Genomic DNA, 69706 nt, shown 5'->3' with positions numbered 1-69706 from the left:
CTTTTCAATAAACCATGAATTCTCAACGCCCCGGGTTAATTAGGTCTGCTTAAATTAACCGTCAAGTTTTCCTTAAGTTAATGAATTGGATGATTGCATACGACAACCCAAAGCATTCCTCACAAGTTCCCTACATGAATTGCATAATAGAGATACAAGTAAGAATCATTAAGCATCATGAAAACTATAAGTGTTGACGAGGCATTCGTTACTATGATTGCATGAAACTTATGCCAAGAATTTGTTTAACGCGATTGTTTATAAGCAACCTCCACTACTTATGAATATAAGTTCATAACTATTACGTGAAACTCACTTATATTCTAGCGTCAAATTCATGCATGAAAATTAAGCGTGCACTCTCAATAAACATACATAAATAGGTTATCAATCAAACAGTTAAACAAATTGAATCCACAACTTATGAAACGCAATTAGAAGTAATCAAATCAAAATGCAAGCATAAACATATATTTCGAATCCCCCCCTAGCTAAGGGGGGGTTTAGTTCCTCATGATACAAAACAAAGAGAATCAAAGAAACACCTAAACATTCCAACAACTCAAACTTGAATTGTATGAACGTTTAGGTCCTCTTTTCTTCCATTCCTCATTCGTACAAAACAAAGAGTATTGAAATTAAACATTGAAATCAAAGAAACACCTAAACATTCCAACAACTCAAACTTGAATTGTATGAACGTTTAGGCCCTCTTATCTTCCTCTTCGTTGTAGCACAAGGTCTAAGGATAGTTTGATGGTGTGAATGGTTTGGGGGAGTGGTGAAAATGGAAGGAGGAATGGTGTTTGGATTATAAGGGAATGGGGACTCACGGTTAGGAAGAAGTGGATGTGTTTGTGGTGTGGTGTTGTGTATGAAAATGAGATGAGAATGAGTGGGAATGAATGCTTATTTATAGGCGAAATGGGGGGGAACATGACAGCTAGGAGGGAATGTGGCTGCATGTTTGAAGGATTAAAGGATGCATGTGGGTTGGAAATGCATGTGTTGGTTGAATTAAAGAATGTGAATGCAATCTGAAATGCATGTGAATTATGTTGGAAAGAAGGGGAAGTCACGACACAAGGTAAGGGGGAGTGAATGTGGCTGAAATGCAAGGGGGAATGATGATGAATGCATGTGCAATGACAGCTAGGTATGTGGTGGAAAGCTGGAATTGCACAAAGGGAATGCATGTGCACGGTTTTGGTGTGGAGAAAGGAATAATCTGAAATGGGAGAGCATGTGGGTGGAAATGCATGTGGGTTAAAGTGGAATGATGATGGGAGATGCATGTGGCTGATTTATGCATGTGATTAAAGGGAGTGCATGTTTGAATGATTAAAGGGACATGTAAGGGTGCAATGATGAAGGAATAATCTGAAAATGCAAGGTGAAATGAAGTGGAATGACAATGGCATGTGGAATGGCTGGAAAGTGTATGAAACTCACGGCAATGATGGTGTTTGTGTGAATGATGGCAGATTGTGTGGGTGAGTGATTAGGTTGGAAATGCATGTGAATGCAAGGTGTGAATGATTATGAGTGCATGTGGGTGAATTAAAGGATAGAATGCATGTGAATTAGGTTGGAAATCTGATGGGAACTCACGGCATTAAGTGGAGTGAAATGATTGAATGTTTAATGGTTGCATGTGGCTGAAATGAAGTGTGTATGCATGTGCACGGCACAAAGGGAAATGGTTTTGATGAATGGCTGATTAGAATCTAGGGTGAATGGTGTGTACGGTTTTTGGGAGAGAAAGTGTGTTGGATGATTTATGGAGATGCATGTGGATTAAAGGAATGCATGTGCAATGGTTATAGGAAAGGTTTAAATGTCCTAGAACTAAAGGGAACAAGGTTCCAACACTTTGGTCTTCAATTAGGTCTTCAATTTCGTCCAACACTTTGGCTCCAAGCATAAGCTATCCATCCTTAGCCCAAAAGTGCTCCAAAAGTCTCCAAAATGCATCTTTTTGCTCCTTTAGCCCTTTGGACCTACAAACACACGAAAATAGCTTAAAGTACTAAAATAACTAAAGAAACATAACGTAAATGCACGAGAACAAGCCATTTAAGTCGCATGAATATGCTCCTATCACTGATGATGACATCACAAAGGTTAAGGTAGCTCGAGCACTCAATGGCATAATTCACCCTTGATCGGGAGGAGCCCAATCCTCCGCGCCTTATTCCACGAGGTTTGGAGCCACGACTGTTCCGGTGTGAGAAGTGAAGAGGACGCCTCCTTTTCGGATTTATGGAAAGTCTATTTTTTAGAAGGAGAAGCGGCCATAGTTGAGTCGTCATTCATACCATTAGAATCAGCAACTAATTTGGACGCTTGGATGAGTTCTAAATCACTAATGTTTAAAAGGTTTGTGCTTGGAGGAAAGTAATCCTAGATTGTAAACTTTGTTGGGTTGGCCCAAACTTCATCTGAGGCCCTTAAAAGACCTTGCACATTATCAAAGGCCCAAGGTGGAAGCCTATTAGGGCCACACCAGTTTTTCTCCAGAGATAGGCTATTGACAACAATAGTCAAAGTGTCGTTTTAGAACTAAGTGCCAAAATTATTTGGGTGCCACGTGTGATTGTAATTGGGTAACAATTCGAATCGTGTAGCTGGAGGAATAGCCATACATAATCCCGACAAAATAGACGAATTGTTGGGGGCAAAATGTCAGGAGGCCCAAGGTTGGCAGGAGTGGCAAAAGTGCCAGATACCCTAGACATCTCTTGTCGCATCCTTTTAGCCAAGAAATTGTTTGCCGGAATATCCATGTTGTCGTCTGGCAAACCATAGAAGCCATTGTAACCAACCTCTCATTTTCGCCTCCAATGGCGTTCATTAGCCCTAGATTTCGGAGTAGGTTTAGCAGTGGGAAATAGGAAAGAACTAGATCTTGAAGCTCATTCAGCCCGTAGCGTCTGGTTATATCGGCTTTCACCCTAGGGCAGGGCGGGGACAACCGCTTAAGCGACCCAAACTTCCACATATATAACAAACTATCTGGAGTCCCTCATAATATAGTCGGATGTTATATGAACCAAGTCTAGGGAAAGGTACCGAGAAACTGGTGAGCAAAGGTTTTGTTGCATCGAAATCAACCCTTATCCAAAGAAAACCCCTGAAGCCGGTTTCTAGAGAGTCTTCCACTTCTAAAACTGCACCCAATCTAGCTTCCAAACGCCTAGCGTTTTTCACAGTGCAATAGTTCATCAGTATGTCATGTGCGTAAACCCAATAAATAGCCATGTTTGCCACAATGTCGTCCAAAGAATGATAGGTTGGCCGTAGCTTCACCGAGAATATGTAATCTCTAATGAACTAGGGGTTACCCTCCAGAAGCATTATAGCAACAACCTCTTCTCTAACAGTGATTGCAAAAACATTGGCTTTTGCACAAATGACCCAAACCACACCTATTTTGTTCTAAGCAGATCTAAGAACTTTCTTGACTATGATTTGAGATAGCTCATGATCCGTAATAAGTCTTCCCACCAGATGAATGGTATTATCGAACATTTCTTAAAGGTCAAGGATGTCCTCCAAGGTGATATTCAAATAGTCCAATTCCTCCTCATCGATGTTCGTGGTGTAATAAAGCAAGAAGGTTTACTACATAACACATACTCCTAAGGATAGTATACTTTATCTCACGATACAGAAATCAGAGAACAGATCCCAAGATGGATACAAAAATCAGCACAAAAGGCTGCATAAATGGAGTCCAAAGATACCAGTAGCACCGCCAAAATAACAGTGATTAGATGGTTGCTAAAGGAGAGGGGTTTGCACTCCTAGGTGGAAAGGAAAAGGGAGTATAGCAGAAGAGGAGGACGAGGAGCATTGTGACTTTTTTGTTTGATAATCACCTAAAATTCTAAATAGGAGGATATTACGCTTTATCTCGAATGCCAACATACTTTAGGAAAATCTAACCTTCAAAGTTATATGTGTAATTCATAAGTAATTGGTAAAAATATTTGGGTTGTTAAGATAACGGTGGAATTCTAGTACTTTTACAACTTGATTTTCTAAAACTGTTTTCTTATAGTTTAATTTCCTTTTGCCGATTCCTTTAAATTGTTTTCATTAAAATTCGTTTTTATTATTTTAAGTCATAAAATCAATATTTTCTAAAATTTGTTTCAAATAATTAATTAAGAATAGGTTTAAATATAGATTGTTTTAAACAATTCATGTGGAGAATGACCATGTTTGAGCCATTTATACTACAATTACATTGTTGTCTTGCAAGTGTTTTTAAATATTCTCATTCCTACTGTTGCAAATGATAAAAAATCCTATCAATGGCTAATCAAGAGTTCATGAAAATTACACATGTGTTCTCAACGTGACTTTAAAGAATCACTTTGAATTTTCTTAAATGGGGTTTTATGAAGTAGGTGATGAAGAAAATTGATAAAGTCTATGAATGAAGTCTAGGTATGGAGTGTGAGAAGTTGATTGTGGTGTACCTTGGATACAAATCAACTCATCTAGAAGCATAAAAATCTACAACTATTAAGGGAGGAAAACCTTTGGAGTGGTCAAAACGGCTCAAAATACAATCAAGCTCTCATAAGTCCAAAATATAGCTATTGGGGCGAGAAACAAAGGTCCTTGCAAAAGTTATTAAAAAAATAAACAATCAATAAGCAAAGGTCCTTTGTATTCAACTTTCTTTTAATTTCATCACTCAATCGTACGTAATTTTCTTCAATTCTTTATGCCCTCTCCTTTTTTTCGATCAAACTAAATTACTTTCATTAATTAAAAAAGGCAAGTACAAGGAAAAGGTAACCTAAAAGGCAGCTCACTACCTAAATACAAGCCAAACAGCAAATGAGAAAATACAGTAGATAGGCCCAAAAGTGGCCAGCTGAACAACAACAAAAAGATCCCTAAGACTAGAAAGGAAACCGGCAGCCACCAAATGCACCTCAATCACAAAGACGCCACCACCACCACCAAGAGAACTAATTAATGGAACAACAGGATCAATAGAAAATGGAAGCGAGCCACCTGCGCAGTGAGTGCTCCCATAATCCTACCAAATAGTGCTAAAAGCACTTTGATAGCCACCCAACACTCGAGGAGAAGCACATAGGCCGAGTAGCAGAGGCCGTTGGTTGAGGACACGCGACATAAAGTAACATCGGAACGGGAGAAGGTCATGAAGGTCTAGATCTGACACCAGTTCATGAGAATTGAGACAAAGTTCAAAGAACAAAACTCAAGGGAAGCCAAAACAAAGACCAAAAGAGAAAACATTCATAAATTAAAAAACTAATTGAGTGGGAGGATGAAGGAAAGAATGGGGGGAAAAGGGAAAATGCAGAGAGTGGAGATGGATGGGACAGAGGGAATGAGGGCTAGAAAAAGGTGGGAAGGATAGGGGAAGGATAGGAGAAAGATAGGGAAAAAGGAAAAAGCAGAGGGTAGAGAAGGAAGAGAAAGAGGGAATGATGACTAGAAAGAGGTGGAAGTCAGTTACCGCTGACCCCAAAACCAGAGCAAGGAGCAGCGGCTAGGGGGGTTTCGTTTTTCCTAAAGGCAAAGGGAGGAAAGGTTTTAGAGAGAGAGAGAGAGAAGTAGAGAGATTAATTTCATGTGCCCTCTCCTTAAATCACACAAATCAGTCGCACTGATCATTAAATAAATTAGTTCAAATTGTTTGGAAATTTGTTTAGTCAATTTTATTTTAATATTAATTAAAACAAATAAACTAAGGACATGTTTAATGGATATGCAAGGTATGAGCATTATTTTTATTCTTGACATAGCATGCACTTACTAGTTGCCAAAGTTTCAGATTGGACTTGGAAAATCTTTCAAAATAGAGAGAGCTCCGAATGGTGAAAGGGGCACTGATTTAGTGCCTGCAAAAGACTCTTCAACAGTCAAGTTAGAAACAATGGAGAAAGATGGGTTTGATGTTCTATGTTAAGCACATTTCGTTTTTCAACATATTTGTACTGTTTAAAGAAGTTGTCCTTATATAGTGTTCGGGTGTAGACATTTGAACGAGATGTGAACGTAGATTGTAGGTGAATGGAAAATATATTTATTTTAGGAATATTTGAGTAACACGTCCAATTAAAGTTAGATTAGAGGTGGAAGCATGACAATATGAAATCAAGAACAATTTTACTCTTGGAATTTAAAAGCTTAGTAAATGGTGAGTCAAGACTTTAACACAAACTAAAAGAGGAAGGAAATGAAAGTACTTTATACCTTTGAAGAACATTGTTTGCTTTCACAAAATATTCATCTCAGTGAGGGCCTTCAATCCTTTCTCCTATGCTCTGTCTTGTAGTGTTGAATATAATTTTCAAGTTCCAACACGATGGAACCTCTTAACGTTCAGGCCAAGGAAAGATTGAAAAGGAGATGGATGATCTAGGAGAAGATTTGGTGCTAACAAAATAACGCCTTGATGGCCGGCCTATTAGAAGGAAAAGGGAGATTGATGTTTCTCCAATTTCCTCCACAAAACCCTAAATAAGTCTATGCTTTTAACTCTCTTATATAGTCTTAGGATGAATAAGACTATGCTTATAACTCTCTTATATAGTCACGCCCCAACTTGAATAAAAAGGAAAACTCAACTTTCAAGTCAGGGAATGAATCACATCTCAATTCTAGTTAATAACTTACGACAAAAACTGAAATGTGACAAAAAATAATACCTAAGTATGTATTGAACATTAAGTCCAAAGGTATTACACATAATTCCCAAAAGGAAATTTAGTTCTTACACACCACATAATACATAGGTGAAATTATATAAAGGGTGAGACCATATTCATTACCCTAATTAATTATACAATATTATACAAAGGTAATTCTTCACTCTCGCTTAAGGTTTAGGGTTCTAGTGAGGTACCTATAGGCCTGGCAAACGGGTCGTGTCTATCGTGTTCGTGTCGTTTTCGTGTAACACCTGTTATCTTAACGGGTCGTGTCGTGTCACACCTGTTATCTTAACGGGTCCTTAACAGGTCGTGTCACTTTACCCAACGGGTAAAGTGACCCAACCCGTTATGACCCGTTATGACCCGTTAAGAAAAAAATATATTTTTTTTAAATTTGCACATACCACACATTGCCACGTAAATATTACTTCAAAACATTAAAACATTTCTCGTTCAAGTACTATGTCTACACTCAAAAATAAAAGCCTAATAAAAAAATAATACATACACTACTAATCTATTACAAATGTTAAATGTGCAAGGATAAAGAGTTTTTGTTTTTAAGATTGTAAGTCTTTCTCAAAAGTTTACACCTTCATTTACAAAATCTTCAATTTACATCGATCATCATGAAATTGTATTAGAACTTTGGCTTGATTTATTGCCTTCAAGAGTAATGTTGAAGTTTATTTATAATTTCATTAAGTATAACATAAGATCCACATGTGTAAATATTTTAAATTGAAGATCAAATTGATTCATTGTATTCATATAGGGTCAAGGAGTGTAGTTATAAAAAATCATCAAAATCGGAGTTAAAATAACCGTTAAATCGTGATTTTTCGTTTATAACCGTTGAAAAGCTTTGTCCCGTTACTTGATCTCTGAATGTTTTTTTTTTTTGTGATTTTTTGCTGAAGTGATCTCCAAGCATATACAAACAATTTTGACGGTTTGGATCGTTGAAATTAGTTTTGGAGAATTCGTAAAACGATAGATTGACTAACACTTAGAGTTTATTTATACTTTCATTAAGTATAACATAAGATTTTGTGGTATCCACTTGTGTAAATATTTTTAATTGAAGATCGAATTGATTCATTGTATTCATATAGGGTCAATGAGTGTAGTTATAAAAAATCATCAAAATCGGAGTTAAAATAACCGTTAAATCGTGATTTTTCGTTTATAACCGTTGAAAAGCTTTGTCCCGTTACTTGATCTCTGAATGTTTTTTTTTTGTGATTTTTTGCTGAAGTGATCTCCAAGCATATACAAACAATTTTGACGGTTTGGATCGTTGAAATTAGTTTTGGAGAATTCGTAAAACGATAGATTGACTAACACTTAGAGTTTATTTATAATTTCATTAAGTATAACATAAGATTTTGTGGTATCCACATGTGTAAATATTTTAAATTGAAGATCGAATTGATTCATTGTATTCATATAGGGTCAAGGAGTGTAGTTATAAAAAATCATCAAAATCGGAGTTAAAATAACCGTTAAATCGTGATTTTTCGTTTATAACCGTTGAAAAGCTTTGTCCCGTTACTCGATCTCTGAATGTTTTTTTTTTGTGATTTTTTGCTGAAGTGATCTCCAAGCATATACAAACAATTTTGACGGTTTGGATCGTTGAAATTAGTTTTGGAGAATTCGTAAAACGATAGATTGACTAACACTTAGAGTTTATTTATACTTTCATTAAGTATAACATAAGATTTTGTGGTATCCACTTGTGTAAATATTTTTAATTGAAGATCGAATTGATTCATTGTATTCATATAGGGTCAATGAGTGTAGTTATAAAAAATCATCAAAATCGGAGTTAAAATAACCGTTAAATCGTGATTTTTCGTTTATAACCGTTGAAAAGCTTTGTCCCGTTACTTGATCTCTGAATGTTTTTTTTTTTTGTGATTTTTTGCTGAAGTGATCTCCAAGCATATACAAACAATTTTGACAGTTTGGATCGTTGAAATTAGTTTTGGAGAATTAGTAAAACGATAGATTGACTAACACTTAGAGTTTATTTATACTTTCATTAAGTATAACATAAGATTTTGTGGTATCCACTTGTGTAAATATTTTTAATTGAAGATCGAATTGATTCATTGTATTCATATAGGGTCAATGAGTGTAGTTATAAAAAATCATCAAAATCGGAGTTAAAATAACCGTTAAATCGTGATTTTTCGTTTATAACCGTTGAAAAGCTTTGTCCCGTTACTTGATCTCTGAATGTTTTTTTTTTGTGATTTTTTGCTGAAGTGATCTCCAAGTATATACAAACAATTTTGACGGTTTGGATCGTTGAAATTAGTTTTGGAGAATTCGTAAAACGATAGATTGACTAACACTTAGAGTTTATTTATACTTTCATTAAGTATAACATAAGATTTTGTGGTATCCACTTGTGTAAATATTTTAAATTGAAGATCGAATTCATTCATTGTATTCATATAGGGTCAATGAGTGTAGTTATAAAAAATCATCAAAATCAGAGTTAAAATAACCGTTAAATCGTGATTTTTCGTTTATAACCGTTGAAAAGCTTTGTCCCGTTACTTGATCTCTAAATGTTTTTTTTTTTTGTGATTTTTTGCTGAAGTGATCTCCAAGCATATACAAACAATTTTGACGGTTTGGATCGTTGAAATTAGTTTTGAAGAATTTGTAAAACGATAGATTGACTAATTCCCTCACTTTTCGTAAAACGATAGTTAATAACTTAAAAAAAAAAAAATTTCTCACCACTTCTATTAATTTTCATTTTTCCCTCTCTTTTTTGTTACCTTTTCAACTTTTTCTTATCATTTTCACTTTTTCCTTCAACATCTTTCCCTAATTCCCTCACTTTTTTGTTTTATTTTCAACTTTTCTTAACATTTTCATTTTCCCTCAAAAAGGGCGGCAAAGTTGGCAAATGGCAATGGCAAAAAATTGATTATTGAAATTTGAATGGAAACAAATCACATCTGAGTCTGACGCATCAAATTTCAATGGATGCAAAATCATGCAAATATGCAATGCATGATCATGCATATTAAATTATTAATTAATAATTATTACAGTTTTTATAAAATTTAATATATATATATATATAATTATTATAGATGGACTTAATATTTTGGGGGTATAATTATTATAGTATATATAATTATTATAAATTTATAATTATTATAAATTTTATAGTTAATTATTTATATATATTTTTATTATAATTTTTAGGGGTATAAAATTGTAAAATTAATGTATATAATTATTACAGTATTTTTTTAGGGTTATAAAATTATAAAAATAATATTCTGCTTATCGTGTTTCGTGTTACCCACGTGTATACCCGAACCAACCCGTTATCTTAACAGGTGCTTATCAGGTTACCCGATAAGACCCGATTCGTTATCGTGTCGACTCAAACACCTGTTAATTTCGTGTCGTGTCGGGTCAGTTTATCGGGTCATGTCAGAAATTGCCAGGCCTAGGTACCTACTAGATCTATAAAGAGGTGAGTGCGAAACCACAGCTCAGTAAAAAACATCATCATAGACAATTGGTCAAACTAAACAAAATGCCACATAGACAACCATCCAAATCAGATTATATAGACATCTTAAGATTAATGAAAAAAAATGCTAGCCTCCTAAGGTTATTGGGCCTTTAAGCCTTAATTTGTCATACAACTTGACTTAAGAGGCTCGATACATCGAGCTCCTTGGACAAAAAATTTACTTAAAGCCCAATATGAATTTACTGTTTTATCAAAATCAACTTCTTAACATTATATTCGGATGAGGAAAATATACTTAGAATTTAGATAAAAATCAAAATTTATAAATTGACGTGCACTAATTTCTTTGTTTGGATTTATAAACATAGAAATTTAGAATTTCTACGTGGAAAAAAACCCTTAGAATTGGGACTCCAATTCCTAAGTTTAAATTTCATGTAAATATGCGTCATTTCTCAATTTCTATGATTGAGAGTTTAAAAATAACAAATTCTGTATTAAATTTTTTTTTTTTTTTTAAGTTAAACAAACAAAAAAATTCATAAATCTTTTTAAATAAATCCCGTGATTTCAATTTTCATTATTTTATCCAAACAGAGTCAACTCACCATAATCTGAAAGTCTTTTCTGTCGCAGCGGGTGTGTTCTTGCTTCGTCTTGTTTGGTTCGAGAGAAAGACGAGGACAATTTAAGAATGGCGGTCGGGAAGGAAGAGGTGGAGGAAATAGTGAAACCCCGTACGGACAAGAGGGAGTACAGGAGGATTGTCCTACCCAACTCCCTCGAAATCCTTCTCATCAGCGATCCTGATACTGACAAGGCATATTTCTTTTGATTTTCCCTTTCTCAATTCAATTCGCTTGATATTCACATTTCATAATCTTTGGTTTTTTTTTTTTTTTTTTTTTTTAATATAATTTATTAATTTTTGCTTAAATTATGTTTTCTCAGTGTGCTGCTTCCATGGATGTCAATGTTGGTGCTTTTAGCGACCCTGATGGCCTGGAGGGCCTTGCCCATTTCCTTGGTAACTTTAATTCCTGTTTAATTCTTTTGATAAGACGATATTTTAAATTATTTTAATCTATAAGGCGGTTACACGGCTGACCGAAAAAAAAAATAAAAAAAAATAAAAAAAATAAAAAAAACACCCTTCAGTTCTGAAAAAAGGCACTCTGGTTTATTCTGATGCCATTTGGGGTAGCGGTGGATAATAAAATCATGGTACACGACAGTCTCTTTAGCATCGAATAGATTTTTGATATTTCTTATTGTCAAATGAAAATTGTGGATGGTTGAATAGATCACCGAAGGAGTTTATTACATATTTGCATGACTTATTGTTAATAAGTTTTCATGGCATTGGTGTTGAAAAATAAGATGTTTCTTGACATTCCCTTCTGAATTCTGCATGTGTTTTGTTGCAGAGCATATGCTGTTTTATGCTAGTGAAAAGTACCCTTTGGAGGATAGTTACTCGAAGTACATCACCGAGGTATTTTCTGCCAAAATTCATAGCTACACATGGATTTTTGAATTTCTTTCTGCAGGAGTGCTCAATCAAAAAAAAAAAAAGAAAGTGGAATGGATTTTTGTGTTTCCTATTCTCCTTCACTTTCTGTTTCTGATTGTCAAACTTTGTGGAAAGTAGTGGAAGTTAAAATGATACAAAAGCAAATATCAAGGACTCGACTAAGAAACGTGTCATTTTGTAAGGAGAAGCCTTGTATAACTGTTCAGAATTATTTCGAGCTTGAAGATAATTCCTAACTTGCTTCTTCTTTGGGAATTCGGGAATTCTAACAGGTGTTCTTATCACTTTTATGTTTTTGATTTCACAATTGTCATTGCTTTTTGAGGTGCTATTGGTGTTTCCCATATTGTACCATTCGTTAATGTTGTTTGATGAATCGGATTGGAGATTTTGATTGACTAGTTAGCTCCTCCCCTATTCCTTTCTTCTATCTATCCAAATTCTGTAAGGTATGTTTTGTTCCGGTGCATTGTTCGCCAATCCATTCTCAGGGACTGTCCAATACGAGAGAGGCAAAATTTCTAGTATTATATGTTTTTGTGGTACTATGATGGAAGTACATTATCATGAAAATAATGTTTAACATATTCTATTTAAGAGTACGCTATATTTTTTTTTATTAGGGGTCCTAAGATTGCTTATCGACCCCTATGTGTTTTATATTCTGATGCACAGCATGGAGGGCGAACAAATGCTTATACAGACTCTGAGCACACCAACTATTATTTTGACGTCAATTCCGATGGTTTTGAAGAGGGTTTGGACAGGTTGATGCTTTTATTTCTGTTAACTGCTATCGTCATCATTACAATTCTAAGAGTTGAACCTAGTGTTGATATGTGGTTTGTTGTTCAGATTTGCTCAGTTCTTTATTAAACCATTGATGTCAGCTGAAGCTACAATGAGGGAGATCAAAGCTGTTGATTCTGGTTGGCGGCTTTGTTTTGATATATTTTTTTATACTTGATTTTTCACTGTAATGACCGTTAATGACAAATGTGTGGCTGGTGTACAGAGAATCAGAAAAACCTGTTGTCTGATGCATGGAGAATGAACCAGGTACGACTCGCCTTTGGATCATAGTCTGTCTTTATATGACTACAAGACTTTGAGTATTACTAATATTGGAAAACTATCACTGACATTCAGGCTGCGGTTAGTTTCGTTGAAGAAAAGTATATCTTTGAAATAGTTCTTGAACAGTTGAACTATTATAGTATTATGGTCCTAGTATCATATGTGTTATGCATAGTTTTATTCCAGTGTATCTGGGCAAATTGTTGCTGAATTTCATAATTCATTTATGCCTTCAAGAGGTGTCTAACCTTTTTCTACATGATTTGTCTTTGTACAGCTCCAGAAACATCTAAGTGCGGCTGACCATCCGTACCATAAATTTAGTACAGGTCAGCATTAACTGTTGATTATAACCAAATGTGCCTCGAGGTTCATATGAAACAGGAAGCAGGTCATTTTTATGTGCATATGCTTTCTGTAGCTGATAGGATTTAGTCTCTGGTTATGCATCGGTGAAGTCTCTTCACATGCTTCTGTAATTTACCCCCATTTGTTTGTTCAGTTTCTGTCTATCTGTTTTTGTGGGTTTGCTTCAAGTTTTTCACTGCATTGCAACAGTCCAACACATTTGACGTGGGCACAACCTTTGTTTAGAATTGCTCTTGCTGCTTAGTGATGCTTGGATACATATAGCAATCGCTTTCAAGTATCCAAGAAATATTTCAGTCATGCTGTGTGTTGTTGTTGAGTTCAATATCAAACTCGTAAATGCAATATAGGATGATTAAATTATTGTAAACTATATCACAAATGTCATTATCTTACAAGTGAAAAAGTTGTGAGTTTATGTGCCTGAACAGTTCTCTTATTGGACTGCCTACAGTCACTAATACTTGGGAAGAAATGACCCTTCTCTATAAATATTGTTTCTTTTGGCTGTTTGCCTGTTTTGTGGGACTATGGAAAATACAGACTTTTCTTACAAGAATACCACTGTCTATTCAGACTGTCTGCCATGTCTCTTATGGTACCTACTTTTCTTACTTGTTCAGGGAATTGGGAAACTTTGGAGGTCCGTCCAAAAGCAAAAGGATTGGATACCAGAGATGAGCTTATTAAGTTCTATGAACAATATTATTCTGCTAATGTCATGCATCTTGTCATTTATGGAAAAGGTTTGTAGTTACATTCACATACAAGGGTCCGATTCAGTTTCCCTGTGGTCAAGTTAATAATTATCACTATGGATATTTCAGAAAACCTTGATAAAATTCAAGCCACTGTAGAGGACAAGTTTAAGGATATTAGAAACATTGACCGCAACTGCCTTCATTTTGATGGTGAGCCTTGCACATCAGAACATTTGCAGGTACACATGCTTCTGTTAAACTTTTTATGCTGAGTTGAACTTGCTTTCAGGACATACAGAATTGCTGATAAGGAAAAAAAAAACCTTTAAAAGGTCCTATATTCAGATGTATAATTCTTTTCGGGTTTCTCTTGTGCGTTTATTTCAGATTCTTGTCAAAACTGTTCCAATCAAAGAGGGTCATAAGCTGAGACTTGTGTGGCCAATAGCTCCAGAAATTCATCATTACAAGGAAGGGCCCTGTAGGTATCTTAGTCATCTCATTGGCCACGAAGCAGAGGGGTCTTTGTTTGCCGTCTTGAAAGCTTTGGGTGAGTTTTGGATTATCTGTTACATGCTTCAGATAATGAGTTTTTGAGCAGATGGTATTTGTACTTGGAACTCTTGAGAATAGAGGCCAACTTTTTTCATAATTTTCATTTCAGTGCCTTTCATAGACTACCTCTTTGTGTTAGATGATTTATAATTAGGCAGGGTGGCAGCTACTGTTCACAGTTCCTGTTTATCATCCTACACTTCACACTCTATGCTTTATCATTTTACTCCATAATTGTTTTTTTTTATTTTTTTTTTATCTGAATTATGAAGGTTGGCATCGTACTTGGGTATTATTTATAATGTTTGGTTATCATGCAATTGATTTACGTAGATATGGAAAGTAGTTGCCGGATTCGGTGAAATAGCGTCCAAGTTCCGTATCGGTAAGGACATACCGATACTTGGGCGATTTGATGGTGAATTCGTTGGTTAATCTAGCCATCTCTAATAATTTATAATCAGATTACAGAAAAGAAAAACGCAACTGTAAATTTTGGGAAGAAAAACGCACCTGTAAATTTTGGGAGGAGAGGAGTGAAACAACTGAAATTTTGGGAAGCACTGCTTTTGGATTTCATCAGGCAGAGGAAGACGAAGAGGGAGAGGAAGAGAGAAAATATTAAGCTTAATTGTAATTTTTAAGTTTTTAATTGTGTTAGTGGAGGACCCATCTGCAGTATTATTTTTTAGAAGAGGCATGTAAGGAGTCCAGGTCCCCATAGCATTTCCCCATTCCCAAATTAATTTGAGAATATTTATATTATTCTGATTAAAAAGTTATGTGAAATAATTGTCTTTGATTTGTAAACAAATAATTGCGTACAAATAATCATTTCTATAAAACACAAATAATTGCTTAGAATAAATAATAACTGTAAAATGTATAATTATAAATATTTTTACTATCAAACCAATTTAGAACGAATCGTATTGTCTCTGCGTACTCTCTGGCAAATGTTACTATAGGTTACTAGAGTAGCAAATTCCGTACTCGAACCGTACTCCGTATCTGGTTACTAGATCTGTTATGTATTTAGATGACCAAGCTAAGAGCATGAATGAATTCTGATCGTGTTTTGTAGCTTTTAGAGCATTTTGAATGCTGCTAACTTTTCTTTTTCTGTTTTTATTCTGGTTGTTTGGGGTGGTCTGCTTGTCCAGCCTTCTGTGTTCTGTGTTTCTTTTCTCTTTAATATAATCATCTCTTTATCAAAAAAAAAATGGTTGAATTCTCAACTTAGTGGGTAAAGATGAAAATTCCTTGATGCGGTTAAATTCTATCCCACTTATAGGATGGATGAAGTTAATATGCTTGGGTTGACTTCAAGTTTTCTTTTGTTCTAAAAATTGCAGGATGGGCAACAGGTTTGTCTGCTGGGGAATCGGATTCAACGTTGGTCTTTTCTTTCTTTAGAGTAGATATGGATCTCACGGACGCGGGTCATGGTTAGTTTACTTTTTAGTGTTTCCATTTTTGGGTAATCTTATTTCTCCCATCCTCTGCTCCCCTCCCTCTAGGCTTCATTTCATTTTGGATGAGTGTCTCTCACTTATCTTTAAGACAGCTTGAAATGCTTACTAACATTTTCTTTTGTCAGGAGGCATTATTTTAACTTGTTTTGTCGTTTTCTAGAATGTGATAATCCTTTTGATTATTTTGCAGAGCACATGCAAGACATAGTAGGTTTGCTTTTCAAATACATTTCCCTCTTACAGCAGTCGGGTGTTTGCGAGTGGATTTTTGATGAGGTATGCGTGTGCATTCTAGTTTATGAATTACTGGTGCATGATACCTTCCTCTGCATTGTGTGTCTAGGATCGTCTGTAGTATCCTTCACAGTATGAATCACTGGTGCGTAGTGTTACCAATAACATGGCTAATATGTCATGGTTTCATATTATTTCTTGATTCTGAGCTGTGCAATCCTTCACATTTGTTTTTCATCGTTAGAGAAAGAGTAGTCTAAGGGTGATTTTTTCAAGTTTTTGGTGTCATCTCAAGGACTCCAGGGGTTGAACTGGGTGTACATATATGATTCATCACCATGTTCTCTTGATTTCTTTATTTCTAAACAGTTTAAACACTGCTGCAGTTTGATTTGAGGAATGAATTATAGAATTTTGTTAATTTCGATGTTCAGATTTGGTATGGAATTTGTCTCTCTGATTCTTTCTCAAGGACTCTGAAAGGAATTGTGATTATTGTAGCTTTCTGCTGTTTGTGAGACGAAGTTTCATTATCAGGACAAAATGCAGCCTATTAATTATGTCGTCAGCATTTCGACAAATATGCAGGTATTAGGCTCTTGGTTTAGTCTTGCTTTGTTTAAGGATACTGAAGTGGATTGTGTTTAATGTAGTATCCTCTATAATTTGTGTTCGAGTAGTTTGTAATTAATTTCTGGTCCCTGAACTTTTTTTTTAGATTGATTGATATTTTGTTTCCATTATGCATCTTTATTCAAATGAGAACATTGTGCTTTTGATGGTGGAATTGTAGTATGTTGAAAATTTTCTAAGTTGTTTTGTTGGAAAGAAGGGGGAGAAAATTTTTACAGAAAATTTGAGAAGGTGGTTTTCTTTTGGGATAGAGCAAGATTCTGGGCAGCTTTGTGTACATCGGTATCAAATGAATATAAAAATTTCCAGTTTTTCTATCTTCATGTGGATTATGGAGCTACTACTTTTAAGTTTGTTAATTCTTAATGGCCCTGTGCTATAATTGTATTGTTTGTTTGTAAAAGGTAATAATTGTACCGTCTGGGGGAACTGCTTGTTTCCTGCTATTGTAGTGTTTTGTTTTACATTGTTAAAGTTCTTTGGTTTCTGAAGAAGTTCTGGACAGGAGGAACTATTCTAGTTTGGTAATTAATGTTCACTTGCTTCTTATTCACATGACATTTTTATATCCGTATCCAGAGATATCCCCCAAGAGATTGGCTAGTAAGATCATCCTTGCCTTGTAACTTCAGTCCAGACACTATCCAAGTGGTGCTTAACAAGCTTTCTCCAGACAATGTCAGGTAAGTGTATCACTAAGTTGGATTCTATAGAGTTATGTAACTATTTTCCAAGCAAATCCTTCTTGTCGATTGAAATAAGTTTCCTCATAAATTTATGGAGTAATGGTCTTTTTTTTGTACAGAATTTTCTGGGAATCCAAAAAATTTGAAGGTCATACTAACATGACTGAGCCATGGTATGGAACTGCTTATTCTGTCGAGAAAATTAGTGGCTCACTGATTCAGGTTGGTTATGAATTCTTACATAAATCAATATATATATTGAACAAAATAGCATTAAGAAGTTGGAGTTTATATTGGAGTGATACGGATGCGTAAGGTTTGGCACTTTTTTTTGTTAATCTCATCATTTTGCAGATTTTATGTATATTTTAAAGGGATAAGAGAAAACCACTTTGATCCCAAAAATTTTTCATTGGTGTAAATCTCTTTTTATATAATATATATTGATGAATACAGTAGCGCTAAGCAGTTTTATTTCTTTTTTTGGGGTGATAAGAATGTGTTAGGTATGTTGCTTTTTTTGTTAATTTCATCAGTTTAGAGAAGTAATGAATCTTGTTAACGGAATATGAGGAAACCACTTTGATCCCTAAACCTTTTCATTTGATTGCAGGAGTGGATAGTATCTTCCCCAAATGAGAATCTGCACTTACCAGCCCATAATGTGTTCATCCCCACTGACTTGTCGCTTAAGAATAATCATGAGAAGGTGTGATGAATGGTAAATTCTCTAAGTTAGTACAACTTTAAAAAAATTTCTGATGCGATTACTTTTCTTTCAGGCCAATTGTCCAGTTCTGTTAAGAAAGTCGCCGTGTTCAACACTTTGGTACAAGCCTGATACAATGTTCTTTACTCCTAAGGCTTACGTTAAGATTGATTTCACTTGTCCCCACGCAAGTGAATCCCCTGAAACAGAAGTCCTAACTAATATGTTTACTCAGCTGTTGATGGATTACTTGAATGAATATGGTAAAATTCCGTACTTACAGCTTCCTACTTTCTTCCATTGATGGTGACCTATTTTGTTTTTCGCTTACAACAAAGGTGTTATTTTCTTGAACCAGAGCTTATGTAATTTTTTTTTTTTTTTGTCAGCTTACTATGCTCAGGTTGCTGAACTGTTTTACGGAATAACCCACACAGATAGGGGGTTTCAGGTATTGTGTCCGACTATGTAAAACTTCCTAGCCGGTTCTTTGGATTGTTATTTTGTTTTTGTAAATGAGCTTTTATTTTCTTGTGTAGGTGACTCTGGTTGGCTATAACCACAAATTAAGAATTTTACTGGAAACTGTAGTTGAGAAGATTGCAAGCTTTAAAGTGAAAGCTGATAGGTTCGCAGTCATCAAGGTAACCTTAAGGCTCCTTGTACCTAAAACTGTTATATTTTAAATGTTTCAATACATTGTTCTAGATGAGCATTTTGATAAGCTATTAGCGGCAGAAGAGTAACTGGATTAATAATTTTTGCATATCTTAATTTCGGCAGCGCCAACAAGATTTCTGAAAAGAGACAGGTCATATCTACCTATTTATTTTCAGAAATAATTTTGGAACAGTCTCTGTATTAGCTATTTTAGGATGTCCAAGATTCCCCTCCTGCTCTCTTAAACCTGTAGTAGAGTTTGTCATGATCATGGAGATTTTCTAAGTTGGCATAGAGAATCTTTGCCGTGTATATCTCATATTGAGAATGTGTAGTCTTGCCCTTAAGAAATATAATGTCTTTGGCCTCTCCCTCCATGTCCAATTTTTATTGGTTGGTGGGATGCTCTGGTTCTATCATGTCATAAAAACAGGAAATCACCGTGTCAGGCGCAATGGCCACACATGCTTCGATGTTCCTTGATATAAATTATCCACATTTTTGGCTCAAACACACTACACGTGAGGGGACATGTTGAGAGTATATCTCACATGGGACTGCAAAACCTTGGTTTATAGAATGTAGAATGTTCTATGTGTCCGGGCTCAATTGGTTTTGGGTTGCATGATCAATCAATCTTTTTTTCTCTTTTGCAAAAAATTTACAATCACACTGTGGCCCAAAATAATACACTTATTATGAACATTCTAACTTGTAGGTACAAACCTAGATTTCATCATCGTCGTCGTCGTCGTCATCATCATTGTCATCATTATTATTGTTAATCTTCATGACCGAACATAATTAATTTGTGATTTTTATCATTTAGTCTGTTTTCCTCAGGAGCACTTTCTTCTTGCATTTTTCTATTGCTCTGAGACTTGATAATTGTAGCTTTTTTTATTAGGAAAACTAATGAAAAGGGCTTGAAAACTTTGAGTTTTAATGATAAGGACAAAATAAAGAGTAAAATGAATAGTACTAGGATTGACTTTTTAGTGTAAAAATATGGTTTTTCGTTAAAGTGAACAGTATCAGGAGCTTTTCGTTAAAGTTCCCTTTTTAATTTTTGTCATGCCTTTGCTGAACTCATTCCTTTGAATGTTTGCATTGGCTTAACCGCTTCTTACTTGTGTTATTTTCCTTTTTCTGTATCAGGAAATGCTCATAAAGGGGTACCAAAACTTGAAATTTCAACAGCCTTATGAGCAGGCTATGAACTACTCCGCATTAATTCTACAGGATCATACTTGTCCATGGACGGAAGAACTTGAAGCTCTTCCTCACCTTCAAGTTGAAGATCTTGCTAAGTTTGTCCCTTGGATGCTCTCGAGGGCCTTCGTGGAGTGTTATACAGCTGGTTACCTTTTTTGTTTCCTTCAAACAATTCAGGATATATCTTGTTATCTTGATTTTAGTTTTCATTTTTGTATTGTTATTCAACGTTAGTTATATGCTTTTGCAGGAAACCTTGAAAAGAACGAGGCTGAGTCAATGATCCAGCATATTGAAGATGTTTTCTTTAAGGGCTCAAATCATATTTCCCGAACTTTATTTCCATCCCAGCATTTGACTAATAGAGTTGTGAAACTTGAAAAGGGCAAGAGCTACTTCTACTCTGTGGAAGGACTTAATCCAAGTGACGAGAATTCTGCCCTTGTCCACTATATCCAGGTTCATAAATTTGTTTACAGAAGGAATAAACTAGATTTTGTTGGATGGAGTATTTCATTTTAGACGGTCTTGTTCAAAATTCAGAAAACCTTGTAAGAGTTCCCACAGAAATGTTTTAAACCAGCAATTTTTTCTCAGTACAGAAAATAATTTTCAGGAAATTTGAATATTATTAGAGCTGCACAACTTCTAAAATGTGTAAATTTTTAGTTGCAGCACAGGTTTTGTGTTTGTTTTCAACAGTGTTTCAAAAACTAGTTTTAAGATTCAGCTTGGCGGTTGATGGGGCGGGCGAGGTCGGGGGAGGGGGGGTTGTGGGGTGTGGGTGGTTTGGGGGTTGGGGGGGATGTGGTGGTGTTGGGGTTGCTACGAAGAAGACGCCCCTGACCTGGGGCATTTGAATTTTTTTTTTCGGGAAAAAAAAATAAAAAATAAAAAAGAAAAAAGAAAAAGGGGCCCAAACCCAAAACGTCGTTGTTTTGGGCAGGGTTTTTATAAAATTCATGCTACTTTTATGTTTCTTAGTTTCTAATAGTTTATTATGACTTAATTGATATGAATTAGAGAAATAATAATAATAGTCAAATATTTGATTGCTCGGCATGCTTGCTTGATTGTTTAATAAAGGATTATATTTTGTGTATATATGTATATCATGTGTGTGTGTGTGTGTATGTTACATATTATAATAATTATACGTACCATGAGGTATCACCTCACGTCTCAAGGCTATCGCCTAGGTGAGGCTATCCATGAAACGCCTTGGCTCCGCCCTCACCCTTTAAAACATTGGTTTTTAAACACAATTATGTTAATATGTGTAGGTTCATCAGGATGACTTTATGCTGAATGTGAAACTTCAGCTGTTCGCTCTTGTTGCAAAGCAGCCTGCCTTTCACCAGCTTAGATCTGTTGAGCAACTTGGTTACATCACGGTCCTCTTGCAGAGGAATGATTCTGGTATCCGTGGGGTGCAGTTTGTTATACAATCCACTGCGAAGGTATAAGCATGCTTCTATTATTGTTGCCCTGTTGCCTTGTCCTTCTATTTCACAGTATGTTATGTTGATCTCAACAGGATCCAGCACATATTGACTTGAGAGTGGAGGAATTCCTCAAGGGGTTCGAGAGTAAACTTTATGACATGCCTAGTGACGAATTCAAGGTGAGATCAACTAGGCTTTATCCTTAACTCCTGTTCCTCTAGTTTTACTACATCTTTTATGCAGCTTTAATCTGTTCTGTATGGAAAATATTTAGACTTCCTTAAAATGTCCGGCAATACCATTTTTACCTTGCATTGGTCTGTCTGCCTTTTATTATCTTCATCCATATCATCTTCACCCTTCCATCAGTCTTTCTTGCGATGATTCGTATCCCCATTTACAGATGGTAGACGACTTTTAATATCAATGCTCGATCACTTCTACATAAAATGCGAACCCAAAAATTAAAAATGTTTAATGTAGGATGTCATATATGATTGTGAGCCTAGTCGTAAAACTTAGATGAGAATTCGGAGCATCGAAGGGATAGATTTTATGATAAATAACTGTTGGAACTGTTTTCTACGTAGAGCAACGTAAATGCATTGATCGACATGAAGCTTGAGAAGCACAAGAATTTAAGGGAAGAAGCTGGATTTTATTGGAGGGAGATTTCAGATGGGACACTCAAGTTTGATAGGAAAGAGTCTGAGGTATGAATTCAATGTTTTAAGATACTTATACAATTTGAGGTGATCGATTCATTTTACTCTTTTCAGTACAATTGAATTGGAAAAATGCCTGAGATAAATGTGCCTATGATTACAATTTACATAAATTGTTGAAACTTGAAACAGATTGCAGCACTGAGGCAGCTTACACAGCAAGAATTGATAGATTTTTTCAATGAGCATATAAAAGTTGGGGCTCCTCAAAAGAGGTCGTTAAGCGTACGAGTGTACGGGAACTCACATTCATCGGAGTACGCTACACATACAAACTCACCGGTGCAACCTTGCTGCGTCAAAATAGACGACATATTCAGCTTCAGAAGGTCACAACCTCTTTATGGTTCATTCAAGGGAAGTCATGTGAAATTGTAGACTTGAGAAGTAGATATCTGGACAAAGTTATAGAAGAACACCAGAAAAACTAACTTATCAGTATTAGTATTTACCAAAAAAACTAACTACATTTGTCCTTGTAACTTACCAGAAAAAGGTAAAAAGTAAAAGGGTGTTGTTATCCACACTTTTTTTTACCTCTTGATTTCCGTTCGTTGGAAGGTAAAAACAAGTGTCTGGATAGTACAACCTAAATAAAAAATATAAAAAATAAGGCATTGTCGTTGTCATTAAAAAATGTTTTATTTGTGTAATCGATGTTGAGTGACCATTGAATTATCAATATATGTATTATTTCATTTATAATCTGTTTATTTCATGAATTAATTAAGAGATTAAGATATGCAGTTTGGCATGTATGTAATATTTATATTTGGGATACAAACACTTAAGTGAAGGATGATGTATTTGTTCGAAAGGTTGAAGCAATGCGTCACCCCCAACTAAATTTCTCTGTGTCCTTCACACGAGGTTTTTCAAAAGAGTTGCAACCGTCCAACAGGACGCTGGTATTGATCATTGTTGGTTGGCACAAATGACGTTTGCTCATCACCATTCACTTAGTTACCTATCACGTGTTATTTTACTTAATTTTTACTATTTTTTTTCAAAATTGAAAATGTAACATTTAATAAGAAAGTTAACTAATGTTAGGTAAAGAACATGTGGCACATGATTAGATGTATAGTAAGTATACACTATAGTTATGATGGTGAGCAAAAATACTCCCCACGACATATTTACATTGAGATTAAAAATATACATATATCTAGTGGAAATATAGACACTTTGTTATAAATAGGTAAAAGTGAGAAAGAGAGATAACGTTTGCTTGAGATAAAAGTGGAATAGGTGCAATGTATCATACTATTTATTTTCATAAGTGTATCACACAATGCAAGTAAAGAGAGGGAAGGGGTATATGTATTATTGTTTTCACTCTTGATCTTATGTGTTGTTTGATCATACAGTGCATGCTCTTTATATAGTCATTTACGTGCAAAAGTCTACAAGGAAGATTAATGCATGTTAAAAACTATATCATCCAACAATAACAAAATCTGACAATACCACTATTTTTAGTCCTTACTTTTTTACTTTTGATTAAAGGCTAGATTGGTATTGCTGTGTTTTGAAAAAAAAAACTGTTTCTGCTGTGCTTTGAAAATAAGTAGCTATGAAATAAAGTAGCAAAGTGTTTGGTAAACTTTTTGGTAAAAGTGCTTTTGAAAAAAAAAACAGTATTATAGTGTTTGATAAACTTTTATGTAAAATAGATTTGAAAAAAAAACTAGTTTTTCAAAGCTGGGTTTTGCAGCTTTGTGTTTTTGGCTTTTTTTACCCAAAACTGTAAAAAAAAAAACTGAAGCTGAATGTTTACCAAATATAAAAAAGTTCCCAACTTTTTTTTATAACTACTTTTTTTAGAATCACCTTAGTACCAAACTATAGCTAAATCATCTGGAATTCAATTCCCATAAATTTTACAACACACTTCGATTTTCAAGAAAATACTACAACGTTCCTTCAAAGTGCTGTTTTTTCAACAAAGTCATTTCCCGTGACTATTATATATATATATATATATATATATATATATATATATATATATATATATATATATCATCCACATACCCACAACCATGGTACTCACCTCGTCACCCTTTCGCTTCAAAAGGTGTGGTCACGTGTGGTCAAATTAGCGTAATGGGCTATCCATAAATCTGCTAGAGATATGAGAACCCAAATTTATATTAATGCTTTCCATCGGAGCAAATGTGTTAATTTTTGCTACCGGAGCCACTCTTTGGGATTATCATCTGCAAATATATCAGATATGTAGGGATTACAAAGATATCGCAAAAGGATCTGCTTTTCAACTATTTTTTTTTTAGCCTCCCACATGCTCTTCTTTATTTCTGATTATCAGATTAAATAAATCAAATAAAGACAACGAACATGATTGAACAAGAGTATGTAAGAAGAGAAAGAAAAAAAAGTGCTTATCATTTCCCTACAGAATTTCATATTTTTTTGTAAAAGTTTTCTTTTTTGCAATGTAAGTGCAGCTCTCTCCCTCCATTTTACAATTCTCGGAGAAAATTGGTGTCGAATGCCGAAAACACTATCTTGTAATGGAACCGTGCACTAAGCCGAGAGCTCAACATGATGAATGAGATGATAATCTGCACAGAAAGAACTCAAGATCTTCTCCCCACTACTGCACCTAATTAATCACGAGAAGTGTTTGGGGAGTTTAGGGTTTATGATTATTGCAGGATGAGCAAGGAACTCAAGTACGGACTATACTAGAAACCCTAATAGCCTATGACTGTATTATCAAAGTCTGCGAGGCTTTCTTTGCTCACAAGAAATCCCTTAATTGCACTAAGTTAAATTCGGGAATATCACTTAACTTGGTCCACAAGGAATAGTATAATTAAAACTCTAACCTTCCTAAGTTAACTGTGAAACCAATTCTGGATAGGGAACTAGGGTTTAGTCTAACAAGATTTAGTTCTCATAAGTGCTATCTTTATGCTGGTTGGATATGGATCCTTTGTAGTTGAAGAATTGTAATCCTCTATTTCTTATGAATTATAATTGCGTAGTTGTGGTGTTTCTTTCGGCATGTATGACCTTTGTTCCACAGGGATTTCCCATGTGGTTTTTTCTAATTAAAATATGCTAAAATCACGTTTGACATGCAGATCTTATGTAACTTCTAGAACGTTCTTAACGAAGTTTCATTTGGCCTAAAAAAAAAATCTACTTCTTCGTTGCTATTTACATTTCTAATATGGACGACAACGAGATTCCAAATTCAATCCCTCTCTCCTAATGTTTGTAAAAATGTTGCTAATAATAAATAATCACAAGTGAATTTTAATTTGGCAAATTGGCTGAAATAATAAATTTACAAGTTTCAATTGTTATCCCTTTGTAGTATTTGATCGATCTACATCAACACTTATCGTCAGTATGTAATTTTGACCGGTTCAACAATTACAATTTATAAATTCATATTTCAGCATATTTCTTTATGTAGTTTACAAGTTTGATAACATTTCAAATTTTCAGGTTGTAGTGGTAAAGCATATTATCCTCTACACCCCTAGCATGAATTCAACCCCAAACAATCACTCCCTTTGAAAAGCAGAAAAAGGAAGAAAATCTCCAAAGCATATAAATATAGAAATATGCTTTAAAAGATAATAAAAAACAATGAAGCCAAGAGAAACCAAATACCGTTTTGAGAGAGATCTAGAATTCTCACTATTTTTTAGGTTTATAAACCAAATTCAAGTTAATGAAACCTTTAATAGGAATTTTCACAAAACTATCAACTAATCAGAACGGTTCTTTATCAGGCTGTGGTACTTGATTCGCCATAAAAGAAGAGGATTATATTATAACAATCCTTTTAGTTGCTTCGTTCTCTATTTCTATGTGAGCGAATTCTTAAGAAAATCATTTTGTTTCTACCGAGCTAAAACAATTTGTCGAATAAAAGAATTGTCTTCCAAATTTCACAAGAAACCCAACATGGGTTAAAGTCTAAAATTCTAAGAAAACAGATTGTATACAATTCTGGATGCTAAGATCATCATTCAAACAAAAACAATTAAAATATTTAATTGGCTATTCTCTTTCAACACCAAAGTTTAAGTCCCTCCCCGTCGTTGAGATAATTTTAACGAAAAATATGTTATGGTTTGTAAAAAAAAAAAAAAAAAATCGAATCGAAAATAAAATTTGCCACAAATATTGTAATATTTCATTGGGAAAAATCAGATTAATATTTCATTCTTTCCTTTCTTTCTTATCACAAAACAGAATACAACAAAAACTCATTGGTGGTGTTGGTCTCCATATAAGCTGCCGCCGCCGCCTTGACGCCGCAACTGGTCATGATGACGTCATCAACTGATCTGCCACTGTGGTGGGCTTCTTCTGGGGTGGAAGATGATGGTGCTCTTGATCGGAGGTAGAGGAGCTGGAGGGAGGATGGTAATACAACCGTCCGGTTTGTGGGCAATGAGAGTGAAACCTTGCTGCTATTCTCACCCCCGTATCCAATAATTCCACCCACTTCGCCGCCATCTCTTTGGATTTTTATGTCTCTCTGCCAATCTTTTTCTTGCTCTCTTCGTAAAGAGAGAGAGAGAGAGAGAGAGAGAGAGAGAGATGGGGAGAGAGAACCCAATACAAAGAAGGGGAAGACCTTGGTCCTTTTAATAGCCTTTCCTACGGTATTTTTGTCCTTCCATTTGTATGGTTTTATACAAAGGTCCCAAATTTTCTATCAATTGTTGTGGTGCCCTTTTATTTTCATTAATTTCTTCTTATGTGAAAGGCTTCAACGAATCAATTTACTCAATTTTTAGGGCAAGTGGTGGTGTGGATATATTAAAAAAGCTTACGAAAGAAACAAATTTAACCAAAAAAACATGGTAGATTCTATTATTTTGGTGTGGGTTAGCCCGATTTCAACAACTAACTGTGGGGGTACAAAATCAAAATCTATGATTTATTAAAAAAGAATAAATTTTTAGTTTATAAGATAGTAGCGTATTTGGACAATTAAAGTTACAACGTCAAAACTTGTGATTTGCTACTTACTTATGCAAAGTGTGGAATTTTTTACTAACTTAAAGATTTAAGGGGCACTAAATATGACCGTTTAATTTGATATCAAGTGAGGTGATAATATAAATTTAGACTTGCACACTTCAAATATAAATTTATAAATTAAAAATTGCACGGTTTTTTAGGGTGATGTGTCCACGTGATGACCAGAATGAAATAGAATTCCACCATATTAAAGAAAAGTTGAAATATAGCAGAGTTGAATGCCTGAAATGAAAATATGCCAGAATAAATAACCCTCGCAACTTTTTCTAGGCCAAGATTTGACTCATTTATTTTGTTAATTCATTTTTGGTCCAAGGAATGCTGCGTCGTGTTCTGCAGGGCTACGCGTTGAATATTCGCATTTAGTCGAAGACTCGGTGCTGAAACGGAAGAACATCAGCCGCTTATGTGGTATAGAACGCTTTAGGGCATGAAAATACCGAAAAGTCCCTTCTTATAAGCCCTTAGTTGGATTTCCTTGAGGGTTCTTCATATGACTATCCATTTTTTTTTTTTTTTTTGAAACAATCGATATTATCCATACTAAGAAAAAAAATCAGACTTAATCTCATACTGAACTAGCAATAATATGATTTAAATTCACATTTGACGAAAATCGAACTTAATACGTCTCACTTATTAGTGAAAAGAAAAACTATCCATTTTTATCCTTTGATACGTGAACTATGATTCATTTCAAGAACAATCACCAGCCATCCATCGATCATGTCATACAGAATATATAATTATAGCATTTTAATTAAAATATGACCTTGTCGGTTTCTTTAAAGAAAAATGGATTGGTACGTATTAGTGAATAAAAATGTATAAAGGTTGCTTCAACCATCCAAATTTGAAACCATCACGGGATAGTCTAGTGGTTAGTGTAAATTCCAAACTCATAGTACGATTGGTCATGAGTTCAATTCTTGACGCTAGTGAAATATACAATAATAATTAGAACATAGCTGAAATATCTTTATGAGTCTTTTTAACTCTTGCAAAAATAGATTGTAACTGATCTCTTTTTAAAAAACAAAAACGCCGCCCTAATTTGGTGCTTTATTCTTTGCTTACGCATTAGGTTTCTGGTTATTCATTTCAAAGCCAAAGTTCAAGTTCGCCATTCCATTCACACCGGATTAAATGCCAAACCAATACTTACCTCACGTTAATATAAAGAGCGTTCCATTATAGTAACTAATTAACCTTTAGAATTTTATATTTTATTTTCTGGTGTCACTATATACACACCTATAATATATATTATATTCGCAGCTTTAGCTATCCATCATGTACCAAAATTTCCCAACCCAATTAAGGGAGTGGATCCGGATCTGATAGCTAAAACCCCATTATTTCTGACCCGACCCGTACATCCTCAACCGGGTATTCTTTAGCTACCTACCAAGCTAGCTACCTTCTCATGCTACCTGCAAATAAAAACAATAAATCATAATTAATATGAAAATGAAATTTAAGTGAACTTAAGAAGCCATTAGAATCTTGAATTTTGATCATACTAATAGTATATTTTTACAGTCGAAATTTTTATTTTATTTTTTGTTAAAGTAAAAATATTTTTGTTCGTCACCATATAAATTATCGATAGATAAATTAATTAACAAAGTTTAAAATTTAAATTCATTTGGCAACACTTGAATAACAAACTTATAAATATATATACCGAGTAAACGTAAGGATTGTGACGGCCTCCAGAGCCTGCTCTTTTGACCTTCTCAAGCTTCAACAACCTGCAGCAACAGAAAGACACCATCTATTTTGGTCAACAATATTCTTCACCACGAGTAGCCAATCAAGTATCGCCACGTAATGTTGTGCTCTACGTTCTAACTCAAACGTCAGATCCTCTTCCCGCGTCTTTCCACAGTTTATATCGGACGGTCGAAAAGTTTCAACCATTCGTGCATATCACATGCAAAGTTCCACGTGTCAAAAATTAAAAGAGAGAAATGGAATGCTAACATTCTGAGCGCTTTGCTGGTGTCAGGACTGTCACCGATGGTCTGACGGATCTTGACTTCAGAGAGCCAGCCGGCGCCGGCCAAGAGCTTCAGAATGGCCTCGGCTTTCCGGCGCATGTGGGACGACCAAGTCAGCCGCCTCCGTTTCATCGGATCCTCCCGGACCGCCGCAAGCTTGATATTGCTCCATCCTGATCTCGACACGTGGTGTTGGCTTCGGCTTCGCGCGCTGGAAGCCGCGCTGGAGGTGGTGGACACGCACGAAGACTCAGTGGTCTCAGATCCGAACGACGCCGTCGCTTTGGGCGATCCAGAGACGGTTTTCCAGGTCGTCTGAGTCTTTGAGCGGCTTCTCCGAACAACCTGATTAGGAAAAAAATTCAAATTATGTAAACAAGAAAGCAAATACTAATTGATTAGAGAGATTAATTAAAAACCAGATTAAATAATCAAACTTCTTAATTATCAGCTCAATCTTCGTTCCTGAAAACGATATTCTAGCAAATTCACGAACACAAAAATCACAGTCCGATTTCTTGCCAAAATACAGCCAAACAGAAGATTAAGAACAAGATTAATTAAGCAAATTGTCGATTTGTTTGTGTAAAAGGCAATCGGATTATGCAGAAACTCAGCCAAACAGAGTGCAAAAAAATTGGAAGAAAAACAGAGAGAGAGAGAGAGAGAGAGAAGATCAGGTTGAACTGAGATTCATCTCACTGTGAAGAGAAAAATTGAAGAAAACCGAGATCAAAGTAAGAGGAGAGCAGATTCAAGTAAAATGATGAGAAAAATCGAACTCGGAAATCACAGTTGGAATTCAGAGTTGAAAAGGCCACTCGGATCGGATTATGCACGAATTCAAAACTACAGTTGGAATTGAGCTCAGGTTATGCACAAATTCAACCAAACAGAAACTAAGAATTGAAAAACTGGAAGAGAAACAGAGAGAGAAGCTCACAAATCACAACAAAATCAACCAAACAGCACCTAAAAATTCAAAAAATTGATCACAAAGAGAGAGAGAGAGATCACCTTGAGATTCATCTGACGACGAATTGCAGCAAGCGCCATGATCCTGATCTCACGAGCTCGAATGCCATCCGTTGAGATATCGCTGGTAGTGATCAACGAAGTGCAGGACTTGGTGGAATCGCCAGAAACCGAGCTTCCTCTGCCACTCTCGATCTTGCTTCGCTCCCGATAGTCGTCCAAACAGAACCTGCAAGTTCAAGCAAATGAATCAGAAGATTTTAAAACGATCGAAACGCAGAAACGCACAGATTAAAACGAAGCGAATTGAAAGCGTGGATCACTTTGGAGGTGTGGCGGTGAGGAGAAGCAGAGCCGAAGCAACTATGCGTTCGGTTGGAGACGGAAACGGAGCCGTAGCCATAGCCATTGCTTCTCTCCCTCTAGCTCTGAAAACTGGCGGTTCTTTGCCTATATTTGAAAATTTCTCTCTCTAAAACCTTTTCCTTCTCTCTCTAAACCGTTTAAGATGGTCACGTGGAGAGCAGATTGCCTTGGGTAATGCGCCTGCGGGGCTCGGAGTTTGTTAAGGAGCCAGCTGGGTACCTGACCTGTTTGATTGTCGCAAATTTTCATTGGGCCTGTTAAGTGTTAACTAGGAATTGCGATGATTGCATAACCCGACCCATCGTCAGATCAGTTTTTTTTTTTTTTTTTTAATTTTATATTCTACCTAGAAATTTTATTAATTTCTCTAGCAAATATTTAGTTTATAAGGTTCAAATGCTAAATTTTAAATAATTAATAAAATTCACAAGTGGACTGGGGAGGCAAGGAGAAAAGGAAGAGATAAAATGTGATTCTAGAAAATAAGTGAACTGCTTTTTTTTTTTATGGTAATGATTTATACTAAATATTAAATATAATGAATTGTTAATAATAAAATATTCAAAAAAATTTAAAATAAAGAGAGTTGTTGGAGATGAAAAGTTAAAAAAACTAGCTAAAGTATTTTTTCGACACCGGATTAGGAGAATCCATCCTACCTAAATGATAATAAATGGTTTGGGAGAAAAATTGCTTTGCTTCTAGAAGATCTCGAAGCACTTTCGTATAATTCAAAACGCTTTTATGTTTGGCAGAAAATATTTATAGTGATAGGTAATAGAAGCGTTTTCTAGATAAGTACTTTGAGCTCTAAAGTTGAGATATATTTTTAGAAGGTGTTTCGAAAATCCGTGAGTGTGTATTTTGCTATATAACAAAAAAATTCGCACCTTCTATTCACCACACAATGAATTTTGAAGAAATTAGTTTTACAAGTTAATTCAAAGAACAAAAATATAAACAAGAATTTTATTGAAGAGAAGAAAAATTTAATTGTGAGGGAAATGTAGCATACTTACAAAGTTACAAGTACCAAAACGAATAAGGAAATTGATGGAATGTATAGAATCGGCAGCAGTGTTTCTGATACATGCACAAATCTGCATGCAGCACTTCATGTCCAACTAGGTTAACTTCCGCCATATGGATCCCTTGGAACTCGATAAGCACTTCACTCGCGGAAAAACGAAACCCGGCTTTACGGGGTTTGAATTGACGAGAGAATTCTGGTATATCTCTTTGCACTCTTGTACCACCTGTTTGACAAACATGTTGCATGGTTGTAGTTGTTATTTCTTCCCGCCGGGGAAAAACAAAGAAGAAGAAAAAAAAAGGGAATCGTAGGAATGCACACACCTCTTTGGCATCCTTCCTTGGTATGCCTTCCCGCAGTGCAACAAGCTTCTGGACAACCTCGGGCTGCAAATGGACAATAAATATTCAAATGCAAAATACTCAAGTACAACTCAATATTTGATTTTGCTAGTGGAACCGCATTTATTTGTGGTAGGGAGACTTCAGAATCTACCACAAACTACTTTGGCAATCGTTTCTTATGGAGTGTTTGCATGAGGCACTTTATAGTTCAATGGAGCTTGGTATAAATTGTTATGAATGTACTACATGAATTAAATAAAACGGCTTGAAAAATTACTAGTTGCACTACAGTTCGCTTAGTGTCTTTGCTGTGCATTTCTTGTGTCTTAATAATAGCTTCGTATTGCTTTAGTAGTTCTTTGGTAGTGTTCTAATTGTGCATTATTAACAATTGAGTCTAGGGTTAGTTTACCGGGAAGTCAGGTTGATGTTCGAGAATATTTGTGCAAATGAGCGTGAAGGTATCCACTATCTAGGCTCTGCGCCAAAGCAAGTTCTCTCAAATCACCCAGTATTCTAACACTACTTTCAACTTTCTGTAGCCAATTTCACAAAATCAGAACGGAAAAGCATTGGAAAGTAGAAACTAACAATAAAAGCACATCCCACCAATAAATGGAAAACACTATGTTATCAAATATTTATTCCAATAAAAAAGAGACGACAATATTTTCGCAAAACGTCAAAAGCAAGGATCATCACTCACGGAAACACTTAAATACTCCCTAAAGAAGTCCATCAGAACCTCTTCATCTAATCACCCCCAAATGCCACAGTTTTGTTGACGGTACATGCAGCTTAAGTCACCCTAAATAGGCACTTGCTAATTACAGTAACAAATAGGAGGATCTTAGCTTGGCTCGTGGTCGTTGTACTAATTTAGCCCATATTTATTACAAGTCATGCAATGAAATCATTTATTGAAAACGAAAACAAAGACTTGGGATATCAGCTGCAGCTAATAAAGAAGCCCATTACCTGGACATAATAAAGCTTTAAACAGAACGATTGAAAACAAAGAAATAGAGGGACGTAATAAAAAGAACCAAGATTAATACAGAATGAATAACACAACTAAGATGGATGCTGCATAACCTGCTCAGCATAGTTTTGTGGGAGAGCTTCCAAAGTGCTATTACTGAGCTCCACCGCAAGATCATAGCAGCGCAGATTGTTGTTAACCTGCATTCAATTTAATAGGAAGAACCTTTGGTAAATTACTTATCGACCAATCAATAAAATACAGACAATTAACGGTACGAGATTCACAAACCATTGCACAAAAAGGTTCCAACCCAATTTCCGAAGCAGGTTCTTGAAGTCTCTGTCTTTCGGCAGCTTGAGAATCAATCATCACCTGAAGAATCACAGAGGCCAATATTGCAGCTCATTAATTTTTTTCATCTGATACCAAGTGAAGAAACATTCTTAAATCTGGGAAACCTAAGGAAGAACATTAGCACATCCAGGTAAACTCATGCCTATCTCAAATCATTAGGCAAAAACTTTTGAATCTCGTGAAATTAAACTCTATTTATATGGGCATCAAAAAATGATTAAATGCCAAAAAAGTATTGAAATGAGAAATGTTTGCCAAGTCACCACAATAGTGCATCAGCATGAAAGCTTCAGCTGAAATAACCTGAATAATTGCCAAGGCAATTTTGTAGAGCATCAGATCAGTGTTATTATCACGAACTATTTGCACTTGCTCTCCTAGGATCCTGAATAAATCAACGGCAGCTGGCGTATAACTTCCCATCTTCTGTTTTCTTTGGTGGTTGTACCTTACCAGCCTCTAAGATATTCAATTACCATTTCTAGAAAACATTAGTGCAAAATTATAGGCAGACATTAGAAATTTAAACGAATGAAAAGAAGTAAAACATAGCATAAGGAGATTATTAGAAGAATATTACTACCCTTGTCGTAGCTTGCATTCTCTCAACATAAGAATTCATAAGGGGATCCATGGAACCACTCTCAGAACAAACTTGAGCCAGAGATACATCGACCCCAAGCCCGATAAGATTTTCTTGGTATTCAACCACCCAATCAGTTACCTAGTTCCAAAAAAGAAGAACAATAGGAGGAGGACTAAGAAAATCAAGTTGTAAGATGAAATTCAGAACTTGAAGAAAGTAAAGATACTTTCACAATTAAAACAATTAACTAGGATCCGCACTAGAATTTACGATGCATGGACACGAACGCGGACACAAGAATACGACACGGAGATACGTTAAATTTCTAAAAATTAAGACAATGGATAGGGCAATTTATATAATAAATATATATTTAAAAATATATTTTAAATAACAATAAAAAATTAATTACTCAAAATTTAATTTATATTATTCAAACTCTCAAAAAGAAAGGATGGTAGTGGTGTAAATTCGGTAGGCTATGTAGTTTTGGGCTTTAGTCTCATTTAAACCCTAAAAAAAAAAAAAACAAAACAAAAGAAACTGATGTGGTAGAAACTAACACACAAATTAAACCTTATAATTTAGATGATTGTAGTATGAGCAACTAGGGATTGTTCTAGTCCGGAGATTAGGAGGGATGCCAATCAACACAAATTAAACTTAAAAACTGAAAACTAAGCTAGACTAACACAAAATAAGAACTAAGGGGGATTTTTGGACGAATTTTGACAAAAATAAAGTAAATTGCAGCAAACAAATTAGGTCTTGTACGAGATATAGGTGAGAGGCTAGCTAGAGGATTGTTCTCCACACATGAAACATATGCATTCAAATCGATTTCCAGTTATTATTTCTATAAACCATGAATGACAATGCCCCAAATTAACTGTGAACTGCACAAATTAACTCTCAGATTTTCCTAGGTTCATTGAATTGGACTCAACGACGCAACCAAATTATTCTTCTCAAGTTCCCTAACTATGAAAAGCATGATAGAGATACAATGACAGGAAATTCGGAAACCATGATGAACGGAACTTCTTATGTTCAAAGATCCAGATCAAGTGATGGAGGATGAGACGTAGCCCTACCACGACGATCCATGAGGGTCAACACAATGGCAATAGGAGCAACTTTATCACCATAGAGCACCACCACCATGGTAGTCACGAGGGCTATCGTGGCAGTAGGGAATGGGGCAGCTCAATGGCAGCAAGCCCATGTTGCAAGGCAGTTGAGCCAGGCTCGTCATGAGCTGGCCCAAGGCACATCGCAGGCCCAAGCCATGCCAACAATCCCCTCAACCTAGATCCAACGAGCTCTTAGCGCCGCAACTCACCCTGCACGTGGCATAGCCTACTTCTACGGCCGAACTCACTCCCGTGATCCATTTGGCGATCTAAACTAGTCTAAGAACGGTTCAACCATCCTGCCTTCAAATTTTTGGATCGACGATTGAACTGGGGGTATTTTCACCCTGTTTTTTCACAGATTTGACGTATCCCAACCCAAATCTCGCATCCGGAGTCCATTACACTTCCACTACTCAAGGAGACGTATACCGTCCAAGCTCTTTTACCTCACATGGCGAACAACACTAGTCTCAACAAGTCATAGAGTTGACTAGCGCCCTCGTGCAGCAAGCGACCATGGTGAATCAACTTTTGCAGCATATCTAGATACAGAGTACCCTAGACAAGGTGTCTCGAAGTAGGGCAAGGGCAGACAATGAACCTCTCTAGCAATATCCCGGCAAGCAACCCCTCGACTAGCCACGAACCAAGCATTCCGGCATTGTACACTCCTAACTGGACCCCTGAGATAATGTATACTCTCGTCTTAGTGTGCAGATGAGTAGGCACTCTCGGTTAGGCCCACAGACTAGCATACATTCACGGTTGTGGCTACACTTCGATAATTAACATGGACAACCTTCCAAGTGAAGTGTTCATTCGCGGTTAGGTCACAGTGAGCATCCTCCACCTCATATCATAGTTTGCAACACGATGGATGGAGAGAGGAAGTTACTTAATTCGGCTCAAGTTCAATCGACACCTTGAGAGTAACGTGCTCGCCTACCAGGAACGTACCACATGCACCGCAGCCACATCATTGACGAGTCAAGCACATAGAATAGTAGCCTAGACCAATAGGTCACGATCGGGGGCAGCTGAAAGCTATGTTGCCCTAGCAGAAGCAAACTCACGAAGAAGTTTAGAGGCTCTTGACCGAACAATTGCAAGATTTCCAGCACAATGAAGCTATTGACGAGGTACTCCAATGAGATATGACCAACATAAGCAAGTCACCTTTCATTGACAAGATCGAGCAGATGAAACCATCCTACACACATTGACGAATACAATGGTTACTTATATTCCAATAAATGCAGCAACCCAGCTTAATGGCGTAATAGGGGCAGACGAGTACCAAAATGATACAATAGCCAAAACCGGTAGCATGTCTTATTCTCATCATTCTAGACGATTCAATATTAGACCAACACATCACTAGTAGTTGAGCATCTAGGACCCAGTGGTCCAATTCCTCCTGTTGTGCACAACCTAGCCCAAGCTGGCTCTAGCTTACCCTCACAGTCATGCGTGCTCCACAGTTTCCGACCACCCTTGATCTGTCACCACGGCTCTTAATTGTACCTATCTTGCACCACGGCTCCCAGCCCTACCGATCTTACCATGTGGCTCCTAATTGGGCCAACCAAGCCCATGATACTACTAACTTCAAAGCATCTAACGATAGAGCAGAAGATAATGCTTTGCTAGCAAAAGACCAACCAAGCCCTTGCTAGCGAAAGACTTAACGGTGAAGAAGCTTGCAATCCATTCAGATTCTCAGTTGATCACCAACCAAGCCTCAGAAGGGCGCACGACGAAACATCTAACGATGACGCAATACTTGAAGAAAGTTTGGGAACAGCTTGTTGCGTTTCCTACTTACACCCTTACGCGAGTTCCATAAGTAGTTCGAAGTCTTAAGCAGATCGTTAAACAATACCTCACAACTAAGGATTATTTCAGTTGTTTAGCAGTCCAGTTTTCCTCAACTGCGCCCATAATGACTTTCATGCTCTCCAGTGCGAGAGGGTAAACCAATATCCCAACACCCATATAGGTCTGTTCTCCAGTGCGAGAGGATAAACTAATTGCTCTCAAGTGTGAAAGGGTAAACCAATTCCCCAACACACATCTGGGTAAGCTCTCCAGTGCGAAAGGATAAACTAATTGCTCTCTAATACGAGAGGGTAAACTAATCCCCCGACACCCATCTAGGTTTATTCTCCAGTGTGAGATGATAAACTAATTGTTTTCCAGTACGAGAGGGTAAACCAATTCCCCGACACCCATTTGGGTAAACTCTCCAGTGCGAGAGGATAAACTAATTGTTCTCCAGTGCGAGAGGGTAAACCAATTCCCCGACACACATCTGGGTAAGCTCTCTAGTACAAAAGGATAAACTAATTGCTCTCAAGTGCGAGAAGGTAAATTAATCCCCCGACACCCATCTGGGTCTACTTTACAATGCGAGATGATAAACTAATTGCTCTCAAACGTGAGAGGGTAAACCGATTCCTCAACACCCATCTAGGTTTGCTCTCTAGTGCGATAGGGTAAACCAATTCCCCGACACCTATATCAGCAAGCTCTCCAGTGCGAGAAGGTAAACTAATTGCTCTCTAGTGTGAGAACGTAAACCCGACACCCATCTGGGTAAGCTCTCCAACACGAGAAGATAAACCAATTCCCTGACACCCATCTTGGTAAGATCTCCAATGCGACAGAGAAAACCAATTCCCTACACCCATCTGGGCCACACAGAATACCAGCTAAGCAGCAAATGGTCAGGGGTAACAGCCGACGACAAACTTAACAGCTCGACACCCCAAAAAGCCAAAACTCACGGCCATAGTGACTTCGTGGGATCGTTAACTTTTTTCAAATCAGCGTGCTTAACCGACGATTTTATGGCTAAAATTTTTGTAAGACGCTTCAAGCAAGCAAGGTTTTAAGAAAAATAAAGATGGAGCAAAGCGAAAGCAATTTGTTAAATTTCTAGCAAATTGATAAACTTATACGAAGGTCGTCGAAATCCACCACAAGCTAAACGGAGTAGACTACTCATTTAGCAACTTGGATGACGTTGGGCTCTGTAGCAGCCATCATGCCCTCAGCAACCACTTCGCACTTAGTAGTTTGCCCATCTAACACTTCCATCTTTAGTAGCTCCGATCTTAGCAGCTCCTTTCTCGATTGCTTCATCTACAGCAGCTGAGAAATCAAACTCAAGCAATTTCCTCATTCTTAGTAAGCAGTCCAAACCGTGGCCCATGCCATGACATTTCCTCAACCCATGCCGAGCTAACCCTTGGCTCCAGCCAAGTTGTGGCCCTTGCCACACCATCTCTTTGGCTTATGCTAAGTCATCTCTTGGCCCTTGCCAGCCCACATGTCGCACCACCCCGACAGCTGCCCTGCAGTAGCACCACCCAATATAAAGACAAAAAATTAAGTTTTTCTTACCTTGGTGTGGCACAAAGAAGACAAAAAAAATCAACGGAAGACGGTTCTTTGCATGGGTAAACGAAGAAGAATGCTAAAGGAAGGGGAACAAATATCCTCTAGCTTTCTCTCTTTCTTGTAAAGATAAATAATTGTCCTCGGAAGTTGATTTAATCCCCTACTTTAAGGTAGGCTTAAATAGGCTTTGGTGGCGATTTATTTCTTTTTCCTTGAAGAATCTAATTCCAAGTCCAAGTAGGAATCTGCATCTAAGTTGAAGATTTCTACACTTACTGCCCTTGCATCCTAGCAGGTGTAGGGGCATTTATGGAGAAATAAATAATCAAGAAAATTATGAATCTAACACGTGGACTTTTGGGTAAAATGGACAAAATTACCCTACCGGGATTCCCACGTGCATGCAACAGACAATAATGGTTCAATCAAGGAAGAGTCAAAGGTGATCAAAATGGTATTTATTCAAATCTCTCTTATCACTGCTCATCAAATCCTTATTCAAAAGGTAACTCTTAAAACTTCCTATTTAATTTGGGATTAATTACCATGTTAATTGCAAGATATTTTTTTCATATAATATCTTGCAATTATTTTCCAAATACACCATATATGGCCGGCCACTATTCTCCAAATAGAGCAGACCACTCCCTTATAAATAGTCTTATTATCCCACTAAAAAACTTAGTCATTTGCTACCCACAAACTCCTAAACACATTCTTTTCATAATTTTAATTTTGGCATCGAATATTCTTCGGTCAAAGACCCCCATTAATTGTGGGAGCGTGAGGCTTTTGATCTTAATCTTAGATGTTATTATTTTACAGGTGCATTTTTGTCAAATAAGAATATGGCGGAAATTTGCATCCACACGACTTGTCTTTTTTAATTAATGAAAGTATTTCATTTGGGAATTTGAGAGATTTTAATAGATTTTTTTATGGAGTTTAATTGATTTGTAGAGATTCTACATAAAATTTTAATTCAATTCCCTCGAAATCTCATGAGGAGATGTGAGATTTGTGGATGCTTAAAATACACTACAAAATCTCTCTAATTTCCTCTAATTTGTCAACTTTTCCAAATTCTTTAAATTCAAATTCTAATTGAATACTTGGAATGTTATAAACTTCTTTAAAATTCTAATTGAATACATCTGGATTTCTAAGGATTTTAATAAATTATCTTAAAATTCTGATTGAATACATATTGAATTTCAAATAATCACTTAAAATTCGTTAAAAAAATTAAAATCTTTTAAAATTTCAACTAAATACTCTTCGTTTGACCAAAAAAAAAAATATTATAAAGAGATGTGGGCGTAAGCCAAATCGTTCTTGATCATACGATAAGTAGTGTGAGAAATTCTCCATCGATCCAATGGATACCATAAAATTGCAGAGCTGCAATGGAGAACAACCAACTACAACTCCAGAACGTGATCCAGTTCATATAAACAAATAAAAAATAATAAAATAGAAGAAGAAAGAAGACAGAGACCCCCCGTCCCCACCGCCAAACTGCAAGAGAGAGAGAGAGAGGGAAAGCAGTTGCATTCAATCAAGACGTGAAATTTAAGAAACTCTCTCTCTTCTCTGACTACCACACCTGTTGCCTGTCGGCAGTGCAACAACTTGAGCGTGCGAGAAAGAAAGAAAGCAATCACTCACCAACTTGCTGAAATCACACGCAGCCGGCAGCTCAGCTCTCAACATCTTGTTGCTGTACAGAAGCAGCACTGCGGGTGGATGTTTGTCGGTGCATCTCAATCTGTCGATACAGCGTCCGAGTCAAGGCATTTCTGACTGAGCGCAGTCTGTCGATACAGAAAAATCTTGGGCGTTTGGGGGTTTTGAATTCGTTTCGATGTTTGTCCAAGAACGCAACGGACCCAAATCCCCAAAATACTCTCACTCCAACTCTAGAGCGTCGCTTTCCTTCGCTCCGAATCTCGATTTCTCCACATGGGTTTCCGAGAATCTGTACAAAATCGTCACCGTCGTGCTTCTGATCGCCACCGTCGCCGCTCTCTTCGTCCTCCGTAACATCGGTGACACCGCCGCCTTGCTCTGCTTCGAGACCCAGGCTCAGAACCTCGAGAAGATTCGGATGCCCCAGCTCGAATCCACCGTCAAGACCATCTCCGACACGTCGTCTCCCTACGCAAACTTCCGATCTGAGAAATGGGTTGTCGTTTCCGTCTCCGATTACCCGTCTGACTCGCTCAAGAAGCTCGTGAAGCTCAAGGGGTGGCAGGTCCTGGCGATTGGGAACTCCAAAACGCCGTCGGACTGGAGCCTCAAAGGTGCTATCTTTCTGTCCCTTGAACAACAAGCTCAATTGGGTTTTAGGGTTTTGGAGTACCTGCCTTATGATTCTTATGTTAGGAAGAGTGTGGGTTACTTGTTTGCGATCCAGCACGGGGCGAAGAAGATCTTCGACGCTGATGATCGCGGAGAGGTGATTGGTGATGATTTGGGTAAACATTTTGATGTGGAATTGATGGGTGAGGGTGCTAGGCAAGAGACTATCTTGCAGTATAGCCATGAGAATCCCAACAGGACCATTGTGAACCCGTATATTCATTTCGGGCAACGCTCTGTGTGGCCGAGAGGTTTGCCATTGGAGAATGTTGGTGAGCTTGGCCATGAAGAGTTCTACACTGAGGTTTTTGGTGGAAAGCAGTTTATACAACAGGGTATATCCAATGGACTTCCTGATGTCGATTCTGTGTTTTATTTTACACGAAAATCGGGTTTGGAAGCGTTCGATATCAGGTTTGATGACCATGCCCCAAAAGTGGCATTGCCGCAGGGGACGATGGTGCCTGTTAATTCTTTCAATACTATTTACCATTCGTCGGCATTTTGGGGTTTGATGCTTCCTGTTTCTGTTAGCTCAATGGCTTCTGATATATTAAGGGGTTACTGGGGGCAAAGGCTTTTGTGGGAAATAGGTGGATATGTTGTAGTTTATCCCCCAACTGTTCATCGGTATGATAGAATTCAGGCATACCCCTTTTCTGAAGAGAAAGATCTTCATGTTAATGTAGGACGTTTGATCAAATTTTTGGTTTCATGGAGATCGGGTAAGCATAGGTTGTTTGAAAAGATTTTGGAGTTAAGTTTTGTCATGGCAGAAGAGGGGTTTTGGACTGAGAAGGATCTGAAGTTTACCGCTGCTTGGCTTCATGACTTAATTGCTGTAGGGTATCAGCAGCCTAGATTAATGTCATTGGAATTGGATCGGCCACGGGCAAATATTGGTCATGGGGATACAAAAGAGTTTGTCCCGCAAAAATTTCCATCAGTTCATCTTGGAGTTGAGGAAACAGGAACAGTGAACTATGAAATTGGAAATTTGATTAGATGGAGGAAGAATTTTGGGAATGTTGTGCTTATCATGTTTTGCAGTGGACCTGTGGAACGTACTGCTTTGGAATGGAGATTGCTTTATGGGCGGATATTTAAAACTGTGATCATTTTGTCTGATCTAAAGAACACCGATCTTGCTGTTGAAGAAGGAAAATTGGATAATATATACAAGTAAGTCGTTTTTCTCATGAATTTGAACCTCATCTTGCTTATATCACTTTTATTAGATTACTTTGTTGGCTTTCAATCATGTTGAATTGTTTAGTTTTGCTTCCTATATTCTTCTGGGTAGCTGGGGAGTAAGGATTAAGAAGAGGAGGGGATGCGTGGTAATCAATTGAAACTTGTTTTGATTTAGATACATTAATCCAAGGATTAGGTTAGATACAAGTTTAAGTGATATCAAAATTGTGGACATTTGAGTTTTCTATTTTTAAAGGTATTGATTAATTGTTGAAGAACAACTGGGATAAACCATCTTGATATAGTTGTATTGGAATTCTCAGAGTTTAAGACTTGTTAGGCATAGTAGTAGATGAGAATAGGAGCTTAAACGTGCAGTTAAAAGTAAAAGTAGGGCATCTTTTGAGACATGCAATTTTATATAACCGGACGCATTTGCAGTTAACATAGGAAATTTGCTTGTATGAAATTAATATAGTGGCATCAGTGACATAGCTAAGTTACACGAGTTCATCATCCATGACAGCTTTGGGGATTGATACCCACTCTATAGGTTTTTGTCATCATGTAGGGGATGTCATTCTAACTTCTAAGCTCTGTTCATTTCTTGAAGGCGGAGTGCAGAAAGTTTCATCACTTAAAGGGGTGGTAGTCTCTGGCTACATTTATTTATTTTTTTGGTAGATATCTGCATTGGGATCCCACAGCATATTCAGTAGCTTGTTACCAGAATTTGAGATTCAATTGCATGTCTTCCTGATTGTGTTATAATTGAATTTCCGCAGTTAATGGTTGGTATTAGTTATACTAAAAAACCCTGCGGTTTAGAAAATATTTTAATTTTAGAGGAGTATTGTTGTTTTTCATTTCTTCTCGGTTTTGTGAATTGGTGCCTTTTGGAAAGGCCTGTGGGCTAGTTACATTTATCTGCTAAATAAGATGAGTTAACTGAAGACAGCTTCAGAAGCAAGTCCTGTAACCCCCAATTCTATTTTAGGCTGCAGAATCTGTGCATATCCCCTGGAATATGTCTGGTACAAAGTATCTTTTATTTGAAGCACTGTTGAATTGCTTCCTTAGAAAGCAAGTTTGGTAGTTTCGCTGTCAATTTTACTTTTTCTTAAGTACTCATTTTTATAGTTTATGATGATGGAGAGATGGTTGTTTGTGAAATCCTAACTGTTTTTTACTTACATTTTGGTTAAAGCTAAGCTGGAATTAGTTAAGATGGGCCATTGCTAATTTTCTGGTTGTGCTTTTTCATATTTCTTTGTAGGTACATGCCCAAAATTTTTGATCGATATTCCGGTGCAGATGGATTTTTATTTGTTCAGGACAATACTATTCTTAATTACTGGAATCTTCTACAGGCAGACAAAACTAAATTGTGGATCACAAATGAGGTAACTTGACTTCGAATAACCTGTTTACACACATATAAACCTTCTATAATAGGAATACAAAATTAAAAATTCAAACCGTTATAGTATCGCTTTCTCCCTCACAATTTAAATGGGATTCAGGTATCCAAGTCTTGGAGTACTGTGTCAACAAAAGACAACCCAGAAGAATGGTTTTCAAAGCAAGCAGGCATGGTAAAGAAGGTTGTTAGCACGATGCCAGTTCACTTCCAAGTCGGTTATAAGAACAGTGTAACCAGTCGCAAGAGCGTCACATTATGCAGTTCTGAGGTGTTCTACATCCCTCGTCGGTTTGTAGCTGACTTTGTCGATCTTGTTAATCTAGTTGGGAATCTAGAAATTCATTACAAGGTTGCCATTCCAATGTTCTTTCAAGCATTAGATTCACCTCAGAACTTTGACTCTGTGCTCAGTACAATGATCTATGAGGAACAACTACCTTCTACGAATTCTTCATCCTTGTATTCGGCTAAAGTACCTGCGGTTCACCCATGGAGTGTGACAAGCGAACAAGTGTTCATTAAACTAATAAGGGTAATGGCAGAAGGTGATCCTCTCTTAATGGAGCTAGTTTGAAGGTAAATTCATCTCTTTTGATACTAAAAATACCATGAACAGGGTGTAAGAAAACATGTACCATTTCGTTAACTGTCATACGGAACTCTTTTCTTCTTTTTTAGGGGGTATCTTTGGTCGGTTTTTTCCTTGTTTTCATTTTCTGTAGGTTTACGTTTTACCATTCATTACTGATTGAAGATCCCCCCAAAAGATGTATTCATCCATCTCTTTTTGTTCATCAATATATGAAATTAGAATTTGTGTCTTCAACAATCCCAAATTTGACTTGTAGATTGATTCACATTCTTGTAACTGCTACATTTGGGTTTTTTGTTAGAATGTCTCTGTCTTAAACGTAATATCATCTTGAGATATTTAACGCCCCGAGACTTACCGGTACTGATGGCTAGCTCTCCAACCTTTATTTCTTTTGGCAATTCGTTCTCTACAGAAACCCCGAAATGTAATTTCAGTGGGGGGAATGAGTAAGCTCGGGCGATTTCATTCATAACCTTCCTCCTGTGAGGGACGGGTCACACCCCGAAATCACTAAGCATACTAATTCACTGTCATCAGACTAAGAACCTGATGGTAATCAATACTAGTTCTGTTAGTTTGACATTTGAGAGCTGTCAATGTATGGGAAACTGATAGCTAACAGACGATATGGAGATTGTTTATGACAGAAATTGTGAAACCATGTATTTATAGGACTTAAAAATGTGCAAAGCAGCAGTACAGGTACATATCCCCGAAATCGAATTGAACTAGGGTGGGGAACTGGTTAAAAAGTGCCTGTCCTTTTGGAAGGAGCTGGAGGAAGGGAGCTCCAGTAAATCGTAGTGTTACTGATATTTGCAAATTAATTTACAGTGTTCTCAACAACGCGGTATGAGTTTACCGATCGATTCCCTCAATTTTGTCTTCAACTTCTTGGTACAACTCCTTCAACTTCTCAATATTCTCCTCTGCAGTGTCCCAGTAACCGCGTCCGTTGGCCTCGAGGAATGTCTGTACCAGCTTCCTGAAGGAGTTTGGATTCGTTTTCATGAGCCTTTCCAACATCTCCTTGTCTTGAATGAAAGTTGTGTTGGCCTCTTCGTACACCCAGTTGTCAACTTGGCCGGAAGTTGCACTCCACCCAACCGTGTTAGTCAGCCTTTTCTCAATCTCCCGAACACCCTCGTATCCGCTTGACAACATTCCTTCGTACCACTTCGGGTTCAACAACTTCGTCCTTGCATCAAGACGTACGGTCTCAGACAATGTGCGAACCTGCATTGCAAGACAAGCTTGTTAACTGGACACTGGAGATTCTGCAGTATAAGCAAAAATATAGTACACCAGCGTACCGATTCTCACCTGGGCATTGGCCGTGGTGGTGTCAGCAATGTAAGCACTGGGTTTCTTTCCATCTTTCCTTAGGCTTTGCACCAGATTGGTCGGATCCGAGTCAAAGTAGTGACTCACATCAGTGAGTGAGATCTCCGACGAGTCAAGGTTTTGGAATGTTGCCTCAGCTGTGCTCAGAGCCATCTCGAAAACTTTCCTGTTCTCAGCCATGCCTACACCGGGGGCATCAGAATCAAAAGCAAACGACTTCCGGCTTAGATACATGTCTTGCAGCTGCTTCTCATCGTTCCATGAGGAGTTTTCCACAGCAAGGTTTATGTTGGAGGAATATGATCCCGAGGCATTGGAGAAGATTCGGGTCGCAGCTTCACGAACCCCAATCCCTAGGGTTTCTGCTTGCTCCAGTGCGTGCTTCCTGATGAAGTTTTGCTCCACTGGCTCGTCTAGTTCAGCTACCATCTTCACTGCCCGGTCAAGCAAATTCATCTGCAGACAATAAAATTTCGAGAAATCATAACTATTTTATACTATTGTGAGTGCCACATTATGTTTCTAACGTGTATCACAAGACAATACCTGATTGATGAAGAGGTCTCTGAAAACACCTGAGCAGTTGACAACGACATCAATCCTTGGTCTTCCAAGCTCCTCAAGAGGTACTATCTCCACCCGGTTGACCCGTCCAAAAGCATCAGCAACTGGTAATACACCCACCATCCACAAAACCTGAGCCAAGGATTCACCATAGGTCTTGATATTGTCCGTACCCCACAATACAAGTGCTACGGTCTCAGGATACTTTCCCCCGTTATCGATCTTCTGCCTCTCTATCAGCCTCTCTACCACAATTTTTGCACTCTGCATTGCTGCTGTTGTGGGAATAGATTGTGGATCAAGTGCATGAATATTCTTTCCTGTTGGCAACACTTTTGGGTTTCTTATCGGGTCACCACCAGGCCCTGGCTCTACATATTTACCCTCCAATGCTTGTTTCAAACTCCCTATCTCATTGTCAGCCACAATAAGCTTCAAGCATTCTGCCAAGAACACGAACAATGTTCTGAGCTTCTCCCTGTCAGCCCTGTAAAATTTTGTGTTTGACAAGTACTGCACCCATGGTTCGTTTATACCAAACCCAAGGATTGAGCTTAGTTTATCAGCGACGTCAACTACTTGGCCCTTGCTATTTGTCGTACGCTCCACAAATGCATAAATTGCTCCCCGTGATGTGTCAGTTATTTGCCGAAGAAGTTCTACATCCTTCAATATCCCTTTATCGCTGCTTCTGTAAATATCCTCTATGTCCCTTCCGGCTGTCTCTGCTAATATAGATGGGAGGGAAGAAATCCCTTCTTCTGGACGGTCCAGTGCAGCAATGTTAACCAGAGTTGCAACTGCTTCCATGGCTGTGGGAGGCTCACCAATGACATGAAGCCCGCAAGGCAATAGGCGGGATTCAATCTCCATGATTTTGGAATACACCTTTCCAACCACAAGATCTCGTTCTTTTGCTGAGATTTCCACTCCTTCTTCCGGTAGGTCTACGTCCTTGTCGAGATTGCACTGCTTGGCTGTGCTGATTATTGAGCTAACAATCTGTGACCCGCGGCCTGTGTCTTTCAAGGATTGATAGGAGGAGATGAGCTCACTCAATTGCTTAAGACCTTTGTAAAGTCCAGCATTTTCTGCGGGAGGAGTCAGATAGCTGATAGTGTTGGCATAGCTACGACGTTTAGCTATGGTAGCTTCAGATGGGTTGTTAGCAGCATAGTAATAAACATTGGGGATGTTCCCTATCAGACTGTCCGGGAAACAGGCGTCACTCATTCCCACCTGTTTTCCAGGCATGAATTCGAGTGAACCGTGAGTACCAAAATGTAGAACAGCATCAGCTTGGAATATCTTTTCAACAAATGAATAGTATGCTGCAAAGCCGTGATGTGGGCTAGCAGATTTGGAGAACAGTAGCCTCATCGGATCACCCTCATAGCCAAATGTGGGCTGAACACCGATGAAGACATTACCGTATTGTTTCCCATATACCAAAAGATTCTCTCCATCAGAGTTGAGGTTACCGGGAGGTTTTCCCCAGTTTTCCTCCAATGCAGTGGCATATGGAGTCAGACTTTGGTATTCACGGACCCCCATCTTGTATGCGACATTCAGATTTGGACTGCTGAATTGAGCCTCTTTGTCGTGAATTACATCCTCGATCAAGGCCTCCGAAGTCTCTGGAAGGTTCTCAACATTGTAACCATCTCTTTTGAGTTCTTGCAGAACCGAGAAGATTGAGGCAAAAACATTGAGGTAGGCAGCTGTTCCAACATTTCCTTTGTCTGGAGGGAAACTGAACACCGTGATAGCTACCTTCTTCTCTGCCTGCATCAGTGTACAAAGTTTATTCAGTGAATAATCATAGATTGAAGACATCATGCCTACGAAATACATTTTACTCGTGAACAGCAAGAAGATGATATTTTAGTATTCCATTATACCAGCCAAGGTAATAGGTAATTTACTTTCGTCATAATCGTTAAGATCAAATTTCTATCTTAGATTCTGAAGCAATGACTAAAGCAACGATGAAACTCAAGGCATATTCAATTTTCAGGTTTACAAGATTTCTTGATACACCCGCTTCACAACCCTGAAGCCCCCTCAGGAGCCGAAAAAGTGCAGATTCACGAAGTTACTTCTTTCATAGTCATTTTTAAAGATAGATGTGCAATTATAGTGTTCTATATCGAAACTAGGCATGAAAGTTCGTTCTTTACAGGTTCATGTCATGTGTTCAAAGCGACTTCCTTAATTCTACGAAGAAACAAGGAAACGTAAAGTACATACCTTCGCCTTCCTTTTCAGTTCACCCCATCTGATTGCCCTGATGCAGAGCTGTTCTACCCTCTTGTGAAGAGCATGTGATTTCCCTGCAATCACATTACAATATTAAGCAACACTTGGTAAATTTCGAATACAACGGTTCATATGAAGAAGCACAGAGAATAATTTTTTCGGTTAAGCTTTCCAAAACTAAGAAGGCGTTTATCTTCCGGCGTTCTTCTTAGTAGTCATTCCGAAGTGCTAAATGAAGACTAGTTATGAATCATAGACATGGTAAAAGGATAAAGCTTTACTGACCTGTTCTAGGATCCCGGCCAGCGAAAACGATGGGCTCCATGCCTCCATCCAGCTCTGGGAGAGCCACTTGCAATGCCACCTGAATTGGGTGCAGACCCAAAGTGCTATTCAACCACTCCTCAGTAGTCTGGAACACCAAAGGCAATGCGACAATGTATGGAACGTCGAGCTTCATCAGAGCTTCAACGGCCCGCGGATGATCCTGTCTTGCTGGCCCCCCAACAAGAGCAAAACCAGTAAGCGAAATCGCAGAATGAATGAACGGCTTCTTAGTAACCGGATCAATCAGAAACCTCTCAACCGGCCCTGAAAAGTCAAGCCCACCAGCGAAAATTGGTATCACCTTTGCCCCTCTTGCCTCCAATTCCATGATCACAGCCACATAGTGACTCTCATCTCCGGTAACAATGTGACTCCTCTGTAGAATCAACCCGACCACAGGCGCATTCGGGCTCTTAAGCTTCTCATTGGCATCCTTCCTAGTTCCATACCAATTCAAGTACTCCTTCACATCATCATACATACAAGGTGCCAAAGGGTGCCAAATTCCGGTGTCCAAAAATAAAACCGGGTCTGAATACGGAATTTTTTCTCCTTTCAGAGCCGGAACATAAGACCCCGATATCATCTTCACGAAATTCTGCAAGTTATCCGGCGATCCACCGAGCCAAAACTGCAAACTGAGAATGTAAAGCCTAGCATCCTGAGCTTTATCGCTCGGCAGGTACTTCAACACCTTCGGCAAAGTCCTCACAAGCTTGAGCATGCTGTCAGCAAACCCGGCGGACTGCTTCTTCCTCTTGAACAGCTGAAAAAAGGGGCTTTTCGATTGCCCGAGCTGCGACATGCTGAAAGATCCCAACTTGTTGAGCCTCATGACTTCTGGCATTGACGGAAACACCAACACTGCATCCATCCTGTCCCTCTGCTTCTCCACAGCCTCTTTCACCTTGACTGCAAGCTCCTCCACAAAAATCAAGGACCCAATGAAAATGTTGGCGTCCTCGAGGTCTTGGCAGAACATTTTGTAGGTGTTGGCGTCACGAAGCTCTTCGACTAGATAACCCACAACTTGGAAGGAGGCGTAGCGGTTGCCGGCGTTGAGGGACTGGACAGCGGCTGTGAGGGAGGATTGGTACTGAGCCTCCAGGACGACATAGACAATTTTGACAGTGGGGAGGCCCTGCTTGTTTTCGGGGACGATGCGGCGGACTTCCTGGGTGGTTTGGGTGAAGAGGCCATTGCCCATGGCACATTTCACTTTGAGGGAGGACTTTGAGCCCAAATTGCTGGTTTTTTTGGGGAGGAAGGAGTGGAGAAAGTATTGCTTTCTGGAGAGGGAAGAAAGTTGGTCTGTTTTTGCGTTGGGTAAGGTGAAAGGTGAAGACACCAATGAAGCCATTGCCAATCAGCTTCTCTCCACCACCAAAAGCAGAGACTCCTCTGTTTCAAAAGTGAGGAGTGAGAAAGTGGAGTTAGAGAGAGAGAGAGAGAGAGAAATAGAGCTAGAGAGAGAGAGGGAGAAAGAGAGAAGCAGAGAGCTCTCTTTCTTTTTCTTTGGGTTCTGGAGAAGATTGGAGTCTTATATTTTGTGTGAAGGGAGGGAGGAAAGCAGAACGACACTTGGGGGAGTGAGGAAGAAACAGTTGGTTTTCATGGCCAGTGGTGGAAGTTGGGGACACGTGGCTTCAGGGTAGTCAGGGAATTATGAGGGAAGTTTTTTTATGAGGTAGAGTTTCAGTTTGTCTATAATTTTTGGAGGAGTGAGAGAGGGAGGAGAGAGAGAGAAGGAGAATCAAGAAGCGGGCAATGGGAGTGTGGTAAGCTAATCTGTTTGGGTCATTGTGATGGAGTTTGCTGCATTCTGATTGGTTGGAATGGATTTCTTATAAGGAGGCATGAGAGAGAGAGTGTGTGGATGATGAGAGAGAAAGGGGGAAAGAGAAAGATATTCCTTAATTTCATTTTCTTGTAAAAAAATCCCGTCTTTTTAATAAATTTGTGTCCTTTTTCATTAAAAAGTAGATATTTCTTTCCTGTGAAAGCCCTGAGAACACCAAATCTCTAAAGCATAAACTTGAAGTAAACTTGAAGAGAGAGAAAGAGAGAGGGAGGGTGTGTGAGTTAAATAAGAACCAGTTATAACGACTGGAGAAGACAATGACACATGAATGTACTACATAATATATGGCCCTCGTGAATTCAGGTCCTTTTTATCTCGGATGCAAGAGAAGGATGGAGGTGAAATAGGTTTACCGTCGTCGGAGTATATCAGATTACTAATATAAATTTACGTCAAGAATTTTACACATAACTTTATACTTGTGATATAAGACTTGCGGTAGCGGGAAACCCCTCCTAGGTGGTTCTCTCCGAATCAAGACCTCAATTGAAATTATGAAGGCAAGTTTTACCACACAAAAACAAAGCAAAAAGAAAAAAGATGTTGTAATGTAATATGTGGATGGTCCACATGAATAGTTTGTTACTATTCATTCAAAGAAAAATTAGATGGGTTATTATTCATATGAAGAAAGTTTGTAAAGCAAATAGTGTTGCTACAATAATTTTTTGCCTATAAAATGAGAGCATACGGAGGAAGAAGAAAGGGAGAAAGAAAAGAACAGAGAGGAAAAGAAGAAGAGAAAGAAGTGAGATACAGAATAAAATACCAGTGAGTTGGGTTAAAGAGAAGAAAGAAAATAGTGAGAGTTATCTTTGTACTCCTATTATTTCACATAATAAAATAAATTATTACTGCTGCCCCGAGGATGTAGGCACACTTGCCGAACGTCGTAAATATTATGTCTTATTTACTTTATGTTCCACTGCACACATACCGTTGATTTTACAACACGTTATCAGCACGAGAAGCTCTCATGTCGGTGGAAAGCACAACGCTATAAATCCAGTAAAGCACTACTTACCTCTCACCTCTGTCGGCTGGAATCTCACAGATAAGAAAATCTTTTCATTCCGTTTTTATATCTCTTTATAACTAATTTTCTTAAAGTAAATATACATTTGTGTTGTAATTCACAGGCCATTCATTGTGGATGGCCACCTATCCCACTACTAATCCACTGTTCATCCCACCACAACTTTGTATAAAGCTTTGTCTATAAAATGGATGAGAAGAAGGAGAGCATATATACACAGATAGACATAATACTAAAAAGAGAGAAAAGAAAGAAGGAAGAAGAGAGGAAGAAGAGAGAAGCCACAAGGCTCATGGCAGAGAGAAGAAAAAAAAAGGAGAGAATAGAGAGAGTTATCTTTGTAATCTTATTACTTCAGATTATAAATGAAAGCATCACTGCTACTTTGAGGACGTACTCCAGTCACACTAACTATAGAGGAACCTCGTAAATTTTATGTCTTGTTTATTTATTCCACTGCACACACCATCGATTTTACAACACGTTATCAGCACGAGAAGCTTTCGTGTCGGTGGAAAGCACAAAGCCACAAATCATGTTCACCTATGTTGCCTAGAATCTCACATATAAGAAAATATTTTCATTTCATCATAAAATCTTTGTACTGCTGATTTCCCTTAAGCAAATCTATATATGTTGTTGTATGACTGTATATCATCCTTTGCAGAAGCAAAAGGGTACAAACTCAAAATTCGTAAAGAATCTGACAGCCATGTAAACATCCAAAGAAATATAAGATGGGTTATCATTCATATGAAAAAAGTTTGTAAAGCAAATAGTGTTGCTGCAGTAATCTTTTGCCTATAAATTGAGAGCATGTGGAGGAAGAAAGAAAGGGAGAAAGAAAAGAAGAGAGAGGAGAAGAAGAAGAAGAAGAGAAAGAAGAGAGATACAGAATAAAATACCAGTGAGCTGGGCTAGAGAGAAGAAAGAAAATAGTGAGAGTTATCTTTGTACTCCTATTATTTCACATAATAAAAGAAAGTACTATTGCTGCACCTAGGACGTAAGCACACTTACCGAACCTTGTAAATATTATGTCTTATTTACTTTATGTTCCACTGCACACATACCGTCGATTTTACAACAAAAAAACCATTCTATTTTATTGTGTTTTCAAAATTTTCTTTAATCCTTTCATTGACTCTTTTCAAAACTAATTAGTATTAAAAAATAAAAAATTAAAAAAATTTAAAAAAAATTTAAAAAAAACCTATGAAGAAATCTAGTGGAGAAATGATAAGACACATTAATAGACATGACATTTTTGTGCACGAACTTTAACATTCATTTATGTAATTTTTTGTTGAAATTAAAGTTTTGTTTGGTTTAGGAAGAATACATAAATGGATGTTAAAGTTGGTGCACAAAAATGTCATGTCTATTAATATCATACAATAATAATTGAATGCATACTGAACCAAATTTAGTTTAGTTGGTTAGAGCAATAAACTCTTTTTTTGCATGTAGTTCAAATTTGTCTCTTTCTTAGTTTAAATTAGGGTTTGGCTTAATTGTAGCAATAATTCTTGAACTTTATCATAGTTTAAGTTTAATCTCTGAACTCTCATATTAGTTTTTTTAGTCTTTGACTATAAGCATGTGTTGTGTAAGATCCCACATCGTCCAGGGTGAGGATTCTATAAGCCTTATATGTATATTCTCATCTCTACCTAGTACGAGGCATTTTGGGAGCTCACTGGCTTCAGGTTCCATCGGAACTCCAAAGTTAAGCGAGTTCGTGTGAGAGCAATCCCAAGATGGGTGACCCACTGGGAAGTTCTCGTATGAGTTTCCAAAAACAAAATCGTAAGGGCGTGGTCGAGGAGGGGACAATATCGTGCTACGATGGAGTCGAGCCTGGGATGTGGTGGGGGCCCGGGGCGGGATGTGACAATTTGGAATCAGAGCCAATCCTTGGCCTGAAGTGTGCTAACGAGGACATCGGGCCTCTAATGGGGGTGGATTGTAAGATCCCACATCGCCCAGGGGTGAGGATCCTGTAAGCTTTTTATGTATATTCTCATCTCTACCTAGCACTAGGCCTTTTGGGAGCTCACTGGTTTCAGGTTCCATCGGAACTCCAAAGTTAAGCGAGTTCGCGCAAGAGGAATCCCAAGATGGGTGACCCACTGGAAAGTTCTCGTGTGAGTTTCTAGAAACAAAACTGTGAGGGCATGGTCGGGACCCAAAGCGGACAATATCGTGCTACAGTGGAGTCGAGCCCTGGATGTGGTGGGGGCCCGGGCCGGGATGTGACATGTTGCACCATTGGTTCTTGAACTTTACCCATAGTTTCAGTTTAGTCTCTGAATTCTCATAGTAGTTTCTTTGGTTCTCGAACTTAACAATTGTTGCACCAGAGGTCATTATCACTTACGTTATCTTTTTTTTATGTTAAATCTAGGAGTATATTAAGAACTTCAACTTAAAACTTCAAAAAACAATAGAAGAAGCTAAAAAACAAATGAAATTATATAAATTAATATCTAAAACTTAAATCAAAATGTATTTTGAATTATAAAAATACAAAATGAAAATGGTTGGACTCAAAGTTCTAAAAGACGGTAGGTGCTAGTCAGGCGGCTGGTTTGGGCATATATATATATATATATATATATATATATATAGGTAATGTAAGAATTTTAAGTACATAATTTGAATAAAAAAAAGAAGAAGATAATAATATATAATATATTTGTTTAATAGTGAAGTTGGTAACTTTTTTTTAATATAATTAATAAGCTCAGGAAATCGCAAGGCCTTGGAAATAGATAATAATATATAATATATTTGTTTAATAATGATGGAAATCTATCTGACAGAGGGGAGTCATTATTATCGTTACTGGGAGTGGCTTTTGAAGCCTTGGAAATCGGCAAGGCCTTGGAAATAGATAATAATATATAATATATTTGTTTAATAATGGTGGAAATCCATCTGACAGAGGGGAGTCGTCATTTTCTTCCCCAGGAGTGGTTGAAGCCTTGGAAATCAACAATGTCTTTATTTCGGGGTTTCTCGTTTCCTCTCCCTTCCATTCTTGTTCGATTGCTCCACTTGATTTCCGATCTTCTCCGCCTAATTTTCATCTTCTTTCTCTGTATAATTTTCCAAAAAACTAATCATGAGTCTCGTCAAATTCCTCAAGCACAGCGAAGAAATCTTCTCCGGCGAAGAAATCTGAAGCTTCTAGGTCAAAGTTCTCGTTTTTTTTCCTGCAATTGCACTGTTATTCTAATTCCTTCTACAAATCTCTCTCATGCTTACTCTTCCCTCGCGCTCTCTCGGTTGCTCCTTTCAAATTTTATGTCATCACCCTCGCGGTGTAGTGAAACGGTGAAAGTATAATATTTTAACAGAACCACCGCGAAGGCTGCTTAGCTCGGCACCTAGGCCCCCTAGCCCGCCTAGTCGGCTGCCTAACACCGCCTAATAGCCTTGCTGATTTAGTGAACGTTTTTTAAATAATCGCGACGGTCGCCTAGACTAAGTTTTAGAACACTAGTTGGACTTTAGCAACTTGTAAATATTAAGCAATGCGACTTCAAAGTTGGTAGGAAATCAAACTGTGGCTGGACTTAAACAACTAACCAAAAAAAAAAAATTCCTAAATTTTCAATTTTCTTACACCAAAAAAACAAAAAAAGATTTTTTAGGGGTTTTTTTTTCCTTCTCATTTCTATTTTAAATTCATTTTTAGTGATGTGAGATGAATTTCTAATATACCCCTAAATTTAACGAAGAAAATAGATTGCGTTATTGAGAATCAATAGTACAACACATTGTTAAATTTGAGAACTAAAGAAACTAATACTAGAATTCAGGGACTAAATTAAACTAGAGATAATTCTCATGGATTATTGTTACAACTAAGCCTTAGGGTTTCTACCACGAATGATCCCTGAATTTCGACCTTCTAATCAAAATGGCTCTTGGAATACAAGTGGGTCTCATCTATCCAATCATATAATGACATGTGGATTAAATATATTTAAAAAAAAAAAAAAGGAGCATCGTCATCTTTATTGAGAGAGGATCCTCGCCAGATCCTCCTTATGAGGATCCCGAGGATCTTCCAATCACATTTGTTTATTGTACATCGTACGACCAGTTTTCGTTAGGTACTATTTATATTCAATTTTAAATAAAAAAATTTACAATAATTTCTGACCGTACGATGTATGATGAATGTAACATCCCACATCGCCCAAGGGAGTGGATCCTGTAAGCCTTATATGTATATTCTCATCTCTACCTAGCACGAGGCCTTTTGGGAGCTCACCGGCTTCGGGTTCCATCGAAACTCCGAAATTAAGCAAGTAGCGCGCGAGAGCAATCCCATGATGGGTGACCCACTGGGAAGTTCTTGTGTAAGTTCCCAGAAACAAAACCGTGAGGGCGTGGTCGAGGCCAAAAGTAGACAATATCGTTCTACGGTGGAGTCGAACCCGGGATGTGGTGAAGCCTGGGCCGGGATGTGACAATTTGGTATTAGAGCGTAACCCTGGCCGTGGTGTGACGACGAGGACGTTAGGCCCCTAAGGGGGGTGGATTGTAACATCCCACATCGCCTAGGGGAGTGGATCATATAAGCCTTATATGTATATTCTCATCTCTACCTAGCACGAGGCCTTTTGGGAGCTCACTGGCTTCGAGTTCCATCGGAACTTCGAAGTTAAGCGAGTAGCGCGCGAGAGCAATCCCATGATGGGTGACCCACTGAGAAGTTCTCGTGTGAGTTCCCAGAAACAAAACCGTGAGGGCGTGATCGGGGCCCGAAGCAGACAATATCGCACTACAGTGAAGTCGAGCCCGAGATGAAGTGTAACATCCCACATCGCCCAAGGGAGTGGATCATGTAAACCTTAAATGTATATTCTCATCTTTACCTAGCACGAGGCTTTTTGGGAGCTCATTGGCTTCGGGTTCCATCGGAACTCCAAAGCTAAGCGAGTAGCGCGCGAGAGCAATCCCATGATGGGTGACCCACTGGGAAGTTCTCATGTGAGTTCCCAGAAACAAAACCGTGAGGGCGTGGTCGGAGCCCAAAGCGGACAATATCGTGCTACGATGGAGTCGAGCCCGGATTGGGATGTGACAATGAACGGGTGTGATTTGAGCATCCGACGAGGATCCTCGCTCTTTTATTGTGCTTCTCTGGTTTTGAATGTATCTGTGAAGACGAAGACTAATGTGTGCGTTTTTGTCTTTTCCTTTATAGTTATTTATTTATTTAACTTTGTCAGTTTTAGTTTTTATATCTTAAAAAAAAAAACTTTTTATAATTAATTTACGTGACGTTGTATAATTCGATATGTGGGAGTTACTTGTATGTCACATTAGCACTCTAACAGAAAATTTGATGAAAAGCTAACGGAATGATCAAATTGATTTGCAAGACCCATTTCAGGAACCAAATTGATTAATTTTCTATTTTAGAGACCATTTTTATTTTATTTTATTTTATTTTTTTATCAAACAGAGGCCATTTTGATTGGAATGTCTAATTTCAGAAACCAACTATGATAAAAAGATAATACTTTGATACTCACTAGTGAGTTTTTTATGTACTCACTTTTTTATTTGGTCCAATATAAAATATCACGTGTTTCTTGTTTTTAAAGTCCAAGAAAAATTAAATAACATATATATTTTTTTTAAACAATAAACATGTGTTATAATATCATTGAACAAAATAATAAAAAAAAAGAGTACTCAAGTATTACCCGTGATAGAAATCCTTTAAATTATATTAATCAAAATATCGCTCAAATAAAAATCAATCTTAGTTTCTTATAAAGAGTTTGACCTATTATGTGGAAAATAAGAGAAGGCAATGCTATGCCAACTTTCATTTTGTCATCAACACTTCTTTTACATGTATTTTAAAACAGTAAAACTATTATATTTAGTGTATAATGATAAATTGCAAGTGTGAATTGAAATTACGAAAAAGAATATCTGAATAGATATCTCTAATTTCTTCCGTGAGACGAATGCAGTGCCATCAATTCATTCATCATACATGTATATTTGTCAGTGGTATACTCATGTTACTTTTATTAATAACACCATGTACGTTAGTAATCATTACGATTGTGAAATCACTTACTGTAATTTTTGACAGATACTCTCATCACTAATTCATTACGCGGCAAACCCATATTAAACGGAAGAGTGAACAAGCAGTGATTGGTCGAGTGCCGCCGCTAAAACTATGAAATAGTTTGCATGAATCTCTCCTAATTTTTCATTATTTGCCCCTCGGATACATAGAGAAGAAGAAACACACTGCGGACAGTACACTCTCCGGGATGAACACTTATGATCCATTTACTAATCCGTAATCAGATTGAGAGGAATTGAATTGAGAACGAATTAGAATGAGGTTTTTTTTTTATAATCAAAGTCAGATTGTTGTTTAAGTTGTTTACTAAAATTGTCGACAAGTAAAACATTCATTCTAAATATGCAAAAATTAAAATTTCGGAGGTATATAACTAAAAATGAAGAGCCGTTCGACTAATAAAATAACCAAAATTGACTAACGATTCTACCTTTTAGAAACCTTTCGCTAGGGTAACACAATGCCAACACAAAATGAAGATAGGATGAATTTGCAAATCAATAACACAAACCCCTTAGGCGATGAAGGACAAAACTAATCAACCTCCATACCAGAGATGGCTTCATCTAAAATCGCCTGAAGCTCCCTCGCTCTTTGTCTAGTCAGTGCAACACAGTCCTGCAACCACAGAGAGTATTCCTTGTAAGAATCTGGATTATGGCTTAACAGGTATTTCTGACAGGGCATCTCTTATTAAACTTAATCGTCGTTAATTATTACTCCGCTACACTAACATCTTTCTGCATATTCACAAACTTGTGCAAATATGTGAAGAAATAAATTATAATTCACCAAGATAGTTTTCAGGACAAGGAATCAAGTTTCAGAACTGATAACATTTTGATTAAGTTGCAAACCATTTGAAAAGTAGAACCTTTTTCCCTCGAAGTTCCAGTTTTCAGAGGTTACAAAGTTTCACAATATTGGTGCAAACAGCAAAAAGGGTGAAATTTTGATGACAAAATCAGTTTAACAACCTTGGATGTAACATGAACATGACAATCCCTTCACATATACTTCTTCTCTACTTTCAGCTATCACTGTTGAGCAGATAGAATGCAGTAACAGATTTTGAATTGTAATTGTAACCTCCTACAAAGTTTGTATTGTGGGGTAGCATCAAAATAATAACTTTAGGGTCAACACTAAGTAACTAACCTGGATAGCTGAGGTATAGGCAAGAACTGGTCCACCGGGCTTGTAAAGAGACACAAGTTGACCGGATGAATCCAAAACCACAGTTACAAGAGTTTCCATGATGGACTCTTCCTCTGCTGTAGGGTCAGCCAAGATGTATTTCTTATGAAGTATGCACGTCAATGAAAAAGGAATACTGCTTAGTGTGAGTTTCCTCTTCCCGTTATTGACTGCCTCCTTCCCACCTTGCTCCTCAGACATAACTACTACTTTTCCTTCATCATTCATCGAAACTACCGGAATCTGCACTGCAAGGCATGGAAGTAATAAGACAAAGATGCTGCAGCACAACACAATTTCAGCATTGAAATTATAATTCTAAGCACAACACCCACAGCAGAAATGACTGCACTCTAATCCTATGCTACAATCTTATGCATTTGTATTTTGCTCAACTAAATGATTTTACGACGACTGGAATCCCATCATTTCATCCCATCCCAATTGCATCACTCAGCAATGTCAACTCTTTGCTCATTCGTACTTCCATTTGCATAATTTCCTTTCCTACAACCCCCCAAACTTAAACTTCTGTGTTGAGAATACCGAAAGGGTAGCCATCCTTTTGACAGCAGTATAAATGTCAAAATGAAATTGCATGGTAGGGAAAATCCAACCGAACTATGGGTACAGTTTCAAATAAAACTTGAATTAAATATAGGATACCACAAGATGTCTACAAGTTGGATTCATCTACCCTACAAATCAATTGTAGTTTTATATATTAATGGAGAAACAACATAAGCTTCACCAGAATTTAGTTGATTTCCAGCTTTTTTAATATAAATCTTTTCCTTCTTTCTTCCATGCATACATTTTCATACATTTAGTCGGGTACAATAGTACAGAATTTGAATAATATACTTGCTCTAGAGTGCATATCTGGAGTAGGTCGGGCAACTAAGTGATCCCAGATGCTGTTTTCTGTAGCCAGCACATTACACGGATTGTACAGGATACCAAATGAAGAGATGGTTGTAACACTTACAGTGAGAAAAGGCAGCAACTGCTGACAGCAAAGCTGCATCGAAAAGAGCACCATCAGCATCCAAACAATATATGTCCTGCATGAGACAAATCAGACATCACTTCATAATATATATATCCTACAATGACAAAAAAAAAAAAAAAGCCATAATAATTGACGACTATGATTTTCCAGGTTTCAAAGCAAATACCAAGTAGGCCATCCAAGCAGCTTTTCCACTGATTAAGGATAGCTCCTTCAAATTAATCAAGCCAGAACTGCAACAAACGAAGACAACTGGTAAATTCCCAAACTGAAAATATCAAATGAAGCATCAGATATTTTAACCGTAAATAGGATACTGATACCAGCATAAGATGTTCTGAATTCAAGCACAAAAATCAATTCAACTAAAGCCAGTATAGACAAGTTGATTTCAACATCCAATATTCCTTTTAAAATTGTTATTTGGGATCCTCAACAGTAGAACTACTTTCGTAAGGTAACAATCGCTTAGTACTCTATAAGATTATGGCCTCAGGTGAATTCATTAAGTACTCAAGTAATGGACACTAAGAGATGAGACTTGGTTGAACTGATAAAATAGAAGCACTCCTACAAGCAATAGGAATTGACACACAAGTAAACCACCTCTTATATTAATATGAACAGACCATTCAAAAGAAAACTGATATCACTGAGAAGTTCAACTAAAGAAACTTTAGGTAGAACTGAGAAATGATAAACAACTAGACTGACAATTCACTTGCCTTAAAATAGTGTCAGATAGCTGCTTCGACACAACCGGTGCTGCATCAGCAGGCCTGCCAGGCCTAACAGTTGGAGAACAAATTGGAGGCATGTGGAAATCAATTGCTGAAAATAGAAAAGTTTTTAAGTGTGGACAATCTGTTAACTAGAAGAGAACAAAATCACATAAAGTTCAAAGAAGAGAAGAAATACAACTTAGCAAGTTGTGCACACTAACCTATGCAGCCTTCATCTGGTGACTCTGTTGGAGGGGTCATGACTTCCATTTTTATTGCAGCCAGCATTGTCTGAATCCAAAAATCCTCATCAGTCATATGACTGTATATTTCATTTAAATATCGAAAACAAACACACATAGTTAGATAGTGATAAGCAATTACAGTTGAACCAATCTTTACTAATGCTGACCCATCAGCGGATGCAACTGCACCTACATTAAAACGGGAAAGGGTTCAGTTTACATGGCTAAATAAACTTGAGGGTTGCATAAACCAAGTTAAAACAAAATATGGAATAGAGAATCCATGATATTGATTCTAATGCACGCTTTAGCTAACCAAGGGCTGAAGAAGTCTCTCTAGCTTCGGTTAGTGACCTGCCATCAGGGCGTGTAGATTTAACAAAATGGCTCTCATAAAACTGAAGAGGAAATAGACGTCTGAAAGCATCCCCGTCCATTTCGGACAGCAAATCCCCAGAACCATCTGGAAGCCCCATTGTCTCTTCTTCGTCTAGTTTCCTAACTACGCTCCTTGCCTTACAAAAGCAAAAGATGCATACTTTCAGCATAAAACCAAAATAAGAATTCAACCACAAAGATAAAAAGAACAAACATTCATTGAATTTTCGATACAAAGCTCCAACAGATTATCCATACAAACTTCTGTTTCCATATTCGAGAGACACCCATATTAACATTAACAAACACAGTAAAATCAAGAATGTTTATTAAAACAGTGAACTTTAGCAGTATTGAAGATTGGAAGGGGAAATGAAGAAACCCCGTTTTCGAATTTCACAAAAAGAAACAAAACCCAGTAATGAAAAACCATTTGTAAGCTTCCTTCTCGAAAAATATACCTGACCGAGACACGAACAGGAAGCCCCCGCTTACTATGAATGCAGCACCAACATGGGTTGTTTCAAAATTCAAATAACACACACAGCACCTTGTTGTTTGTACCTTTCCAGTTTCCAGTAGAAAGACTATATAAATAATATATATATATATATATGAAAATTTGATTCCAGAAAGTCCAGAATCCCAAAAGCGTTTCCTTTTCTAGCATCCCACGAAAAAATGAAACTAAAATCCCAAGAAAAACAACAGAAATAAAAGATTGAATGTGGTGCAATAGAGAGTTTGCATGTGTTTCTATGATCGAATTGAAGTATTAGGCATTCAAGAGAGAGAGAGAGAGAGAGAGAGTGATCATACCTGGGTGAAGCTTCGTAGTTCAGACAGAGAGAGGCTGTGGAGTGGACGGGTCAAATAAATGGGTTAGGTTTGGTGTAAGTATACCCGTTTGAAGTTCGGTTACGGGCATCCATAACCCGTACCCGCCACGACCCGCTACTTTTGTTGTTTTTAGGGTTTCAATTAGGGCTGGAAAAAAATCCCAAAAATCCCAAACCAAACCGAAAAAATCCCGATCCCAAACCAAAATTCCCGAAATTTTCGGTATATAATCCCGAACCAAACCGAAATTTTTGGTATGGGATTCGGTATTCCATCTCCATTTTTTCGGTATTCCCATACCGAATTGAAATAAATATGATTAATCTTTTGTTTGTTTCTATATTCCAGTTGTCTCAACTAATGTGATTAATCTTTGGATATTAGTTTAAGTTCATCAGAAAAGTTTGATTATATATATCAGTATACATATATTATACTAGTACCTTAATATTGTGCATGCATATTGTTAATTGATAAACTAGTACATTAATAAAACTAATTAATATAACTGATGTGGTGTAATTCACTATAGGGAGGTTAATAAAGGGTATACTGATAGTTATAATTGATGCACCTTAATATTTGATGTAGTTTAAGTTCTAACTAGTACTAATAGTTAGTGATATGAAAAGTTTGTATTTGAATTATTCATTATTTATTAGTTGTAAACAATTTAATTTCCTCTTTTATTTTCTTAGTATTTATTATCTATTAGACTATAATTCAATGTAAATGATTTGTGGTTTATTGTTTTAGGCACGGCTAATTTGGGAGGTGAGGAGAATACAACACATGAAAATGAAATGCCACCTCCACCTCCTCGACCACTCCAAGTTGAAGTTCAACAACGTCAAAATCAATCACTACCTCCATGACCACCCATTGCAAGGGGAAGGGCTCAACCATCAACATCAAGGGGAAGAGTACAATTACCAACAAGAAGGGAGCAACCACAAGCATCAACAAGATCAAGGGGACGAAGGGGCCGAAGAGGCCAACAATATTTATAGATTTTAAGCTTTGCTTTTTAGCTTTTGGTTTGTAACTTAATTATTGAAACTTTGGCTCATAACTAATTTTTTTGATTTTGGGTTTGTTACTTTATTTATAAATCTTGGCTTGTAACTACTATTTTTGCTTTTGAGTTTGTTACTTTATTTATTACTTTATAATATGTCAAATTTTAGCCCAAAAACATAATATGTCAAATTTTAGTCCAAAAGCCCAAAAGCATTTTGGGATTCCCGATTTGTCCCGAAATCCCGAAATTATTTTGGGATTCCCGAAAATTGGGATTCCCGAAAATTTGGTTTGGGATTGGGATTGAATTTGGGATTCCCAAAAATTTCGGTTTGGGAATCGGGACAATGGTTTCGGTATGGGATCCCATACCGAACCACCCCTAGTTTCAATGATGATTTTGGTGTAAATTACATTTTTGCATCTCTATAGTTTACAATATGTTACAATTTGGCCCAATTCTTTCAGTAAGTTACAAATTGTTAAATGAATGCCCTTTCATCTGCCCAACTACCTAGTTAATTGTTATTTATTCATGTTACTCTATGAGGCTGTTTTTTTTTTTTTGCTTACATCTCTTTCTATATCTAGATTATTAACCTATACAATTAAGGATTTAGGTTTTTTTTTTTTTGTCAAACACTAAATTTTGTTAGATTAGTCACCGATAGAGTTTGAACTCACGTCACCATGTAATGGCTTAATACCTTTCCATCATTGCGATAAAGGGCCACTTGCGGAAAAATGATATAGGTTAAGTTTACTAAAACTCTTAAGTTGTCATGTGCTTAGGTAATTGAAACAACAAAAAATCATAAGATCATATGACAATACCGAAAAAAGAGCAACCGCTGACATGTAAACAAAAATAATTACCACTTGACCATAATACTGGTAGCCATTAAAATCGTTTGTTTAACTTCTTTTTATGCACTTGCAATAGCCTTGAAACACTAATTTCTTTTCATTTCAGTGGGCTTTGGATAAGGATCTAGTTTCAGAAAGCTAATGCATTTTATCCAACAGGATCCTCTCCGAATTTTTTTGGTGAGGATCCTGAGGATTCGTAAAGTTCATCGTATATCATGCGATTAATTTTTGTTAGCTACTGTTTGTATTTAATTTTAAATAAAAATATTTAAAATAATTTCTGACCGCATGATGTACAATGAACGAAATAATTCACGGATTCCCAGAATACTCACAAAGAAGATCCAGATTCGTATTTTATTACCCCCCAAAAATTATTCATTTATCTCAATATCTATATATTTTTTTAAATTATACCAAGATCTTATTCACTTACTCCTAGAATTGACCAAACGCAACAAAATTAAGGATGTAGAAGGAAAGTAAGCCCGTTTGGTACTTAAGCTCAATTTTTCTCCCAATAAAACTTTTAGGGAGTGAGAAAAAAGAGCATAGAGTTAAATGTTAATCAAATTTGATTATTTGAACGGTATAAAATGTAATTTACTTTAATTCTTATTTTCTTAAGCGGTACCAAAGAGAGAGAAGAGAAAATGCAGATTATTTCAATTGTTATTTTCTTGAGCGATACTCGAATGAGCTTACATGATCACCTATACATGAAACAAAATACATCTCTTTCTATATCTAGATTGTTAATAATTTTGCATTTATCAATTTATTGTTCATTGTTATGACTCCAGGCAAATAAAAATGAGACAAGTACTTGCGAATAGGGGTGGGTAAAAAATCCTGAAAACCGAAAAAAAACCAAATTGAACACCGAACCGACATGTAAAAAAATCAAACCAAACTAAGGGTTGTATTCAATTGGGAATTTGAGAGATTTTAATGAATTTATAAATCCATGGATTTTTATAGAGTTTAACTGATTTGTAGAAATTATATGTAAAATTTTGATTCAATTCCCTCGACTCATAGGGAGAAGTGAGATTTGTGGATGCTTAAAATACACTACAAAATCTCTCAAATTCTTTCAAATTCCTTAACTTTTCCAAATTCTTTAAAATCTAATTCTAATTGAATACACCTAGAATGTTATAAGCTTCTTTAAAATTCTAATTGAATACCTCCTGATTTATAAGGATTTTAGTAAACTATCTTTAAATCTTGATTGAATACACATTGAACTTTAGAGAATCACTTAAAATCCTGATTGAATACCCTTAGATTCATTAAAAAAATTAAAATCTCCTAAAATCCCAATTGAATACATCCCCTAAGAAAGCCAAACCGAAATTAGTTGGTTCGGTTTTGATTTTGGTGATCCGAAAATCGATCAAAACCCAAACCAAACCAGTATATTATATATTAATTACGAAAACGAATGAACATGCTAAACCAAGCCGTGAACCTAGGAAATTAACTTGACACATATTCTTCCTTGGCCATTTTCTTTTAGTGTAGCCACTTCCAAATGATAATGAATATTTATGTTCATTTGAGAAATCTCGTAATTTTATTCTTCTTTGTTAGTTATTCTTATTAGCCAAAGTGAATTTTATCCTCCAAAAACAATTGGAAATCTTCAAAAATTTGTTCGAGTCTAAACCATTTAAGCTCAAGCATGACTGTCCATTTCAAATTAAAACCTCCACATAAAGGGGTTGATTTTGCGTTGTCTACGACTAAAAAAAACCGAAACCGGACCTAAAAAACCAAATCAAAATTAAATCGAATTGAACAAAAACCGAAAAAATTTAACGCGAATCGAACCGAATTGAAAATTCGGTTTGATTTCGGTTTTGGCAAAAAATCGACCCAATTGGAACCGAACACACCCCTACGTGCGAATGTAAGAAAAATAAAGTTAGGGCAAATTACATTTTCACATCAGTTTGGAGTCTATTTCAATTTCTTACAATATCTTCAAAACATTTCACTTTCATACCTTAAGCACTATTTTATTTCAAAATAATACCTCCGTCACATTTTCTATCCATTGATCCGTTAAGTGCTGACGTGGCTGCCAAATGTCTGTCACGTGGCAAAATTTTTTTTTTTTTTTTTTAAAACTTGAATTTTCTCAACACACAAAAAAATAAAAGAAACCCATCCCATCTCCCCGCAACCACCTCCCACACCTTTAAACCTACAACAGTTTGGGGAAATAAACCTCAAACCTGATGTATGAAAATGTAATTTACTCATAAAGTTAATGCTACTTTACAGTTATACTGATAAAGGGACTTTTAGGGTAAGAATCCGTAACTTAAGGTGCTAAACTGCAAATATATAAAATAGAGTGACAATTATGTTACTGAGTCTAAACTAGAGGGTCTCAAGTGTAATTAACTCTCCAAAATCTTTAAACCCTACTAAGCTCTCGAGCTCAGCTCAGGCAGGGAGAGAGTCAGGCAGAGAGGCAGAGAGAGAGAGAGAGAGAGAGAGAGTGAGAGAACATGGCGTGCAGTGCTTCAGGTTGCGAATCAAATTGCTACAAAACCCAACAAGAAGAAGATGAAGATGTCAAAGACAACAACAATTACAAATCAATTTCTACAAACACTAGAAACAACAACAGCAACAGTAATTCGTGCCTCAAGTGCAAGGCCAATCAACCCATCTCTTCCAACACCGACGGCGGCGGCGACGATGCGCGCTTCTGCGCCGATTGCTTCCGCGGCAATCTCTTCGGGAAGTTCAGGTTCGCTGTCACCTCCAACGCCATGATTTCTCCTACTGACAATGTCCTCGTTGCCTTCTCCGGTGGCCCTTCTTCCAGGTCCTTCTCTTTCTCTGTCTGGATCAATCTTAAACGTTCATCGATTCTGTTTTAATCGTAGTTTTGCTTCGTGTAGTAAGAAAATCGACTAATTTGATCAATATATGGATACCATTATCCGAAAGGAGTGGAATTTTATGTGCGTGTTATGAATTTTGTGCGTGAGATGATTTCGAAAAAATGAATCTTTTAAGAATTTGAAAGATATATTTTTCGTTACGGGTTTATTGAAATTTGGTATATTTTGGGTTCCAGGGTTGCTTTGCAGTTTGTACATGAGATGCATAATAGAGCACAGAAGAATTTCGATGCAAGTAGGGATAGATCGTTGCCAGTTTTTGGGGTTGGAGTTGCATTTGTTGATGAGAGTTCTGTTTATTCTGTTCCGTCTGGTGAAGTAGAAAACGCAATTGAAGATATTAGATTGATCGTGGAAGACCTAGCTCCACCAACAAAAGAACTGCATGTTGTACCAATTGAAAGTGTATACTCTTCAGATTCTGGTGATGGAAGGGGTAGATTAAATCAGTTGTTAGAAGCTGTTCCAGATGCTACTGGGAAAGAAGATCTTCTGCTTCACATGCGGATGTTGGCATTGCAAAAGGTTGTGAATTTTATATAAATTTCAGTTGAAAAATACAGTGAAGGGCATCATATTGAATTCAAGCTGAATGTTTTGTTTTGTTTTGAAGGTTGCCTCTGAAAAGGGATACAACAGACTTGTGCTCGGATCATGCATATCGAGGATTGCTTGCCATGTTATTACAGCCACTGTCAAGGTTTGCTTTTTATGCCTTAAGTTGGTCGCGTATTTCCTCCGAAAATAAAATTTCCTACTGTCACTGGTCAGTGTATTGGATTCTTATAGGAATTCATGATACTTATAATAAATCTTGTGGATTATATAATTTATATATGCATTGCCCTTCAATACATTTTATTTGAGAATTAGTTCTGTCCCCGTCAAAAATAACAATAACTGGTAATCCCGTTCATAGATCAATGAAATATACTGGTCAATGTAGTGCTTCATGCAATTGCTTTGCATATATTTTGATACATTGAGAATATTTTTTCTGTTCTGGTGTTGAAGCTATAATTTTTAGCGTTCCAAATATATATTAATTTGCTATTTCTTATTCATTCAAACAATATTTATACAAGCCACCTGACCTGGTTATCCATTCGTTTAATTTTATTTAATTGGAAAAATATAGTTAATTTTATTACAGTTTTTAATTAAGCTGAAATGGTAATAAATTTTATTGCATTAAAAAAAAAAAAAAATTACAGATGAAGTGGGCAAGATGGCCACAACTAACCTAGCAAGACATCGTCTCAGAGACTCGGATAATAGATTATGTTGTGTGACATTTAGTAAATTTATTCCTGTATGCAAACGGTGTTCATAGTTTAAACTTTTGTAATTCCATTTGACTCAGCTTTTTGTCCGACTAAAGTCGGAAGGTTGATGATTTTTGGAATGAAAGACCATTTATATCAATGCTATATATATTAGTTTTTGTTGAAGTGTTATGCCGAAACTTCGAAGGTATTTTGATCTTACTTATATTTTCTTTCAACAGGGCCAAGGATATTCTTTACCAGCTGATATACAATATGTTGACGCAAGGTGGGAGATCCCAGTGTTACTTCCTCTTCGTGATTGTCTTGCACGAGAGCTGACCATGCTTTGCCGCCTTGATGGGTTTGTAATTTATGCAACTGTATAACTTATGTTAGAATTTTGTTATCCTTACTGAATTATGTGTCTGATCTCTCACCTTGGCAGGGCAGTCTAAAAACTGTGGAGTTGATAAGAAGTCCTAGTACTGGAATAAACGGCTTGGTCTCATCATTCGTGACACTTTTGCAGGTACAAATGGCACTGTTTTTCTCATCATTTATGTGTGATCAAAGATATTTATTAAAGAATGGCTTTGGCATGAGATTTTAGAAAGAACAACTTCACTGGTAGAGTTTAGCATGCACTTGTAGAGCAATTATTGTTTTTGTTCAACAATTTTGGGTGGGTACACAATTAAGCAAGGGTTAATCATTGTTTAGTAAGAAAGATTTGTAAACGGTATCTCCAGTTCCCCTGGAAAAGTTGATAAGGTTCGTTTTAAAGGCTAAATAGTGAAACATTTCTTTTTTCAGTTACTAAGGTGACACTTTTCAAAACATGTTTTTTGTAGAAATATCTTACTGCAAGACATACATACTCTTATTCCACAAGTAATTGTCTTTGGTTCTGAACTAGCTGTTATACCTTGATGTTTGGTTCAAACATATCTTAATGGGCAAGTCTGATTGACTTTTGTTATCCAGGAAGAAAATCCTTCTCGAGAGTGCACAATTGTGAGAACTGCTGGAAAGCTTATCCCATTTCATTTTAACGGAATTCAAGAGATAAATGACTCTAAGGTTTCTTTGGAAACTCGAAGGCGTCTGAAGAGATATAACCTTAAACCTAATGAATCTTTTTCCTCAGAGTCATTCTGCTTTATCTGCAATAGCCCACTCAGCCGATCTGACTTGCTAAGTTTGAAGAATTTTGAGGACCACAAAACAAGTTCTGTCTGCTGTTTAAGCTGCCAGTTTCAGATACTTCCTGAAGACCCCTCATCAATAAATCAATTTTTTACTCTTTTTCCTCGGCAGCTGGCTGCTCGAGCAAAGCATGACAATCTTGACCATTACAGTGTCCTCAGGTGAGAATAGTATATTAAATCATTTGATGCTTTGCTGATGGCTTGAATCAATTTCCATTATTTCGTAGAAGCTATGACGATACTGGGTTTAATGCACATGCATGTACTGGGTTAAGTTCGAAAAGAAGAAAACTACTACTAAATGAACTTAAAATTAATCATTTCTTTGTCATCTTATACCACAAATCTTCAAATAGAAATCTCAAGATTATCAGAAAACTTATGGGGTTGGCATTCTCGAGAGAGGGTACCTAGACACTGTCTAGCGCTGAATGGCTGCATATTTCTGTGCTGCGATCATGTACAAAACAT

General features: G+C 37.1%; 6 protein-coding genes and 1 pseudogene across 9 annotated transcripts in view; 3 read left to right on the top strand and 4 right to left on the bottom strand.

Annotated features, from left to right (window-relative positions):
* The first annotated feature begins 10802 nt into the window (after positions 1–10802).
* Positions 10803–22965, top strand: LOC103968020 (insulin-degrading enzyme-like 1, peroxisomal). Of its 2 annotated transcripts, none has more exons than XM_048576044.1 (25): positions 10803–11041; positions 11173–11248; positions 11649–11716; positions 12431–12522; positions 12611–12684; positions 12771–12814; positions 13110–13161; positions 13825–13947; positions 14029–14141; positions 14290–14452; positions 15813–15905; positions 16123–16208; positions 16668–16754; positions 17379–17482; positions 17605–17707; positions 18099–18189; positions 18266–18457; positions 18584–18645; positions 18734–18838; positions 20013–20214; positions 20320–20528; positions 21353–21529; positions 21607–21693; positions 22105–22227; positions 22372–22965. In XM_048576044.1, the coding sequence occupies exons 1-25, from the start codon at positions 10916–10918 to the stop codon at positions 22615–22617; spliced, it is 2898 nt and encodes a 965-aa protein (XP_048432001.1). In that variant the 5' UTR covers positions 10803–10915; the 3' UTR covers positions 22618–22965. The 2 variants fall into 2 exon arrangements, with proteins under 2 accessions (XP_048432001.1, XP_009379625.2); XM_009381350.3 differs by having other exon boundaries at positions 18099–18194; positions 18268–18457.
* A 5512-nt stretch (positions 22966–28477) lies between these two features.
* LOC103968041 lies at positions 28478–30854 on the bottom strand. 2 transcript variants are annotated; one of them, XM_048576025.1, is made up of 5 exons: positions 30575–30841; positions 30294–30480; positions 29260–29621; positions 28961–29027; positions 28478–28706 (listed from the first exon to the last, which is right to left on the bottom strand). In XM_048576025.1, the coding sequence occupies exons 1-5, from the start codon at positions 30658–30660 to the stop codon at positions 28698–28700; spliced, it is 711 nt and encodes a 236-aa protein (XP_048431982.1). In that variant the 5' UTR covers positions 30661–30841; the 3' UTR covers positions 28478–28697. The 2 variants fall into 2 exon arrangements, with proteins under 2 accessions (XP_048431982.1, XP_048431981.1); XM_048576024.1 differs by lacking the exons at positions 28478–28706; positions 28961–29027 and having other exon boundaries at positions 29066–29621; positions 30575–30854.
* Positions 30855–31466: 612 nt separating this feature from the next.
* Positions 31467–34117, bottom strand: LOC125473345 (annotated as a pseudogene).
* A 6089-nt stretch (positions 34118–40206) lies between these two features.
* On the top strand, positions 40207–44256 carry LOC103941421 (probable glycosyltransferase STELLO2). Its single transcript, XM_009351612.2, has 3 exons — positions 40207–42000; positions 43289–43415; positions 43536–44256. Exons 1-3 carry the CDS (start codon positions 40322–40324, stop codon positions 44007–44009), a joined length of 2280 nt encoding a protein of 759 aa, XP_009349887.2. The 5' UTR covers positions 40207–40321; the 3' UTR covers positions 44010–44256.
* Positions 44257–44680: 424 nt separating this feature from the next.
* On the bottom strand, positions 44681–49969 carry LOC103933269 (magnesium-chelatase subunit ChlH, chloroplastic). Its single transcript, XM_009342938.3, has 5 exons — positions 48483–49969; positions 48189–48271; positions 45921–47723; positions 45354–45830; positions 44681–45266 (listed from the first exon to the last, which is right to left on the bottom strand). The coding sequence occupies exons 1-5, from the start codon at positions 49882–49884 to the stop codon at positions 44889–44891; spliced, it is 4143 nt and encodes a 1380-aa protein (XP_009341213.2). The 5' UTR covers positions 49885–49969; the 3' UTR covers positions 44681–44888.
* Positions 49970–57894: 7925 nt separating this feature from the next.
* LOC103941423 (exosome complex component RRP43) lies at positions 57895–62040 on the bottom strand. Of its 2 annotated transcripts, none has more exons than XM_009351614.3 (9): positions 61925–62040; positions 61044–61242; positions 60867–60916; positions 60704–60773; positions 60486–60591; positions 59927–59993; positions 59737–59812; positions 58710–58996; positions 57895–58169 (listed from the first exon to the last, which is right to left on the bottom strand). In XM_009351614.3, the coding sequence occupies exons 2-9, from the start codon at positions 61201–61203 to the stop codon at positions 58086–58088; spliced, it is 900 nt and encodes a 299-aa protein (XP_009349889.1). In that variant the 5' UTR covers positions 61204–61242; positions 61925–62040; the 3' UTR covers positions 57895–58085. The 2 variants fall into 2 exon arrangements, with proteins under 2 accessions (XP_009349889.1, XP_048432040.1); XM_048576083.1 differs by lacking the exon at positions 61925–62040 and adding an exon at positions 61567–61675.
* A 4247-nt stretch (positions 62041–66287) lies between these two features.
* The window catches only part of LOC103933271 (cytoplasmic tRNA 2-thiolation protein 2), a 3985-nt gene continuing 566 nt past the window's right edge, over positions 66288–69706 (top strand). The window contains exons 1-6 of the mRNA XM_009342940.3: positions 66288–66680; positions 66936–67284; positions 67373–67459; positions 68267–68388; positions 68478–68556; positions 69012–69394. Of these exons, the coding sequence (XP_009341215.2) occupies positions 66358–66680; positions 66936–67284; positions 67373–67459; positions 68267–68388; positions 68478–68556; positions 69012–69394 (1343 nt within the window). The 5' untranslated portion in view covers positions 66288–66357. The remainder of the gene's footprint in view (positions 66681–66935; positions 67285–67372; positions 67460–68266; positions 68389–68477; positions 68557–69011; positions 69395–69706) is intronic.

The sequence above is a fragment of a genome, unplaced genomic scaffold, assembly GCF_019419815.1.
Source record: "Pyrus x bretschneideri cultivar Hongxiangsu unplaced genomic scaffold, Pyrus_bretschneideri_v1 Contig83, whole genome shotgun sequence".
In the NCBI taxonomy this organism is placed as follows: domain Eukaryota; kingdom Viridiplantae; phylum Streptophyta; class Magnoliopsida; order Rosales; family Rosaceae; genus Pyrus; species Pyrus x bretschneideri.
Note: the sequence above shows the minus strand (reverse complement) of the source record. Positions and strands in the feature narration are given on the sequence as shown.

What these genes read in the sequence shown, in the direction of transcription:
- LOC103968020 (XM_009381350.3), top strand. Translation starts at nt 10,916, where the DNA reads ATGGCGGTCGGGAAGGAAGAGGTGGAGGAAATAGTGAAACCCCGTACG. An exon ending in TCTTGTCATTTATGGAAAAG is followed by an intron (nt 13,948 to 14,028) that starts GTTTGTAGTTAC and finishes TGGATATTTCAG; the next exon opens with AAAACCTTGATAAAATTCAA. An exon ending in TGCCGTCTTGAAAGCTTTGG is followed by an intron (nt 14,453 to 15,812) that starts GTGAGTTTTGGA and finishes TAAAAATTGCAG; the next exon opens with GATGGGCAACAGGTTTGTCT.
- LOC103968041 (XM_048576024.1), bottom strand. Translation starts at nt 30,660, where the DNA reads ATGGCTATGGCTACGGCTCCGTTTCCGTCTCCAACCGAACGCATAGTT. An exon ending in CTCACCGCCACACCTCCAAA is followed by an intron (nt 30,481 to 30,574) that starts GTGATCCACGCT and finishes TTGAACTTGCAG; the next exon opens with GTTCTGTTTGGACGACTATC. An exon ending in GTCGTCAGATGAATCTCAAG is followed by an intron (nt 29,622 to 30,293) that starts GTGATCTCTCTC and finishes TTTCCTAATCAG; the next exon opens with GTTGTTCGGAGAAGCCGCTC.
- LOC103941421 (XM_009351612.2), top strand. Translation starts at nt 40,322, where the DNA reads ATGTTTGTCCAAGAACGCAACGGACCCAAATCCCCAAAATACTCTCAC. An exon ending in AAATTGGATAATATATACAA is followed by an intron (nt 42,001 to 43,288) that starts GTAAGTCGTTTT and finishes ATTTCTTTGTAG; the next exon opens with GTACATGCCCAAAATTTTTG. An exon ending in AATTGTGGATCACAAATGAG is followed by an intron (nt 43,416 to 43,535) that starts GTAACTTGACTT and finishes AATGGGATTCAG; the next exon opens with GTATCCAAGTCTTGGAGTAC.
- LOC103933269 (XM_009342938.3), bottom strand. Translation starts at nt 49,884, where the DNA reads ATGGCTTCATTGGTGTCTTCACCTTTCACCTTACCCAACGCAAAAACA. An exon ending in TGGCCGGGATCCTAGAACAG is followed by an intron (nt 48,272 to 48,482) that starts GTCAGTAAAGCT and finishes ATGTGATTGCAG; the next exon opens with GGAAATCACATGCTCTTCAC. An exon ending in CCACCACGGCCAATGCCCAG is followed by an intron (nt 45,267 to 45,353) that starts GTGAGAATCGGT and finishes CTTGCAATGCAG; the next exon opens with GTTCGCACATTGTCTGAGAC.
- LOC103941423 (XM_009351614.3), bottom strand. Translation starts at nt 61,203, where the DNA reads ATGGGGCTTCCAGATGGTTCTGGGGATTTGCTGTCCGAAATGGACGGG. An exon ending in ACCAGATGAAGGCTGCATAG is followed by an intron (nt 60,592 to 60,703) that starts GTTAGTGTGCAC and finishes TTCTATTTTCAG; the next exon opens with CAATTGATTTCCACATGCCT. An exon ending in CCTATACCTCAGCTATCCAG is followed by an intron (nt 58,170 to 58,709) that starts GTTAGTTACTTA and finishes CTGTGGTTGCAG; the next exon opens with GACTGTGTTGCACTGACTAG.